This window comes from Solanum dulcamara, chromosome 2, assembly GCF_947179165.1.
Source record: "Solanum dulcamara chromosome 2, daSolDulc1.2, whole genome shotgun sequence".
In the NCBI taxonomy this organism is placed as follows: Eukaryota; Viridiplantae; Streptophyta; class Magnoliopsida; order Solanales; family Solanaceae; genus Solanum; species Solanum dulcamara.
Window position 1 is genome coordinate 73,885,778 of NC_077238.1, and position 72,089 is coordinate 73,957,866.

Below are 72,089 nucleotides of genomic sequence, written 5' to 3' on the forward strand. Positions count from 1 at the left end.
AAAGCCACCAAAATTTTAGAGCCCAGGGTTATCAATCCCAAGCTAGTATGGCTCAAGGTTCGAAAAAGAAGCACCTTGTGGCAAGTGTGGTAAGCTCTACTTGAGAGAGTGTAGAAAGGGAGGGAATGGTTATTATAAGTGTGGTCCATTAGGCCATTTTTAGAGAGAATATCTGATATGGGAAACAGACCCCAGTCTTCTATGGCACCACCAGTTCAAGGTAATTAAAGAGTTGCTACTTCGAGTACAGACGAGGTTCAAACCGTCTGTATGCTATGGCTAATCTCCAGGATTAGGAGAACTTACCAGATTTTGTCACTGGTATGCTTCAAGTCTTTTATTTTGATCTTTATGCTTTTCTTGATCTAGGTGCCCCTTGTCTTTCGTGACCCCTTATATAGCTAATAAGTTTGATAAAATCCCTGAGTGTCTTCTTGAGCGTTTTAGTGTGTCTACTCCTGTTGGTGAGTCTATCTTAGTTGAGAGGATCTATAAAGATTGTATTATGATAATCTATCACAGGGATACCATGGCTGACTTAGTCGAGTTAGACATAGTTGATTTTGATGTGATTCTTGGTATGGACTAGTTTTATGCCTGGTATGCCTTTATTGATTGTAAGACTCAGATTGATAAGTTCAAATTCTCGAGTAAGACTATCTTAGAATGGAAGGGTGGCCCTGTTATGCCTAAAGGTAAATTTAATTCCTACCTTAGGGCTAGACAATTAATCTCGAAAGGGTGTATTTATCACAGCATGCGAGCTAAAGATAATAATGTAGAGTCTCCATCAGTTGAGTTTGTCCCGATTGTTAATGAGTTTTCTAAAGTCTTTTTTGAGGATCTTCCAGTCCCTTCGGATAGAGAGATCAAATTTGGGATTGATGTCCTTCTTGATACACAGTTTCTTTATTCCGCCATATAGAATGGCTCCCACTGAGTTGAAAGAGTTGAAAGATCTCTTAGATAAGAGATTTATTAGGCCGAGTGTCTCACCTTGGGGAACTCCTATCCTAATCGTGTGAAAGAAATATAGATTATTGAGAATGTACATTGACTATTGTTAGTTAAACAAGGTCACCATTAAGAATAAGTATCCTTTTCCCAAAATAGATGATCTGTTTGACCAACTTCAAGGTTCCATTGCTTTATAAAAAATAGACCTCAGATCAGGCTATCATCAGTTGAAAGTGAGGGAGTGTGACATTCCAAAGATTGTTTTCCGGACTGGATATGGTCACGTCGAGTTTCTTATAATGTCTTTTGGTTTGACTAATGCTCCTCCGTCATTTATGGACTTGATGAATCCAGTGTTCAAACAATATTTGGACATGTTTGTGATTGTGTTCATCAACGACTTATTGATCTACTCCAAAAATGAGGAGGAGTATGCCAATCATCTCAAAATTGTTCTTCAGACCCTCAAGTTACTCTCCTTTAAAGATGAAGCCATTTGAAGGCAAGTCATGGTATCTAGGATCGGACATCGAAAGGGAAGGCAAGATAGAGAGTTGTATGCTAAGTTTTTAAAGTGTTAATTTTGGCTTTCTTTGGGGGTATTCTTAGACCATGTTGTATCTGGTAAGGGTATACGAGTTGATTCACAGAAGATTGAGGTGGTAAAGAACTTGCCCAGACCCACATCCCCGACTGACATAAGAAGTTTTTTGGGCTTGGTTGATTACTATTGTACATTTGTTGAGGGGTTTTAATCTATACCATCTCCATTGACTAAGATGCCTTAGAAGAAGGCTAAGTTCCAATGGTCAGATGCTTGCGATAAAAGTTTTAAAGAGATGAAAATGAGGTTGACTACTGCTCTACTTTTGTCCCTACTCGAGGCATACATGTTGATGTGTTTATCGATCACAAGAGCTTGCAGTACGTGTTTACTCAAAAAGAGATGAACCTGAGGTAGAAGAGATGGCTTGAGCTGCTCAAGGATTATGATATGAGCATTTTCTACCACCCAGGTAAAACTAATATTGTTGCTGATGCTCTTAGCAGGTTATCTATGGGAAACACTTCCCATGTAAAAAAGGGAAGAAGGAGTTGGCTAAAGAGATTAATAAGCTTGCATATTTGGGAGTTTAACTTATTGACTCTAGTGAGAGTGGTAGTATTGGTCAGAATAGGACTGAATCATCTCTAGTTGCTGAGGTGAAGGAAAACCAAGGCAGAGACCCTATTCTCCTCCAATAGAAAAATGATGTTCACAGAAAGTAATGGCTTTTTCCAAAGGGTGAGATGGAGTGTTGAGGTATCAAGGGAGATTGTATGTTCCAATTATTGATAGCATTCGAGAAAGAATCATGGAAGAGGCTCATAGCTCTAGGTATTCCGTCCATCTAGGTTCTACAAAAATGTACCATGACTTGAGAGAAGTTTATTAGTGGAGTGGTATAAAGAGAGACATTGCAGACTTTGTGTCCTAGTGCCCAAATTGCCAGCAAGTCAAAGTTGAGCATCAAAGGCCTTGTGGAGTAGATCATAATATTGAAATTCCAGAATGGAAGTGGAAGATGATTAATATAGACTTTATTACAGGTTTACTACAGTCTCGCAGATAACATGATTCCATTTGGGTAATCATAGCTAGAATGACCAAATCAGCCCACTTCTTACCGGTTAAGACTACTGATACCATAAAGGATTATGCCAAGTTGTACCTTCGGGAGATTGTCAGACTTCATGGAGTCTCCTTGTCCATCATCTCATATAGGGGAATTCAATTCACTGCTCAGTTTTGGAAATCATTCCAAAAAGGTTTGGGTTAAAGAGTGATCCTTAGCACTATTTTCTATCCGTAGACAAATAGCCAGGCAGAGCGTAAAATTCAAACTTTGGAAGATATGTTAATATCCCGTGTCATCGACTTCAAAGGTAATTCGGATCACCATTTACCTTTTACTAAGTTTGCGTATAATAATAGCTTCTATTCAAGTATTCAGATGACTCTTTATGAAGCTCTATATGGGAAGAGAGTTAATTGGACCAAACTTAGTTCACCAGGCCATGGAGAAAGTGAAAATCATCCAAGAGAGGTTAAGTACTGCTCAGAGTCGCTAGAAATCCTATACTGATATTACGAGAAGAGATTTGGAGTTTGAAGTGGATGATTAGGTATACTTTAAGGTTTCACCCATGAAGGGTATGATGAGATTTGGGAAGAAAGAGAAGCTTATTGACCACAACATTGGTCCTTATCAAATTGTGAAGTGGGTTGGTAATGTAGCCTATGAGTTGGAGTTGCCATCAGAGTTAGCAGATATTTATCTTGTGTTTCACATCTCCATGCTAAAGAAGTATTTGGGAGATCCTTTACTTATTGTTCCAACTGAGAGAATTGGGGTGAAAGAGAGTTTCACTTATGAGGAGGTTCCAGTTTAGATCCTTCATCGTCAGGTTCCCAAGTTGAGAACCAAAGAGGTAGCATCTGTCAAAGTTCTATGGCGAAACCAATTTGTTGAAGAGGCTACATGGGAAGGTGAAGAAGATATGAAGGCTAAGTACCCCATCTATTCATGCCTTCAAATGATGATGTTCCTTTTTCCTATATTTGAGTTGACATTCACTCCAAGTTTGAGTATATGATGTGTATTCTTAAGTCTGAGAAATAATTGTTTTATTAATTTATTATTTGAGTGTTTGAGTATTCGATGTCTTGATTTGCACTCGTTTCTTGAGTGAGTTCCTAGCTTGGCCATCATTTGAGGATGAATGATCCCAAGAGGGCGATATTGTAACACCCATGAAGTTCCCAGCCTAAACTAACTCTGAAATGATCTAGAAATTTCATCATCCAAAGACCACGAGACCCACCACGGATCGTAGTCCTCTTCACGGTCTATGAAGGGGGTCATATAAAGGACAAGAGTTAGGGGAGGAGTTCACGATAGGGATCACAGCTTATGATGAGCACCACAGACCATAGTCCCTTCCATGGAGTTGACCCCTAAGACTCCTTAGTCTGATGGACGACCACGATGGGATCCACGGTCCATAGTGGACACCACGGACCATTGTGACCTCTGTGAAGCCGATTCCTCCTAACCCAAATTCAAATCCACCACCAATACCTGTGGTGAGCTTTACGGGCCTTGGTGGCCTTTTATGAAGAGTGTCGACCCAGTTTCAATGAAGGGCATTTTGTTCTTGTCCCAACTTTTCCCAACTGAACCCTATATGTTTGGGGACCAAATATTAGTCCTTTCATATACCCAATAGGGTTTTCCCCTCATTCATACTTAGAACTTTTGAGAGAATCGATTAGAAGAATAAAAAAACTAGGGTTCAAGGTTTTCAGGGGAGGTCTTCTAGTTTTGATCGTTCCTTCGAATTATAGGTATGTAAGGCTTACCAGAATGTGGGACTATTTTCATCCATGAGCCCTACATCTTCTTGAGTTGAATTAATCCTTGAATTGAGTCTCAATATTCATATGATTTGAGTTTTCTTGATTTATTTATTATCCTAGGGAGTCCATATATATATATATTTGATTATATCTTGATGATTTTAATTAATTAAGTAATTGAGATAACCATTCATGCCTTCATTCCTGTGAACCCTAATTAAGTATTATTGTTTCAATGTTTTTTACAATGATTGAGTCTAAAAGGCTGATTGGTGAATGTAAAATGAGAATGAGTAGAACTTGGTTTGGATAGTAGAAGTCCTTACATTTGTTATCATTTGAACTTGAAAATTTTGAAGTCTAAATGATTGTTGATTCGGAGTCTTGATGAGTGATGCATGAGTCTTGAAAGAAGTCTAAATAAAAGAATTGATGATTAAAATGGGATTGAGTTGATTAGAGTTCAATGTGACTAGATGAGATGATTTGCATAATTTGATTTGATTTGAGTCTTATGGTCATATTGAGTCTTAGGAGGACTATCGAGCACTGAATTGAGTAAGAATAAATAACAACTCGAACTTTATAAACTATGTAGCCAATATAGGAGAGGATTGAATAATAAAATTGAATGTGTCCCTTTCGTCCCAAAAGAGGACTTGATTTGATTGATTGCAGATCCAAAATTGGTTGATTCATCCCTTATCGTGGAAATGTATTAGATAGATAAGGCAACGAAGTAGGCTTGTTGTAGATCACCGGCTCATACGTGGTGGTTGTCGTATAAGAAAAACTCGCAAAATTTTAAAATGAATGGTTTGATTGGTTGAGTCACATATTACTGAGTCTATTTCTCTTTAAAAGCATTGTTATTTTAACCTTGCATTCCTTATTGAGTTGAGTTGATTGTGGAGTTTAGTCCCTTGAGATGAGTTTGATTGATATTGAGTATGTTATTCGCATTATTTTTCTACTATTTTACATACTCATATATTTTATGTGCTGATGCCATTTGGCCTGGCCTGCATCATTTAATGATCCAGATACAGGTGCTAGATATCATCAACAGACACTCCGTTGAAGATCTATTTCATTTTCAGATAGTAGTAAGACCTTCTTGCTTTCAGAGGGATCATGTTTATTCATTTATTTCTTTGAGTATTATCTCTTTTCCTTTTTGAGGTAGACGTGGGATTGTGTCACCACCTTCTTGACAATTGAAGAGGCTTCATAGACTTAGATGGAGTAGATTAGAGTTTTTCTCTCTCTAAGTCTGTTTTCGAGAAAAAACATTATTTATGATTGTGAGTTGACATTTTTTAGATTATTTATTTAAACTACTCTTACTTTGAGTGCTGAGTTGATAACCCACGTAAGTGCTTATTTTGTGTGTTTTAAGTGTTCCATTGATTAGTTTGAAAGAGTGAATGGACCAAGTGGTTCGCTTGGGACCAACAATAGTCTCCGAGTGCCAGTCACGCCTAGGGTATCCTCTCGGAGCGTGATAAAGCCCCTTATGATAGGAAAATAGGCTTCGAAATAGATGTTCATTTTGATACTCAGCATATCTTTATTCCACCATATAGGATGGCTCTAGCCGAGTTGAAAGAGGACAAAAGGCAGTTGAAAGATCTTTTTGATAAAGGTTTTATTTGGCCGAGTGTCTCTTCTTAGGCATTCTTATTCTATTCGTGCGGGAAAAAAAGATGGTTCCATTAGAATGTATATTAACTACCGCCAGTTGAACAAGATCACCATAAAGAATAAGTATCCTCTTCCCAGAATCAATGATTTGTTCGTCCAACTTCAAGGTTCCACTTGTTTCTCTAAGATAGACTGCAAATCTGGCTATCATCAGTTAAAAGTAAGAGAAGTGACATCTTGGAGACATCTTTCAGAACTCATTATGGTTATTATGAGTTTCTTGTTATGTACTTTTATTTGATTAATATTTCTGTAGCATTAATGAACCTTATGAACAGAGTGTTTAAGCAGTATCTTGATATATTTGTTATCGTGTTCATCGATGATGTTCTAATCTATTCTAGAAATGAGAAAGAATATGCCAACCATCTCATAATTGTTCTTTAAACTCTCAAGGATAGGGAGTTATATGCTAAATTTTCTAAGTGTGAGATTTGTCTTGCATTTATGGCTTTCCTAGGCCATATTGTTTCTGGTGAAGGTATCCGAGTGGATTCAAAGAAAATAAAGGCAGTAAAAAATTATTCCAGACCTACATCCCCAGCTAATATAATGAGTTTCTTAGATTTGATCGGTTACTACAGAAGGTATGTAAAGGGTTCTTATCCATATAATCTCCATTGACTAAGTTGATTCAAAAGAAGACTAAGTTCCAATGGTCTGAAGCTTATAAGAAGAGTTTTCAAGAATTGAAAACCAAATTGACCACTACTTTAGTGTTGTCCCTACCCGAAGGAACAAATGGTTTTTTATTTATTATGATGTATCCAGATTTGGACTGGGTTGTGTGTTGTTGCAAACAAGTAAAGTTATAGCTTATGCTTCCAGAAAACTTAAGATCCACGAAAGGAATTATATGACTCATGACCTCGAGTTGGCATATGTAGTATTTACTTTGAAAATATGGTGTCACTATCTCTATTACATGCATGTGGATGTGTTCACTGATCACAAAAGTCATCAATATATTTTTAGTTAGAAAGAGCTGAACCTGAGGTAGATGAGATGGCTTGAATTTCTCAAGCACTATGACATCAGCATTTCTTACCACTCAGGTAAAGCTAATGTTATTGCTGACGCTCTTAATAGGTTATCCATAAAGATTATTGCTCATGTCGAGGAAGAAAGGAAGGAGTTGGCTAAGGAAGTGCATAGATTTGCACATTTCTGCATTTGCTTTGTGGACTCAAATAAATGAGGTGTCATTTTTCAAAATCGGGTTGAGTATTCACTAGTGGTGGAAGTAAAGGAAAAGTAAAAAAAGACCCCATCCTACTTCAATTAAAGGAAGACGTTAACAAGCAAAAAGTGATGGCTTTTGCACAAGGGGGAGAAGGTGTGTTGAGATATCAAAATTAGACTATATGTGCCGAATGTGGATGGTTTTCAAGAAGGAATCATGGTAGAGGACCATAGCTCTAGATATTTGATTCATCCGGGTTTTACAAAGATGTACCATGACTTGAGGGAAGTCTACTGGTGGAATGGCATGAAGAGGTACATTGTAGACTTTGTTTCTAAGTGCCCAAATTGTCAACAAGTCAATGTTGAACATCAAAGGCCTTGTGGTGTAGCTCAGAATATAAAGCTTCTTGAATGGAAGTGGAACATGATCAATAAGAATTTTATTACAAGTTTATCACGATCTCACCGATAGCATGATTTGATTTGGGTGATTGTAGATCGGATGACTAAATCAACCCACTTCTTACTTCTTAAGACAACAGATTCAGTTGAGGATTACGCCAAATTATACATTCGTGAGATAGTCAAACTTCATGGAGTTCCTTTTTCTATCATTTCAGATAGAGGAGCTCAATTCACTGCCCAGTTTTGAAAGTCATTTCAAAATGTTCTAGGTTCAAAGGTGAATCTTAGTACCACATTACATCCTCAGACATTCAGGCAGGGCATACGATTCAGATTTTTGAAGATATGTTGAGAGCTTGTATCATTGACTTTAAAGGTAATTGGAATGATCACTTGCCTCTTATAGAGTTTGCGTACAATAACAGTTATCAGTCAAGTATTCAGATGGCTTCTTACAAGGCTCTTTATGGAAGGAGATGTAGATCATCAATTGGATTGTTTGAAGTTGATGAAGCTGAGTTAATAGGGCTAGACTTGGTTCACCAGGCTATGTAGAAGGTGAAAATCATCTAAGAGAGATTGAAAACTGCGCAAAGTCATCAAAATTCCTACACTGATGTTAGGAGAAGAGACTTAGAATTTGAGGTGAATGATTGGATGTATTTGAAGATTTCACCCATGAAGGATATTATGATATTTGGCAAGAAAGGAAGCTCAATCCCCATTACATTGGTCTTTATCAAATTATTAAGAGGATCGACAATGTAGCTTATCAGTTAGAGCTACCATCAAAGTTAGCAGTTGTTCATCCTATGTACACATTTCTATGCTTAAGAAGTGTTTAGGAGATCCTTCGCTCATTATTCCAATAGCAAGAATTGGTGTGAAAAATATCTTGTCTTATGAGGAAATTTCAGTCCAAATTTTGATCGTCAGGTTTGCAAGTTAAGGACGAAGGAGGTCGCTTTAGCCAAAGTTTTATGGAGAAATTAGTTTGTTGAAGAGACTAGATGGGAAGTCGAAGAAGATATGAAGACTAGATACCCTCATCTATTCGTTCCTCCTAGTGTTGATATTAATGGTAACATTCCTTTTCCCATCTAAGATTTAATGTATTTTTAAGTGTTTGAGTACTCCAATTCTTGCATTGCATTTATGCCTTGTGTAAACTCTTGGCTTGGTCATCATTCAAGGACGAATGATCCCAAGTGAGAAATATTGTAACACTTAGAAATATTCTAACTCAGATTAGTCTTAAGAGCCCAGAGAAAGAGTTGTGTTTTTGCCAAAAAACATCTTTTACAGACACCATTTATGGCTCGTTAAAGTTTCTACAGACCATAGATGGGCCCCTGAAGTTGAGTCCCTAAAGGTTAATAATTGGCCTAACTTTTACAATCTGCATAAGTTTCCATGACCCCTGGAATGAAGTTCTAAAGACCCATCCCAATACCTTCCTACAAGAATGTTCTATGACCCGTGGAAGGGTCTACGAACCATAGAAGGTCCAGTAGCCCCAGCCTCAGAAACCCCTTAGTTCAACTTCTACGGCTATGACTCGTCCAAGGGTCTATGAACTATGGAAGGTCCTGTAGACCCAACCTCAAGGAATCCATCCCAGTATCTTCCCATAGATGATTTGTGCGACTCGTGAAAGGGTCTATGGACTGTAGAAGGTCCCGTAGATCTAAGATTCAAAAACCCTAGTTCCAATCAGCTTTCCACAAGAGACTTCTACGATCCATAGAAGTTTGTACAGTCCGTAGAAGGCCTCTCGTAGACGGCTCAACAAAGTTTTAATAAGGGGTGTTTTCATCTTTTCCCACCCTTTTCCAATTAAAACCCTGATGTTTTGGAACTAAGTTAAGTCCCTCAATAATAACCTACGACACTTTTTCCCTTATTAACACTTCAAGGGTTTAGAATAAGGTTTGGAGGGGGGAAAATCTAGAGTTCAAGCATATTCAGAGTTCTTTGATTTTCACAAAGAACATCATTCTTCCATATATGTAAGGCTAATAATAGCATTGGAATAAGTTCATACTCGTTCCCTACATCTTATTTCAGCTAGTATGAATTCAAGTCTGGATTTTAGCCCCCAACTCTATTGAGTTTTCGAATGAGTTGTGATTCCTAATTGAGTCCTATGTATGCTTAATGTTATCATACTTATTCATGTGATTTTCATTCTTGAATTGTTGTTCATGCCTAGTTTCACGTGAACCCTAATTAAGTTACTTTACTGCTTACTATTATGCATTGATTTCTTTGAATTAAAGTGATTTTATGGATACTTTTAAAGTCTCATTGATTTCTTTAAAGAGTACAAATGGCCCCAATGGTTTTATTTTGCATTGAGTAAAGAGATACGTTTTTAAAAGATCATAAATGGTTTTCAAAAAGCATTTCAGTAAAGTAAAGTAAAGATTAATTTTTCCCTAAAGAGGGTTTTTGAGTATTAACTCAAAATAGATGATATATGAGTATTATTGATATTTCTTATTTTTGGGAGTAGTATTGAGCACCGATTTGGATAAGAGTTTATATAACTCAAAGACCTATAAACTATGTAGCAAGTGTAGGATAGGATCGTACCAAAATACGGGTGACTCCTTATTGCCTCTAAAAAAACCTATTAGATGGATCCATAAGTTAAAGTTGTCCTATATTCCGATAAGGTGTAGAATGGCTGTGACAACGTGGGTAGGACGTTGTATCATCGTTGGGCTCATCAGTGATGATTGTCAGAAACTACCTAATAATGTAAAGTTATCTTGTTTTAATTTTTTGCTTCTACGAATGTTTCATTGTAAAGTTGAATGGTTTTTACCTCATATTTATGTCTCATTTTAAGTAGATTTATGTTCAGTCTTTTAGTTAAGTTATCTGTTTTACTCAGTTATTTTACATACCGTACATTTCATGTACTGATGTCATTCGTGTTGCATCTTTTCATAATGCATCAACAGGCAAATTGTTGAGATCATCCATCCTTCAGCTTTGGTGAGACCTCCTTGCTCCGGAGGACTCTTTTTAGTTATTTTGAGTATTTTTAGTATTAGTAGTCACTAGGGTTTATAGTGGTCGGAAGTCTTGTTCTAGCACCCATCATCAGTTTTAGAGGCTTCATGTACACAGTTAGAGAGTCAGTTTGATGTTATCTTTTAGACGTTTTTGAAATACTTTTCATTATTATATGGATTATTATCAAACAATTGATTTAAGTTCTAAGTGTTAAATGCCCATCTATTTTAGCTTCTACGAATCACATTGAGTTATTTGTCTAAAGTTAGCCAGGCCCAAGGTTCACTTGGGACCAACAATGATTTTTGAGTACTGTCCACGTCCAGAGTATAGGCTCGGAGCGTAACAATTATGATTCGAAGATGATGTTGGCGAGATAATATGTTATCATTTTTTCTTGAATGCGCATGTTGTGGGGCCACAGGTTGAATTGATAGACAATTTCCCAATAAAAAGTACCAAATGCATATACAAAAGAATGTAGAATGACATTTTTCTTGACGATAAAGGATGAGTAATTCATATATGATACATGAATTCAAAATGAGTATGAAATATTTCATAGCATAAAGAGCAATAAAGTAGGGCAAGAGAAGGTCTTTAAAATGGAGAAAAATTAGCATTATGTATATTTGAGGTATGAATGGCAAAACAAATTCTCTAAAGTAAGAAATGGTAGAGAGAAGTACCAACTATGCAATATAATTCTACAAAATGTGAAGAACATTTATAGGTTGTTCATTGTGTAACCTCCCCTTCATTTATTCCATTTTTGTAATGGTAAGTTCAAATGTTGCAATAAGTGAAAACTTTGCTACCAAATTAAATTGGAAACTTAGTTAATTTTCCCCTTCATTTATATGTCTTCCATTTTTGCAATGATAAGTTCAAAATAATGCTGCAACAAGTGAGAAAATTTTGCTAACAATTTGATTGGAAACCTAGTTATTTTTTTCCTCCTAATGCATTATTTATATCTAAAGTAAACACCTATTATGATTTTTGTTTCATTAGCTAATTACAACAATCTGATTTCTTTTTGAATTATGATAAGAAGTCCCACATCGACAAACAGGAGAGATATTGGATGTATAAGCAAGCATGCCTTATCCACTAGTGACGCATGTTAAAGCCATGAGGGTCTAGGTCCAAAGCGGAAAATATATCTAATACCATTTTTGTAACGACCTGCCCCATAGTGATATTGTCCGCTTTGGGCCTAGGCCCTCACAAATTTAAAATGCGTCATTAGTAGATAAGGTTTGTTTACTTATATATCCAACATATCTCATGTATTGTGCCGATGTGGAACTTTTTATCTTAAGTTGGGGTGTCAAAATACTTTCGTTTTTATCAAAAAAAAATACATGCATGCAAACACCTTTGAATTTCTCAAAAAATCATGTCTATGAAACATCATTTTCTAAGTCAACTACACCAATGATAGTATCGCTCTATTTTGAAACTTTAGATCTATGATATCAAATTAAACAACAGTATTGACAGCATCTCAAGAATATATATCAATGTGTAAACATTTCAAAGAAATATTTGAGTTCTGAACCTTGTGATTAAATTCATGCTTATTTGTTCCAACCAACGTGCTCGCCAAACAAAAATTTCCTAATGGTCCTTTTAGATGGCTCCCATCGACAATCACATTAGGTCTCTAATATTCGAATCCTCTGATAAATAGATATAAAGATATAAACAAATACATAAACTCATTTCGGATGATTTATGCATCCTTATATACGAATTTGGATACAATGCATTCAACATATATAAATATGATGGAAATCTTTGGTAACAGTCCAATGATTCACAGACCTCAATATCTTCATAATCCTCTCCTTAGAGTGTCATTGTAACAACCCTTCATGTCATTAAGGGTGAGTTAATCATAAAAGAATTTGGGTGAAAAAGCTTACAGGTTGGGGAGTTGAAAATTATAGGCTAGGCTAGGTTTAGACGAAATTTGCACAAGGTGAAATCTAGGGCGATTCGGGAAAAGATTAGATAAATTGTCTAAGTTTAAGTTCTTCCTATTAGCTAAGACGTAAAGAAATCCGAACGACTTTTCTAAAGTGAATTGGGGTGAGTAGAACTCCTGATATCGAACTTTACATAAAGAGATTGGTCTGAAACGTCAAGATTTGGAGGTGTGTCATGAAATAGGAAAAACTGGGAGGGTTCCTGAGTTTCTGTCCAATGCCAGTCGTTATAGTGGGTGATACGTCTCTACAATGACTACCACTATAGCAAAGAAAATCCCGCTACAGCGGGAGTCAAAGGAGATCAACCCCACTATAATGGACGACTTCTACTATGGTGGTGCCACTATAGTGAGATTGGGCCGCTACAGTGGGATAAGTCACAGTTTATGTAGAAAGCTCCTCAAAAATGTTCATTCTTACTCAAGAACATTTTAGGGAAGGGAAGAGGCGACTTGGGCTATTGTTCATCAGTTTTCCACCAAAATTCTTCGTAAAGGTAAATACTATTTGTTCCCTTAATCCAGCACTTTGATTTCTATACCTTAGAATCGATAGTTATAGGCCTTGGGAGGGTTTGTCTTGACATAGGATGGAAAATCTAGTGTAACATGGATTTTTAGGTGTAGAAACTTTGGGTTTTGTTCATAAACTATTTATTCATGATTATATTGTCGTAATTCACTAGTGTAATCATAAAATTGATAGTTCTAGGTGAATTATTGTTGCGAAAACCCTGGGTTGGGTAGAAATATCATGAGGTTGGCCTGGGATTTGGAATTAAGATGTGATTCGAGAATATTTAAGCCATTTGGAATTGATTTTGTATTGTGCTAATATTTTTAGACCAAGAACGAGCTAAAGTTTCACAAAAGGGGAAGGCTCAGGTCCAATAGAGCATTCGGGCATTCAATGTAGGTAATAGTTGAATTGTTTCCCAATTTACTTTACATGTGCATGTTAACTATTTTATTAGTATTACTTGTACAATGCATGTTTAGGGAATAAACGAATGAATGTGAAATGATATGTTGTCAATCTCATACAATGAACTTTCTTAATTGCTTGTGGCCTTACAAGTGTGGTTGTATTCATTGTGATTGTGTGATATCTGTGATTCTCGATTGGTTCGGGTACCACGCCTGATACAGATTATCGGTTGGCTTGGGTATCACGCCTAGTACCGGATATCTATTGCTTGGCATGGGTACCATGCCTAGTACAAGTTTTACTATGGTTGGCTCAGGTACTATGCCTAGTATATATTTGGTTGTGCTTTTGTATGTTGGTTTATGAGTGATTGGGTTATTGTGTTTGAATGCTAAAGTGGTTCTTGTGTAGACTAGAATTGCGTATTAAACATCGTAGATGATGTCTTAGGATTCTTGGGTGGTTCGGGTTACTTAAAAAGTGTGTGAATTCATATATATCGCTGTTGAGATTATACAAGACATGTCTCATGTGGTTATTAAGTTAGGTTGATGACTGAGAGTCTAGTTTACATTTACCGACCTGGGGTTATGCAGGTTTTGTCATGTTGTACTAAGTTATAGTTATTTGTTCATATTCGTATATATGGAGTTGACTGATGATCCTACCAGCACACTGTTGTTTTTGTCTATTGATACTACACTTGTTCTTCCTTTGTTGAGTATAGAGCATATTCAGGCTGCTGCTGCGTGATCTCAGTTGTGATCTATATGTTTTCTGAATCTAAGGGTCAGCTGCTTCTTCCGGGCTGCCATGGATTCATCTACTCTCTCTCTAGTCAATTTGTTCAGACTTAGATTTTCTTTTTTTGGGTTGCATCCCTGTAATAGACTATGTTAGATATTTTGGTATACGACCTTCAGATTCTAGGAGAATTATTTTCGACAAATTTGCTATTAACAATTTTATTTAGACATTTTGGTTGAAATTGTGTAAATGCCTCTTACGACAGTTTAGGTCGTGACAGTCATGCCTTTATATAAGTCACGTCCATACCGAAATCTCATTTCACATCTTCTTGTATGTCTTTTGGTGTATGTTTTCTCTTATGATTTTGAGACTTTTAGTGCAACCATTTCCCCAATCAACTCAGTAGTTATTTGCCACTGAGAGTATACATTATCCTTCAATGGACATGTATGAGTGTCAAGGAATGTTCTAACTTTGAATATATAGATTTTTTCAAATTAGAAGGCTTGAATAACCATTCACATGCCTCAGATACACAGTTACACACATAAGTGTATATCTATAAATAAAGTACATGTTTAAATTTAAATTGTCTATACATACATACATACAATACTCAACTCATTACATACACAATATTTTCATATATAAAGTCATAACAGTTATTTCACAGACAATATGATAAATTATTGATATAAAATTAATTGTGATACAATGATGCAACACATTCAACCCATGTTAAGGATTTTTTCAAATACATAAAAAAAAAACTCCAACAATAAACTAATTCTTAAATTATGATATAATGATACAACATACTCAAACCATGTTAAAGATTTTTCAGATACAAGGAGTAACCTATCAGTAAACTAATTTATACATCATTTAAAATATTACAATAAATATACATTTTTCTAAATTGATCTTCCAATTTAAAAACAATGACACAAATATATTTGGAAGACATTCTCAGATACACGATATAATCAAAAATATAAAATCATTTTTGCATAGTCTAATCTTTTTCTATTCGATCTTTTCATCTGGAATTGAAATCCTAGATCAATGGCGTACTGCACATCACTATAACTAGAGTTTCTTTATCCTTGTCTATCCCTTGTTGCTTTGCAATTTTATCAACTAAATCCTCGATCATAAGAAACATAATTTTTTTTTACAATACCATCAATTACATTGTTCTCTGAATTTCAGATCCCGAAATGTCGTATCAGGACAAAAATGAATAACATAATTTAGATACTTCAGCTACCAAAAAATGTAGAATAAATAAGGGATATGAACAATTCTGATACTTCTATCTACAACCAAAAAAATAAATCCAATAGGATAATTACAAATCGATAATTTTTTTTATTTTAAAAAATTGATAAAATAGGAGAGAATGTTAAACTACAATGATCTGATATCTTGTTTACATATTTTCGGGAAGCTAATAACGTAATTTTCGTTAATTACTTCATTTAGTTACGTATGTGTTGTGTTAATTGCTCTCTTCAATTAAGAATCGACGCAATTAAAGGTCATGATTTTATGTAAATAATAATATTGTCGCTACGCGCCATAATATAGCCCTTTTCTCAAATTTTCTCAATTTATTTTCACTCATCAAACTTTTACTTTTTAAAATTAAATGCATGTTCAAATACAATTTGAACTTAAAATATCCCCTTTTCAATCTTTTTCCTAAATATTACTTCTTTCTTTTTTAAAATATCATATTTTATATGTCTAAGGCCTACTAATGCAAAGTTAAGAGGCCGTTTGACCATGCAATTTGAATTTTAAATTTGAAGTTTTGATTTAAAATGTGTGTTTATTTATGACATTTGAACAAAACTTTAATTTCAGGTTGGAATTTTGATTTTGAATGTCAAATTCACCTAAAAGGTAGAATTTTAATTTCATGTTTATATTTTTTTTTAATTTAAAGCTTGATTCATAATTTTATATTTTTGCAAAGAAAGATTTATGCTTGACATGAAGAGATTATGTATATGATGTGGAGGGATTATATTAAAAATAGTTAGTTAATATATTTTTCGTTGATTTATTGGACCAACAAATCTTTGTAAAAATTATGTTCATTTGAAAGTTTGTAATAACATGTAACCACAAACATTTATTTATAAAAAGGAACATAAAGATATGAACTATGATTTGTTTTTTGATAAGATTATATAAAAATTGAGAATTTTTTTTGATAGTTTTCATAAATTATAAAAACATTCATATTTTTGAAGAGAGAAAATACAACATCTAAAATTTAGTTATATAATTTCTGAACTTCAAATTAATCTTTAACTAAATTCATAATTTCAAATTCATGTCTAAACGGAATGCCTACTAAGTAAAAAAATTCTTCATTTAATTTCCTTTTTGACCATCTCTCGAGATAGTAATAAAATATGCATATACATTATTCTTTCTAAATCTCAATCATGAAATTACCCTTTCCAATCGAAACTAGAAATTGGAGAAGACAAAGAAAAACGTAATGCCCTCCACATGGGATCCTACATGGATATGAAAAATTCTTAATAGGGAGTATTTTTCCAATGTAAAATTCTATATAGTGTGAATTCGAATTAATCGAACTTTAATATAGATGCATAATACCAAACAAAAACCAAAAGGAAAAGACCTTTGTGACACTATGCACGTGTACAAAAGGGTAAAATGGTCCAAGTGTCAGCATGACTGTCGTGGCTTCAACGCTAGCTTATAAGAATCGAAAAAATCATCATTCACAGCTAAAAGGAACAAGAACGGCCCCTTTTCCAATTTAGGGTTTCTTCCTTCTCTAATCGAAAGTTAGTATTCGAGAGAGAAGCAAATCACAATCAAACAAACATGCCGAAGAACAAAGGTAAGGGAGGTAAGAACAGGAAGAGAGGAAAGAACGAAGCTGACGATGAAAAAAGAGAGCTTGTTTTCAAAGAAGACGGACAAGAATATGCTCAGGTCCTTCGTATGCTTGGTAATGGTCGTTGTGAAGCTATGTGTATTGATGGAACTAAGCGTCTTTGTCACATACGTGGTAAGATGCATAAGAAAGTTTGGATCGCTGCTGGTGATATCATTCTTGTTGGACTTCGTGACTATCAGGCAAGATCCATTTTTTCCGATACCCTTTTCTTCTATTTGTATTTTCCATATCCGTTTTGAGAAAATTGTTGTGTTTTTCTGAACGAAATGAAATTTGGTGTTCTTTTTTGAAGTGGGGGGGGGGGGGGTAGGGGATTACAAGCTGGGGAATCAAAGCCTCACCAACAAGTTGAAAATTTGGTGTAATTTTTGTTCGTGCCAGATGTTTTCTTTTAGTTTGTTTCTATTCTGTAGTGTAAGATTTAGTTCACCTTGCCTAAATGGATAAATGGGATGATGTACAAAAATAGCTTCCTCTATATTTCGATAGAACTATTGATTCCATATTTTTTTATTGAAGGGCATAAAAGGGCAGGATTTTAAGTTATTGGATATGGAGTATCTACTACTTTGTAGTGGTATGAACATGCTATAACAAGGGAGTAGCAAGTCTATGTATGATTGATAGTTGTTTATGTTTTATATATGTGTGTATGTGCTGAGGCAGATTCAAGACGTGGAGTTTATGGGTTCCTAATAATCTCAAATTATAAAGACAAAGTGAGACAACATAAAGGCTTGCGTGGATTTTGTTAAAAAAGAAAAAAGAAGGAAAAAACAAGATAATTATGTTGCCCAGAGGATTCGAACCCTTGCAGAGGACAGCAAAGCTTAACAGGTTTCCCCTTTGCCACTGAATCAACAGACATTTTTATACTGGGTTCCCAACTAAAAAAAAATTATATGTTTGTGTGTGGGGGGGGGGGGAGGGCGGCTGTGTGTGTGCCTGTATGTGTGTGTCTCTGTCTCTCTGTGTGTGTCTGTCTGCCTGTGTGTGTGTGTCTCTCTCTCTCTCTCCCTCTCTCTCTGTGTGTGTCTGTGTCTGTCTGTCTCTCTCTCTCTGTTCCTGCTTCTGGCTACTAACTGCTGATTTCCAACAGACATTTTTATACTGGGTTCCCAACTAAAAGATTATTATATGTTTGTGTGTGTCTGTCTCTGTGTGTGTGTGTCCATTATTGTGGGTTTTCACTAGGGCTTTGCGCTAAGCTCGTGTCTATTTCCTTGTCATGGGATGGGCTAACCAATGATATACAGGATGAGATACCATGTTGCATGCTCTTCACAAGCAAAATTTTGTTAATTGATTGAACTAGTGAGGTTGTCATTCAAAAGCTCGAGCCGATAGAGAAGCAATTTAGAGAGTAAGGGATTTGAGATAAGTTGGGAGTAGGACAAAACTTCATGCATTGCTCGTTTAGCCAATGAGATAGGACTGGAGTCAAGGTGAGATTCCATGGGGTTGAGGTATCTGATTGTTGACTGTTTAGATGTTTAGCCCAATGTTCTAGAAGAGCCGAAGATTCTACATATAAGATTAAAGCAGGATCGTTGAAATGGAGGAGTGTCACAATAGTGTTATAGGAAGATACCTATCAAAGTGAAAGCAAGTTCTATAGAAAAATTGAAAGGTCACATCTTAAGCCCAACAAATCTACAAGATGTATGTTGTAGAGATGCAAGTATTAAGATGGATATGCGATCATACAAGATTAGATAAGTTCATATATGATCACATCCATCAGAATTCAGAGGGTGAAGTAGCATGTTGAGGGTAAAATGAAAATGTTTCTTGAGATGGTTTGATCACGTGTTACCTAGTCCTCTAGGTTCACCGGTTCTTAGATGTGAAAACATGATGATTGAACATATAAAGAAGTTATCTCAAGAGATTTAGAATATCTCAAAAGATATAGCAAGAGATAGAAAACAATGGAAGTTGAAATATCTGTATAGGTGATACTATCTAAAAGCCTAGTGCTTACTATAAGATCTTAGTATATTAGAGATATGACCACTAGGGTATATTAGAGAACAACTAGTGCTTCCATAAGCATGGAGTATTGAACTAATTTTGAACCCAAACAGAGCATTTGGTAATGATGATTCATACAACTGACCTCAATTAGCTTGGGATTAAAGCGTGGTGTTGTTGTTTTACTTGGAAATTTATTTTATTATAGGTTTGCTTTGTTGAGATTTGAGTTCTTATCCAATGTGGATATTTCTGTTTTTTAACTTGTTATATTGATTTTCCCAGGATGACAAAGCTGATGTGATCTTGAAGTACATGCCCGATGAGGCCAGGTTATTGAAGGCATATGGAGAGTTACCAGAGAATACAAGGCTTAATGAGGGAATTGCTAATGGTCTGGATGAAGAGGATGAGGGTGCTGGTGATGATTACATTGAGTTTGAGGATGAAGACATCGACAAAATCTAATCTAAACTCAAGACTGTTGTTACTGAGGTCTGTCATAGGCCTTGCTAACATTTCTATGGCGTTCTTTTTCCATAAACGTTGAAAGAGTATTTTTGTGTATCGTTTGAAGTGATTGAGTTTTGTGCATCGAAGTTCTGTATGAAAATTTATGCTTACATGAAATGAATGCAATATTCTAGTTAGTTTCTGTTCAGTTATGCATGTAGTCTGACTATCTGCTTGTGGATGATTTGCGTATGTTACACTTCTGAAATCTTTGGGTGTCGTCACATTTCTGAATTGGTTGCTGTATCTCATTAGAGGGGCTTGATGTATGTACACTGAGCGATTATTGCAGAATATAGTACTACCCGTTTCTGGCAGTGTCTGACTGTCTGCTCTAAGTTGTCTTCTGAGAACAGAAAACTTGGATTCGAGGATGGGGATGAGTAGACTTCGATTGCAGGACCCCAGCCTTTAGGTTTTGTAGGGCCTCTAGATTTACAGTTACACCCGTTGCTGATGAACTAATTTCTTCATAGGTTACTGGCCTAGAGTTTTTGCCTTTCTTAGGGTGAAAATAATGAAGGATTTGGACTCAGTTCATCACTACCGCTTTTTGAATAGTTTTGTAAGGTGCCATGATGCTGGATGATGAATTTGGTTTAGGAGCGAACTTAAATGGTCTGACTTGCTTCCTTTTTTTTATTTTGGTTGCCACACAGTTTATTTTGAGGGGTGCCTACTGTTTGAACAGCAGAATTTGAAAGGAATCAACTTTGGAGTTCTGAAAGTTTGTCCAAGTAGGAACATCTAATCTTCTGACAATTTAAAAAAGTTTGTCCAAGTAGGAAGTAAAAAATCTTCTGGATTGTGTTTCTTATTTAGGGGTGGCAACTATTCACTCCCACAAGGGCTGTTCTGTTTTGTTGTAGTTAGTAGGGCTGCAGAGTCTGCAGAACTAAATTCCCATCCTTGTTTATGGCAAGGCCAAGATTTCTCACCTGGGCTGCCTTCTCAAGACTCTCATTCTTGAGTTTTTAGGGGATTAATTTCTGATGTTGCTTTAAATAGCACTTTGATATTCCAGTTTTTGCCATCTGTAAAAGGCTTGTGGTAGAAAATATGGCGTGGAGGAGAAACTGTTAAGGTTGACCTAGTATGAAATGATGTTTTCAAATTTGGTGTCAGCCAAGCAGATTGAAAGGGAAGAACTACATTGAGATGTTCACCGACTCATGAAATATTTGTAGTTGTTACACTTTGTAACTGGAAAAGATTACAATGAGAATGTAGTGAAACGTGATGTGTTTGGCGCATGTCATGGGTTTAAAGACTAAAGCGGAGAAGGTAGAGGAGAGGATTCATTATGCTCAGACTCTCTGGATGTTGGCCTGTTTATGATAAAGAATGTTTCTGTTGATGAGTTGATCCATTGTTCATTACACGTGCAACCTAATGCATCCATTTATCAACAACAATTTTAATTAAACGCGTGACCTTTATTTATTCATTTTTCCTAGTAACAACTTGTGGCTCATGTATCAATCGACAGGCTGAATATCACAGAATTTATGTAGTGAAAATGGAGGATCAAAATTAGAACCATCATTGAGAATGACATTTGCTGTGATTTTGTTTGCTGCTTCAGTGGCATGTATCCCATCCCAGCTCACATAATTGTATGGATCCTCACAAGCTGTGGCTGACAATGTTTGTCCATTTATCTCTTTGGTATTTCCACAGGATACTTCCTGGTTGTAGTTGTAAGAACCACCTCCTTGTCCACAACATGCTTTGTTTCCATACTTTAGCCCTACAAACACAAACATCATTAGAAGTTGGTCGATAACTGTTAGGCAGAATACATCGAGAGCCCCTTCAACTTGTTGGTAAACCTCATTTAGATAATCAAATTACAGTTTGTTTCGGTTCCACACCTAAACACATGCATGATAAAATATTCCTATTGGCTATTAGATACTTAAAACTCAAATTGTGGAATTTTTTTTTGCCCAGTGTTCTGAAGCACCCATTACACACAAAATCCCATGCATGTTTCAATTTATGCTGATGTATATAATTATTAAAGGAGGAGTTATATTTTATGTGATTAACTTGTTTACGTAATGAACGTTAGGAAAAACACGCAAAATCTTTTTCAATATTTTGAGTCGAAATAGTTGATCATATGTTTAGGTGCTCAATTGGAGTACGTACCATGAGAAGTGGGGTGTTGGAAAAGCTCCAAGAGGACAGCATGATTGTCCACATAAATAACATTTGCATCTGAAAGATCTTTTCTGGTTTGTGCCAATGCATCTTTAAGCATATTGTTGTAGTCCACCACTGCATTGTTGTATGATTTCAAGCATCCAAACTCATCAATATCAGAACTGTCATGAGAGAGCTGAACCAAAAACGCTGGGTAACATCCAATTGGTGCAAGGTTAAGTACCAAAAATGTTCTCCCCCCTAGTCCATAGATTTCCTGGTGAAAAATCAATTGAATCAAACATAATCAGATTTTCTACTATTAAATTGTAAAAAAGTAGTAGTTAATTATGCTTCAAATAGTATGACCCTAAAAACTACTGCCTCTCTTTGAATTTATGTAATAATGTTTTCTTATTAATCTGTTGCAAAAGGAAATAGATCTTGAGTCAAATTCAATTTCAAAAGTTAGATCATGAGGTGATGATTGCCCAAGACTATAAAAGGAGACCAAATCCCCAATCCATAATCGATGTGGGAAACTCAATAGCTCCCCTACGCTTAAGCTTGACAGCTGAAGGGTGGACAATATAATATGGAGGGCCAATATTGGGTAAATCATGATTTGAGATGAGTTTAGCTCTGATATCGTAACAAGAACAAGCTTTGAGACAAATTTTACTCAAAAGCTAGATCATGAAGTGAAAACTGTCCATGACCATATAAGAAGAATAATTTTTCATCGGCAAACAATCTAGGGAACTCAACAATTTCTTCATTGAAATGAATTAACTTATAATTTTTTTTATTTTACCCTTGATAAAAAGTTTTTATTGACACACAAATGTTATGACATATTTAAAACTATAAAATCTTTTTGAAACTTTGTACAAAATCAAACTATGTCATATAAATTGAGACAAAATGTATATTAATTCTAATGTTATTACCTTGATGGTGCTAGTAATTTGGGAAACTACTTGAGGTAAGTACTCCTTCACTCCACCTATTCCTTTACTTCCCAAATCACCAGTGAAGTCATTCTGACCTATGTAAAATGTATAAAGCGATTTCCCAAATATGTCTGAGGGTGGCAGATTAGTGTTCTCTGGAAATTAAGAAAAATAATATAAAGATTATGAAAAAAAACATTTTTTAAATGGAGTATTAATAAAGTATTACTTTATTTTACCTTTACTCTGAAGTTCATCGATTTCAACCTTAAATAGCTTGAACTGTTGGAGTTGAATCCCTAGATAAAAAGGGCTAACACCTGATACAAACAATGATGTTTGTGGCATGAGCACTGTGGATGCTGATGTTGCAAAGTTAGCACCATGTCTGAAATCAGATCCAATTGATTGCAAATATGGACTCAAATATGGCAAACCTAATCCTTGAGCTGCACATCAAACAACACTAGTTCATATTTCATTCATCCCAATTTATAAAATGTAATTTGACTTGACATGGAATTTAAGAAAAAAAGAAAAACTTTTGAAATTTGTGATCTAAAATAAGTAATAAATATTCGTGTCGTTATAAATTATTTCATTTTGTTACTAAATATAGAAATGCGTTATTTTTTTTGGACGAACTAAAAAAGAAAGTGAGACATATAAATTGGGACCTAAGAGTAAGACATTTGGTAACCTACATAAGTAATGTTCAATCAGGGTCCGGGGAAAGACCGCACATAAGGGGTTTGATCATGTAGGCAACCTATTTAGCGCATTATCAATGACTGATTTTACGACTCGAATCTATGTGATATAAGTCACACGAAGACAGTTTCATCATTCTCTAAATCTCGGGTATCTATTTATAAAGGCATAATAATGTAAAGAAAAAAAGACAGGAAAGTCACAGACTCGATCTCACGTATAATTTCTACTAGGACAAAGAAAGGGAAACCTATGGACAAAACAAAAATTAATTTCACCCTTAAATGGACCAACTCCTCTGCCTTTTACTGCTAAGCATTTTTTTTCCTGTCTTCGGACTGATATGTTTTCTTGTCATTTAGGGAATAGTAAGAAAAAGACATCCATGATAACTTACACAAATGGATATCTGTATATCGTTGCCTCCTCAACACAATTCTGTTTGGAGATTTCTATATAACCAACAGACTAATCTATAAGTTACTGGTTCGAGTTGTGAAAGCAGTCATTAATACTTGTATCATGGTAGGTTATCTATATCACGCTTTTTAAGATGCGATCCTTTTTCAAATCCTGCATGAACACATGATGATTTGTGTATCGAGTTGTCCTTTACCTAATCTGAATAAAGAAGAAAACCTTAAAGCAATGATAAAGGGGTCTCTCTATAATCTATATGTCATGGTTTCGAGCAAGCAACCACTAACCCTTGCATTAGAGTAGGTTGTTTGCATCACACTCTTTAGGGTGCGACCCTCCCAGATTCTGTGTGAACGCAGGATGGTTTGTGCACCTAATCGCTCTAGGTAATCTAAATAAAAAATTTAAGTTATATACCCCATGTACATATCAATTCGCTCAAGGATATCTATAAGTAAGCCTTTTTTAAAATGCGGAATTTGTAATGTCGAAAATAAAACAAACTACCCGCTACAACAGGTAAAGATGATTTTTTAAAAAATATTTTGACCAATCAAATATAGAAAAATTAAAAAACATTTTTCGCCATGCCAAACACACGTTTTTATGTGATATAGTTTGAGTACTCACCATTATTTAATTTAAGAAATAAATAAAGATTTTTAAAACTTATGATTATATATAAATAATCCAAAAATTATTTGAATTTTGTGACATTAAATATGCTATATCATTTCTGTAAAGACTTCTCATTTAGGGCAAAAAGTGAAAGACTAAATTAAAATACTTTCCAAATATACAAGTATTTCATTTTTTTTTTGTCAAAACAAATTAATAAAAAAAAAGTATAACAATCAAATCAATACTTGTGAAATAAGATCCAACTGAGAAAAAAATGAATACAATAACAATAACAATCTCGGTAAGATTTTACATATGGAATCTAGAAAAAATAAAGTAGACACCATCCTTATTCCTACCTCGTTAAAGATTGAAAGATTCTGTTTTCGAAAGATCCTCAGTTCAAACATAAAAAGATTTACCATAAAAAAATGAATGAAATTATACCAAGAAAATCAACTATGACTCTGCCATCAGTTGCCCGTCCTGTTGGTTTTTTGAAATAAGTCATTCCATAAGGAGACCCTTGAGATGGAAATGCAGCATAAAATCCACCAGTATCAGTATTTGAATCTCCAAAATTAAAAATTGCTTCAAATGCACATTTGCTTTCCACCAAATTACAAGTTGCTATAATAATTAAAACCACAATTGAATACCAACAACTCATCATTTTTCTATTGTTTTTTTTCCTCTCAAAAAAACTAAAAGTATAATATAGTATAATGGATTCTGTTAAAGTATTTTTTTCCCATCTTTATAGAAAGAGAAGCCCATGCATGGGACGACAACAACTGCTGACGCAATGCATGGGACGACAACAACTGCTGACGCAATGCATTACTGTATATACGAACAAAAACTATTACAAAAACAGAACTCTTGATAATTTTGATCTAAGTTTTATATAATATTTTTTAAATAAAATTATTTAATATACTACGAAAAAATAACTATTTTTTCATTGAATTTTTCACTGAAAAATATTCAGTAGCCATTTCAATAAATATTGTGAATGAATTGGTGGAAAAAAAAGTCAAGTTTTTATATGGAAAAATTAGAAAGTTCTTGATGCATTTTTTTTAGTGAGATGGGTTGTTCGAAAATGAGTGGAAAAATCAAGATCTATATAGCACAAATTTCTCACTTATTCATGGTGAGGAAAAACCTTTGTTTCTAGTAACAATAGGTACAACTTATATATTAATTTAAAACCCAGTAATTCAAAGCAATTTTTTAAAAGGCAGTATTGAGACTCATCTCGGGCTCTCCCTAGGGCGGGGCTCTGGAAAAACACCCCCAGACTCATGTGTGGGGCTTAATTATGTGAGACTTATATCCTAAGTGTCCGACTATACGTCCTAAACACACTCAACATCCAACGCTCGGGGCTCGCATAATAGATCTTACATAAATATGAAATGCAAGGTAAGGCTGCGTACAACAGACCCTTGTGGTCGGGCCCTTCCCCGGACCCTGCGCATAGCGGGAGTTTAAGTGCACCGGACTGCCTTTTTTTTTATTGTTGATCCTCATAATTCTTTAATAAATGAATAATACTTAATAGTTTTTTCATCTATAGAAATAAGAAAATTGAGAGTAACTCAAATAACAAGTCTTAGTATCGCATATTTACTATTTGGTAACACAGTGAGGATGATGATTACTTGAACATTTCTTTTAAAAATGCATAGGCAAATTTTACATATTTACTTATCATTGGTCTTCATGTTTTTTCAATGTCTCAAAATTATCATATTTTATTATTTTTGCTATTTGAAAGAAAATTTATTTTTATTCATAATGGAGTGATGTTTTTTATTACAATACTAATAAGTCTTTGATTATTTTCTTTTAGTGAGGTAAATTGTATAGTATGATAGCAATATATTTTTAGAAATAATGATTCTTTTGTTATTTGAAAGTTAAGATATTAGAGTTGATTTGCATCTCATAATAATTTTTATATCATTAGATTATTTTTACTTATAAAATCATGTTAGAAGTTTTATTTTTTATGAGTTTTTCTAATCATGTTTTTAATTATTTTAAACTATTGATGTATTTTTAAAATTTTGTGTTGTTATATTATTTTACTATAGTATAAATTATAAAATTAAACATCCATGGGACTCACGCCCCATACTTCAGGGATTACGCCTCATTTCGTGCTAAGTAAAATACCTCGTCTCACACCCCACCTTTTAAAATACCAATTCAAAAATATGTCGCGGACGACATAATCCTGATCGATGAGACTCGTAGTGGAGTTAACGCTAAGATGGAGGATTGGAGACATACCTTGGAGTCTAAAGGGTTTAAGCTGAGTAGGACCAAGACAGAGTACTTAGAGTGCAAGTTCAGTGAGACATCTCAAGAGGTTGGCGCGGAAGTTAGGCTTGGTGACCAAGCCATCCAAAAGAAAAGTAGTTTCAAGTACCTTGGGTCTATCATGCAAGGCGGCGGGGAGATTGACGATGATGTCACACATCATATTGGGGCAGGGTGGATGAAATAGAGGCTCGCTTTTGATGTGCTATGTGACAAGAAGGTACCACCACAACTTAAGGACAAATTCTACAAATTGGTGGTTAGACCGACTATGTTATATGGGGCGGAGTGTTGGCCAGTTAAGGTCTCTCACGTTGACTAGATGAGAATGTTGAGATGGATGTGTGGGCATACCAGGAATGACATGATTAGAAATAAGGCTATTCGGGACAAGGTAGGAGTGACCTCGGTGGAAGACAAGATGCGGGAAATGCGACTGAGATGGTTTGGGCATGTGGAGAGGAGAGACACAGATGCCCCAGTGCAGAGGTGTGAGAGGTTGGTGATGGATGGTTTCAGAAGAGGTAGGGGTAGGCCAAAGAAATATTGAGGAGAGGTGATTAGACAGGACATGGCACAGTTACAACTTACCGAGGACATGACCGTATATAGGAGGGTGTGGAGGACCCATATTAGGGTAGAAGGCTAGTACATAGGCTCGTTATTCTTCCATATTAGTAGGAGCATTAGCACACTATAATTTCTTGTGCTCTAATTTCTATTATTATCTATTACTTTCTGTACTTTGATAACTCTATTTTATCTGTGTCATTCGTTATTTGCTTTCTCATATCACTTTGAATTTCTTAGCCTTATCTGACCTCTTTTTATGCTTTTATTGAGTCGAGGATCTCTCAAAAATAGCCGTCCTACATTGATAGGAGTAAGATCTGCGTACACTTTACCCTCTCCAGACCCCGTGAAATTTCACTGGGTTGTTGTTGTTGTCATAAATTTTAAATTCTTACTCACGTCTCTACAAAAAGTGCTCATCTCTTGCTCTTTGCTTCCTACCAGTTCATTTACATGGTTGAGAACAAAAAAGGAACAACTGTATCCCTTGATTTACATGGTTAAGAACAAAAAGTAACAACTGTATCTTTTGAATTTAGGGGATATTGAGGTGGGGGGAAGAACTTATCATAAACTTGGGAAATGCAATAAATTCTTGGTATTTAGTTGAAAGAGAGGCAGATATGAACCTTTTTATAAAACTGTTGGCAAGCATAACTTAGCTAGCTATTATACAGCTAGCTACCTAGCCAAAAACAATGATGATAAACTCATGACAATGGCTGACATTTCTCTTGAGATATATAACACTACAACAAAAATGTGGATGCACTAATAAGTACTACTAGTTTCCATAGGTAGAACCAAGATTTTAAGATGGGTTTTAGTCATAAATTTAGTTGAAACTTGAGGAAAAAAATAAGTTTTGAAAAGGTAATTTGCTGCATTCTAATAAATTATTTATGCATATATTAAATGGACTTTTAAAAATAAATATAGAATTTTGATTAAAGTTATCAGTTCTATGGAACTCGTAAATCATTGCATCTGTTTAGTTATAAAAGCATCTGTGGTATTATCTGACTTAGATACCAAATTTAGGGAAAACATACTTTTAAAATTGTGATCTAAAATATGCCATTTGTTTAGTTATAAAGCATGTTATTTGGATCAAAGTATCCTTAACTAATTAAGACCTAATTTGGTAAGACATAAACTTAAAGAATTTTTATCTTGTCTGGTATAAGTTGTGTATATCTTTGCAAGATATAAATTTAGAAAACTTGTTTTGTCTGACATAAGTTTTAGGAATACATTATGCCTCTTAAAATATAACTTTGTTGGTTCTGAAACTGAACTTACGCCTCTATCAGCATAAGTCCTCGTAAGGTATAATTTGTAGGTTATGAACTTTCTAAGGAATAACATTCCTCTGTTCGGCATAAGTTGGGTAGGAACTAAGTTTTTTCTTGTAAAGCATAACTTATGGACTATGAACTGAACTTATGCCTCTAATGGCATACGTTTTGTAGGAATTAAGTGGCATACTTGTTTTGCATTATAATGCAAAACTTGTGTTATATTATAATACGAAAATATAAATTTTTATCTTACGTTTTTTTTTTCAACGCCATGGATATTTTTGACTATTTTTTTTTACTTAAAGTACTGAAAGGTAAAAATAAAAACCACCAACTTAAGTGGAAAAAATTAAAAAAGCAAAATATATAAATATGATTCTTAACTTGACTTTCACTGATAATTATAACCTCTAACTTTACTAGTGTACAACTAGGCAACAAATAAATACATTCATCCTACATGACATCCTACATGACAATTTTGAGTTCTATGTGGCGTCATATGTGTATTATGTCACGTAGGACAAGAGCCTAATTTTAATGGACAAGAGCCCAATTTTAAATTAAAAATGAGAAATTTACACCATGTATCAAGCTCATAGATTTATATACTAACACAATTCTTAAAGTTCTTCAAATATAACATATTATTTTTAGAATTTTAACAACTCTGGGGGTAACAATTTATTAATTAAGTCATATTATGAAAGTTTGGTAGAGGATGATGAGGACGAGGAGGGGAGTGACTATTTTCGTGACCCAAATTGAATTCATGCTAGAATGCTCGACTACAAAAGTCATTCATTTTTTAAGGAGACTAGTGGAGTAGTATTGGGAGAGGAAGAAGGACTTATACATCATGTTCATCAACTTGGAAAAGGCTTATGACAAAGTCTTAAATGAGGTTCTATGGAGATGCTTGGAAGCTAGAGGTGTACCTGTGACGTACACTAGGACGATCAATGACCTATATGATGGAGCCAAAATCAGGGTAAGGACAGTGGGAGGAGACTGTCCTGATGTGGTTACATCAGAGATCTGCTCTTAACCCATTTTTATTTGTCTTGTTGATAGATTCAAAAAGAGGTGTCACGGTATATGTTATTTGAGAGTGAAATAATTCTGATTGACTAGATATGTGGCGGAGTTAATGGTAAGCTAGAGGTTTGGAGACAGACCTTCGAGCTAAAGGGTTCAGGCTGTGTAAAACCAAGACATAATATTTGAAATGCAAGTTTACTAACGTAACACCTAGGGCTAACGTGGAGGTGAGACTTGATAAAAGTCATTCAAAAAAGAAAGAGTTTTAAGTATCTTGGATCTATTATCCAAGAAAATGGGGAGATTAATAACGATGGTATCGCACATAGTAGTGGTACATGATAGATGAAATGGAGGCTCGCATTCGGAGTTATGTGTGAAAAGAAGGTGTCACCAAAAGTTAAAAAAAGGTTCTTTAGAGCAGTGGTTAGACTGGTTATGTTGTACGGAGCGGAATGTTGATCAGTCAAGAACTCCACGTTCAGAAGATGAAAGTTGTGAAGATGAGGATAGAGGTGGGCATGATATTGAAATACCATACTATACTAAAATTTTTGATATGGTAATTTTGGTATTATGATGTTTGGTATGGTATATGAAATATATTTTACTTTTTTTGGCATTCAATATGATATTTGGTATTTAAAAATACCATACCGAAGTATATAGTTACATAAACAACATATATGTATTATTAAAATACTAACAAATATACAACCTAGTATTAGTATAAACTAAGCTCGCATTTGGCCTCAAGTTTCCAAATATTCTTGGCAAGTAATTTTTGGGTGAAGTTTTGGTGAAGTTTCATTATACATTTGGCCACAAATTTTTTCAAAAATATTTGACTGTTTCAAAAAATAATATTTTGTACCCATAAGTTCTAAAAATTATTAAAAATATTCATAAGTTTGTGTTATCATTTTATAATGAACATGCTCCGTTAAAAAAAAACTTATAACATAATTGATAACAATCAACACAACAAAATAACAATATGGGCAAGAACAATACATTAATTGAATTAAAAATAAATTATTCTTTTTTTTCAATCTTGTCACTCAAACTATTCTTTTTCGGGGGAGGTAATAACAAACTATTCTTTTATAAAATTTTTCCACATTCTACGAACAATCTCTTCACGACAATAAATGATGGTTGGGGTTATTTTAATTTTTTTAAACTTCCCAGGTTCCCAAATTCTAGCTTTTTCTAGAACTTGGGATATTTGCCAAATACATTTGTCAAGTAATGGCAAATTATGTGGCCAAACACTAGTTCTCAAGTTTTTCTAAAAAACTATTTGGTGTCAAATGAAATATAAATGTTTAGAAGTTGAAACTTTGACTACTTTATTTTGATTGCAATGTATTTTAAATGACTTTCTTTTGAATATATATATTTTTACATATATAATGTGTTAGTATAATACAATTGAGATTTTTTCTTGAATTGTCTATATCATAATACTCTATTATACGAATATATATTAGTCAAAGTTGAACAAACTATGATTACTGATTTGCCATAACATAAAATACTGAAATCAAAGTTTAAAATACCAAACCATACAAAATTAAATTGATATGATAATGATATAATAGTTTGAAAAATTGAATATCAAAATTATCGTACTAAAATTTCAAATACCGTATCATATTAAAATTTCAAATACTGTATGATATCATACCATGTCCACCTCTAGATGAGAATGCTAATAAGAATATGTATGTATAGTATGAAAAATATGATTACGAACGAAGATATTATACGAATGTGCTATTAGAGGCCAAGTTAAAAAGCTCATTAATATTTATGCAACAAAATAAAATGCACGGTGCAGATTGGTTGTGGCATGAATTGATGCTACTTTTGCAGATTTTTACATCTACAGTCTACACACAACCCTTTCTTTCATTTCAAATGCGCAATTGGCGGATTTGAAATGGATAATCCAATATGCTTAAATTTTCAATATTATAAGTAATTTGCGGAAAACAGACCACGTCAGAGTCAAACACTCCCATGCATACTTGTTTAATATGTCAAAAATTATTATTCAATTTTAAAATTTTTACATCAAGTTTATTTTTACTTATTAAATGCTAGATTTATATAATTAATAGAAATACATAATAAAATTATCTTTTTATTTATTGTTTATCTAGGAATGCGCCAAATGGACAAGTAAGGTGAGAATAATTGATTAATTAATTGGCCGCGCCACGCCAAGACGTGTAAATCAGGTAGGCAAATGACACGTCAGAGGAAATAAGTGACGTAGATATTAATTTCTTATTATTTAAAATAAAGTACACAAATTTCAAAGTCGCCAGCTCAACCACTCAGCGAATAAGCTGGTTTTAGATACGTACACGTGTTTGGTGACGTGGATCTCCATCTCTTTCTGCTTCAACAACAACAATCAGTCTCTCTCTACCCTTCTCTTTTCTTTTTACAAAAAATGCAGAAATTTTGAGACAAAAACTGCAAAATTCCATCAATTAAATCTCAATTTGAGGTATGTTCAAATTTGGATTTATGATTATTATTTTTGGTGAAAATTTTTGGATTCTGAAGCTGAATTTAAGTTTAATCTCTGTGAATTCTGTTGAAAAACAAGAGCAACAGAGCAGAGGTTGGAGTTATTGAGCTTTTTTGGGTGTAAATAATGATGCTTAATTTCTTATATAATGCTTAGAAATTAAGAAATTCGTTATGTTTTATTCTTTCTTTGTTTGATATTTGATATTTTCTAGTTGTAATGTAGGTAGGTTGAGAAGGACTAGTTTGTCATTACATCATACATTCAAAAAGTTTTGTAAAGATTGTCTCTTTATTTGGTTTTGTGGGAGGATTATGAATGGACGATTATGGCCATGCTCTTCTTTCCTCTCTGTTGCATCAAGGGAGAGGATGATGGGAGATGATACAGAATTTCTTCATGGATCAAATCAGATTTTTTTTAAAAAACATTTATCCAAGTTAATGAATTTGAGAAACCTGAACTTTTCTATATAAAAACAGATTTTCATTTTTCGTTTTTGTTTGCCTTATGTTGCAACAACATACCCGGTGCGATTACACAAATGGGGGTTTGGGGAGGGTGGGGGTGCAAACTTTACCCCTGTCTTGATCTTTGGCTCAAGAAAAGTATTTTCAAACATAGGTTTGTCAAATATAAGAGTAGAAGTGTTAGTGAAAATACAGTGGGAAAAGAGAAATACTGACAGGCACAGATGCAATGAGCTAAATTCTGTGTTAAAACTCAGGGATTGTTTGGTAGGGTGTATACGTATAATGCTGAATATGGTGAATATGGTGTATTAGTAATGTTGGTATTTGTTATTCTTGCGTAGGCCAAGCTCCATAAAAGCCCAGCGGAGCTCCTATTAGAAAACAAACTCTACCTCAAGGGTGGATGTTATTCAGCTCGAATAAAGTTAGGGGGATGAAAAGGAAGCTTTAGTTATGCTGAGATTATTTCTTATACAGCGTTTGGTTTGGTGTATTTAATGCATGACATAATTTCTAAAACAAATTATTTGTTTACAAAAATACCTCTATAAATACACTGAAAAGGATGTGGAAAAAGTATTGATGGATAATTTTGTCTTTAACCATGCTAATGCATGCATTAAAACCCCTTGCATTGATAATACCATGGATTTACATGTATTAGTTATACATAGCATAATACTCAATGGAGTGTTGGTTATACATAGATGGAAAAAAGTCTATCAAACAAGGATTGAAATACACAAAGCTAATGCATGTATTATATTTTCTAATAGAATCTACCAAACGACCCCTTAAAAGTTTGGTCTATATAAATTACATGAAGTGTCTAGCTTTGAACATGTTGCATAGTATATATTTGACATCTAGAGTAATTGAGGTTCTTTATATAAATGTTATCTTTTTGAGAGCCAACCCTTTACGACTCCTATGTAGTCCTTTAAAGTTGATGTGTTATGCATTTTACTGGAATATATTAGGATGGATAAGATTTATTTGCTTCTCAGCTTTGGATGGTTTTCTACCTAAATCCTTTACAAGTTAGACCATACCTGTATTAAGAAACAGGGAAGTTTTTTCTACGTCATCCTTGGTCTTGTGAAATCTTGTTGCTCATTGTTTGACAGGGATTTATTTTATGCAGTTGGCATAATAATCTTGGTCCATACCTCCGACTATTACACCTCAGTCTCAAACAAGTTGCAATATTGGTTAGTACCTCCAAAAGGAAATAATCATTTCTGCAGTGAGTTTAGTAGAACATTTTGTTGCTTTCTGACACATGGGAAATAACGAGGATGGGAAATCTTGTAAGCCTGAGAAATTATCTCCGACTGCACCGGTAAGCAAATACAGAATTGTGTATCGTTTAGTTTGTGTAGAGTATTTGATGTTGTCTCCTATGCTTAAGAGTATCTGTGGCTCATCACTCATGTCTTTAAATGTCCTCTATGTTAATTTCCTCTTTTAGTCTTGATCTCTTCTTTGAAGTTCATCCTGAGTAGTTGGCAAATATCTTCATATATTGACAGGATCAAAGCAATATCCATGTGTATCCTGATTGGGCTGCGATGCAGGTTAATCATTTCCCGCCATGCTGTTAGATACTATTACCATAGGTTTAGTGGTTATTGACATTTTTATGTAAATTGCTAAATCTTCAGGCATATTATGGTCATCGAGTAGCTGTACCTCCATATATTAATTCTGCTGTTGCACCTGGTCGTGCTCCTCATCCTTATATGTGGGGACCGCTACCGGTACTTTCCAGGCTGAACCTTCCTTTTAAATTCTTGAAAGTTGTTTAATCAAAGTGCTAGGTAATAGTTTATTGGGCTTCGCCGACATGAGTTCTAACTACAATTCTCCTTTTTTAGCCTATGATGCCGCCTTATGGCATACCATATGCAGGAGTCTATGCACATGGTGGTGTTTATCCGCACCCTGGAGTTCCTATTGTGAGTCCCTATTCTAGTGTCTCGGTTCTCTTTTTATTCTTTTCTGAAATCATGAGTGCTTTTTGAGTCCTACTGTGCTTTGTAAAGTTTTCTACATGTAATATCGGAATAAGCCACTGGAAACAGCGGAACAAATGCTGGTGGCTCTACACTTTGCTATACTATCAAATTTAGTTTAGATTACAGGACATGATCAGCAACTGAACTCATTGAGCTAGGTCCACTAATTTTCATAAAGGAACTGAGAGTAACTTCTGAGGAAATGTTTTTCTTTGGGGTAATATAGGACAAGTGAAAGTTATAACTCTGTTAACTGTAGATGGAGTGTGAAAAACAAGCAGTTAACTGATTTAGGAATTATGCCCTACAATTGGCCAACAACGATTTCCAGTATCTACCTTATTAGGATTTATGAGTGTATGGCTCAACTGTTGGTAAGAAAATGGTATATTTGTTGTGTTCCTTAGTATGATGAAGAAGCTCGTTTTTATTATTAATTCAGTTGAATATTTACAGATTGGTCAAGATAAAGGTGATCATTGATAGAGGGTAATCATATCCAAACTTGATCAACCATTACAAGTCCCACAAAGTGGGATCTGGGGAAGGTATAGTGTACCCAGACCTTACCCGTACCTCGTGGAGGTAGAGAGGTGATTTTTGTGAGATCCTCGGCTCAAGTGAAGCAAAACAAAGTAGTAATAAAACGGAAAAATGGCAGTGAAGAAAACATGGCAATTAATAGGAAAGAAGTACAGGGCATAGAGGCAAGGAACAGTATCAAACAACAAAATAGTACAATGGTACAATCACCTAAACATAATAAACAACAGATAGGAAACCATATGACTGTATATTTACGTATAGTTACTGTAATGTATGACTCTAGTGACAGAGTTGTGGCTAAAACATATGAACAGGCCCATTTACAGATTATTCTTTTCTGATTTCAGGTGTCCCGTCCTCAGGCGCATGGAATGACATCATCTCCTGCTGTTAGCCAAACCATGGTATATGTTACTTTTAGTTCTTCGACTTCTTTCAGTGTATGAACTTATTTGCTTCTGGAAAATGCCGAGACTGACAGATTATTGTTTCCTTTAAGCTCAACGTAGTATACTAGTAACTAATGGTGGGATTGAAGCTAAATCACTCTACATTGTGTAGGATACTGCTTCTTTGAGTATGGATGCTTCTGCTAAGTCTTTGGGGAACACTGATCAAGGCTTGACGAGTCAGTTAAAAGGGTTTAATGAACTTGGAATGTCAATAGGAAATTGCAGTGTTGACAATTGTGATGGCATTGACCATGGACCTTCTCACAGGTTTGTGCAAAATCAGTCCATGCTTAGGATCATAATCAGTTGTTTAAGAACCATGCTTGACTCAGTTGTAGACACTCCCTCCGTATCAATTTGTTTGTCTGGTTTTGATGTGACACGGAATTTAAGAAAGTAAAGACTTAATCTTGTACTCATAAACTAAAGATATGTAGAATGTACCAAAATGTCATTCAATCATGTGGTCTTAAACATGTCATGTGGAAAGTTGATATTAAGGAGTTTCCAATAAAAGAAAGAGATATTCCATTTGAAACAGACTAAAATGGAAAGTAACGCAAACAAATTGAAATGGAGGGAGTAGAATATCTGCAATTAGTGGTCCTTACATTCTGGAGAATACTTCGTAATCCTGTTAAACATATTGAGTATTGACTAATTGTTAGTTTCATGCCATGACAGTGGGCAAACTGAAGGTTCAAGTGATGGAAGTAACACACACACAACGGAGGTGTGATCCGAGATCTATAAATCCATTTGTCTCAATTTTTAATTTTTTTAATTTGTATCGGTAAGAAGGCTATGGTTGCTGATACTTTCTCGTCATACTCTAGGTGGGTGAGCACAGTAAGAAAAGAAGCCGTGACACAACTCCTAATAACTGCAAGAGTTTGATCTCTTTCTCACTTTCTATTTGAATTTCAATAGATATAGGATTTACATATTTGTGAAATGTGCAGTTGCTTTAGAGTGAACTTTTAGTGTTCTTGCTTTAATTCAATTCTTGTTTCCACCTTTTGATCTCTCTATTCTTCAAAATCTATTACAGCTGGTGATGGAAAAAGTCAAACACTGTGCAGTCCAGGACGTTCTAGGGAAGTAAATGGGGCCTCCGATAAGGGAACTGGTGTAGCTGTTAATCCTGGTAATATAGCAGAAAAAGTAGCGGGAACAGCATTTTCTCCTACCATGACTACTACTATGGAACTGAGAAATCCTGTTGGTACACTAGTAAAATCTTGTCCAACTTCACGAATCAGTCCTGCAGTGCCTGGCGGAGCCTGGTTTCAGGTATATGCATGTATCGGGTGAACTTTGCTTTTGCTTGTTTTGGCGTGACGTTGATGTTGTGTGTCTGCAACTTTTGTTTTGCCTATGAATTTGATGAGAGCTCTGTTTATTATGTGAGAAATCTAAGTTTTTAATTGTTAAATGCATCTATATTTTCAGAATGAACGTGAGCTGAAGTGTGAGAAGAGGAAGCAGTCTAATCGAGAATCTGCAAGGAGATCAAGGTTGAGAAAACAGGTAAGAGGGAAATGTGCACATTATAGAATATTTGGATACTGATTTAATCTGAATATATGGACTATGTTCAATTTACTGTTTGTACATATTATTCTGATACACAATACTTTCTTTTCCCACCCTCCCCCCTCCAGGCAGAAGCTGAAGAATTGGCAGCGCAGGTTCAAACTTTAACCTCTGAAAATTTGGCACTCAGATCAGAAATAAACAAATTTACCAAAAACTCTGAGAAACTAAAGGTTGAAAATGCTGCTTTAATGGTATGAGTTCGTCTCTTGGTTAGGTAGTCTTATGTGTTTTCGTTATTTGGGCTTTACGAAGTATGGTCTGGATTGTGCAGGAGAGACTGAAAAATAAACAAGGACAAGTAAAAGAGTTAACTTTAGGTAAGATTGATGATAAGAGGCTGAAGCCTGTTAGCACAGCAGATCTACTAGCAAGAGTCAACAACAATGGTTCGTTCGATAGAACCAACGAAGACGGTGAAGTTCATGAGAATAATAGTACCTCTGGAACAAAGCTTCATCAACTCCTTGATGCCAGCCCCAGGACTGAACATGCCGTGGCTGCTAGATGATCCTCGATTAGTTGTCATGACTGTGGCGGCGTGGCCCTGACTTTGAGATGTTAAAAGTTTAAGAAATTTAACAGTACAGAAGAGCTTAAGAAATTCTAATTTCGCCCAATTGTAATTTATCCATGGATGAAGCTGAGGAGTGTTTTTTTATCCCTTCACTTCAGAGTGCCATGTTGAATGATGGTCTTATCTAAATAGGTAATGTTAGCCACACTAGAAACCTGATTGATTGGAAAGAGTTTGGCTTGGATGTGTATGGAGCAGTCAATAAGTGATCTTTGTAATGTATTTGGTGTTAATGACTGATGCCTAGTATTGAGAGTTTTTATTGTTGACAATGTTTGTGTTGTAGTTTAATTTTTGGTACTACTACAATATATCCCTAGTCTTGAAGAAGAATTTTGGTGTCTTAGATCTAAGATTTAGTGGTTAAATGATGGTGATTCAAACTCTGATTTTTCCCCCCATATCAGTACTTATTGCCCTCAGGTACTCATAAGGCTAGGAGTGTCAAATATGGTTAAAAAAACTAGTAGTCTGTTCAAATTTTATGAGTTTTTGATTGTAATGATGTTCTCTTCTTGTTCTTTGAATTTGTTTTTGTACAGAGTTGGTGTGTATTTTTTAAGGCTACACTTTTAGTCTTTTTTCTCACTTAGCTTCACCAACAATATTTTTCTCTCCTCTGTATTTTTAGTACATAGTATATCATTAGGAAATATAATGCTAGTTTAAAAGTAGAATGACTGCTTGTTGATTTTCTTCTATTTTCAAAGGTCTTTAAATAATTGTTGAAGATAGCCTCAATCCAAGAAATTTGATCCTTGAAAAACGACTAGATTGATCCTTCTTCCAAAAATAAGGTTAGGCTGAACTTAGCCCTTCAATGTAGGTGTTGCTTCCACATGATACCTCATCACAAAAGATATCTTCTTTCCTTTTTAGACAATTGCAGATTCTTTGCTTCCTTTGCAAACAGATTGTTGGTGCTTGATTCTGTTGTTTCCTTTCTTGGATATTGTCTCTATTTAATTCTTGATATGTGTTCCTTCAATGAAATATCTTGATGACTTAGTTATTCTTGGTAAACATATTTGCTTACAAAATACTGAATGCTTTGTGTCGTAATCTTGGTCGATCTTTGGTATTTGTTTTCTCAAATCAAAGATTAATTCAATGCTTCTCGTCAATTAATTTTTTGGTGCGTGCTTTTCTTATTTTCGTGCAACAGGAAGTTGTCAATCATTAAAATCTAAACACTTAACACCAGCCTACTTCTAATTCATATTTAAGATTTACTTTTTTTTTTTTTGTGGGTCGGACCAGGATCTCGGGATTTGTATCTCGAGTTTTGAATCTTGTAACTCCTAGAACTTTCATATTATGGTTTGAATTGTTCTATGTATGAAATTAGATATGAATTCAGTGAATTTGATTGTGCCTAGTGTAAACGTAAAAATATTAAGTGTGAGTAGATCTGTCAAAATGAGTTCAAATACAGGTAACCTGTTCAATCCGTCCAAAATTTATGGGTTGGGTTTAAAATAATTTAAATTAGATCAATTTCAACCCATTTTAAAAGGCGGAATCCATCGGTGCCCCCCTAAAGTTGGCACCAACTTTCACTTAGACACCTCAACTAACCTTTGTTCATTTTAGACACCTCAAGTAAGGTTCTCATGTGTCATTTTGACACTTTGTGCTGACTTGGCACATTGCGTGTGCTACACCCATTTTGAGCGCGTGAAGAACATTTTTTTTAAAAAAAATATTTTTTTAATTTTTTTTCTTGTTCTTCTTCTTCTCCATTTTCTAGATGTTTTCCTCCATAACTTTGGACCTTGATTTTGTAATCTCATTGTCATTGCCTAGATCTAGTTCTTGTTTTTCTTCTACTGTTAATTAGTAATTGATTTTTTAAAATTAAAGTAGAAAAAATTATATCTTTGTAAAATAAAATTTTCAAAATAGTTTCTTTTGATAGTATTTCTTGAGAAAACAATATGGGTGAGAAAGGAGTTGGGGTTGGGGTGGGTGGAGGTGGAGAAGACGACAACGACTGGGTGGGGTGGGTGAAGAAGACAACTAGGTGGGGGTGGTTTTTTTTTTTCTTTTCGAAAATCAGTTTTTTTAGAAGATGAATTTCATCTTTTTTTTAATTATTATTTGGGTAAAAAATGTCATATGTCATCAAGTTAATGACCATTTTTTTTCTACTCAAAAGTCATTATTTTAAAATTATTTTTGATATATATGCCACGTGTCTTCATTTAATTGGTCACTTTGACACATCATCGACAAGTGTATTACACACACTTTAGATATTTGGGTGATTGTAAAAAAAAAGTTTCAAAATGACACATCGGAACCTTACTTGAGGTGTCTAAAATGAACAAAACTTAGTTGAGGTGTCTAAGTGAAAGTTGGTGCCAACTTTAGGGGGCCACCGATGGGTTTCGCCCATTTTAAAATAATCTTCAATTGAGCTTAATCTTCAATTTCAATCCATTTTAAGACTCTTTATTTGCATTGGTGCAATGTATGTTCTCATATTGAATGTATGAATTACTATCTATTTTATATCTTATCTGATTTATCTATCCTTTTTTCATTTGTAAATTAAAATTTTACTTTTCTGGGATCAAAATAACCGAAAGAAACTCAACTCTATTTTATTTCATAGAATACATGTTGAGTGAGTCATCTTAAATATATGTTTATTTAGTTGATATAATGTTTGGTGACTTTCCACTTCAAAATCAAGAGCTTACTTTTTTATTTTCTTGAGTTCAAGTTCAAATTATGATTACAAAAGGTCAATATCAATATGTCAAAATTCTTGAGATTAGGAGATCAAATTGGGCGGGTCATAACTCAACCTAATTTGTAGCCCATTTGAGCTCAAGTCATTTAAGCCCAAAGTAAATATGGACGGGTCATGACCCAACCCGATTTCTAATTCAACCTATTATAATATCTCCAATTTCAGCTTAACCCGCCCATTTGACACCCCTAAGTGTGATAAATGTATTAGATGTGAATTAAGTTCATAAGGGACCTCTAGCACAAAGTGGTTGAAAGCTTCTCTACCGATTAAGTTTTGGTAAGATCATACAAGAGTCAATTTAAAATAAGGCAAAACTTCTAGAATATAAAGAGTTACGTGTTTCATAACCTATCAAATTAAAGATAGTTGAGTCTAGTTTCCAAGTATCAACCCGTTAATCAATCCAATATTCATGCAAGAAGTTATGCCTATTTTATTAGACAGTGTCTTGCTGCGCGATCGAGACATTATTTGTGTGATAGCGCACTGAAGGCAGTGTCTACTGCATTGATGCACGCTGGCTATGCGCTCGAAACATAATCTGTGCGATAGCGCACGTCAGAAAAATTATAAAAGCACCCCAAGATTGTGGTTCATCTCCCAAGTTGAAAATTTGCCCTAAAACAAGTCTGAGTTCATCCATCATCCAAGGTAAGATTTGGCCATAGAATATTGATGATTTTTTCATCAAAATACAAATTAGTGCCTTCTACTCATGGAATCCATAGGTCTACAAGAAAACCCACCTCTAAGAGTCAAGAACATATTCTTGCTATCTTTTCCTTCAAAGATCATATTTTTTTCAAGAATTTGAAGCGTTTAAGGTATATAAGGTTGTCTCTACGTGTTGAAACATTTTTTTCTTCCCCACGAATTATGTTTTCATACTTTAAGAATGAGCTAGAGTTAAAACAAAATCCTATGTTCTTGAATTGTTTTTTTTATTCTTTATGAAGCCTAAGAGCCCTCCATAAAAGCATCCTATTCTCATGAAGATTCTTACCCTTGTGAATTTTACAAGATTTCCTCCATGAAATTATGAATGATTATGAAAGTAACAATTTCTATCTTGGAAATGAAGTCTTATAATTTTTAGTGACTTCTTAGTAACTTCTTAATGACTTCTTGATGTTTTCTTAATGAATTCTTGAAAATTTGTATGTTACGTATGAAATTTCCCAAATGTAAATATTATGATGCTATCATATTTTACCTTAACTACAATATTCTGATATAATATATGTCTCTCATGAATGCAAAGGTATGATACATGAACTGTAACCTCATGACATGATGATATTAATAGAATTTATGAACTATAACCCTTGAAAGTTTTGAACATAAGTGTAACACCTCAAAATATTCTAACTTAGATCAGTCCAAAGGTCCGAGAAAAGTTAAGACTTTTGCTCCAAGTGAATTTCTACGGATGCCACCTACGGCCCGTAGAAGCTTTCATGAACCGTAGAAGGGCTCATGGAATCGAACCTTAACTACTAATTTTTGAGGGTGAAGTCTATGGACTATATACCTAGCCCGTATGACCAAGCCTTGAAACTTGGCCATCCATGTATTCAGGACGAGGGGACCTTATGATCCGTAGAAGGTTTTATGGCCTGTAGAAGGTCTCATAGACCAAGGTCCTAAAGACACAACCTCAGACCCTTTCCACGATCAGGATCTATAACTCGTAGAAGGGTCCGTAGACCCAACTTTTAGAGGCCAGTCAATACCTACCTAAAAAGAGGGTCTACGACCTGTAGAAGGGTCTGTAGACCCAAACCCCTGAGATTTCGGTATGCTCTAGTAGCTTATCTTACTTCCTACGATCGGTCTTCTGCGGCCTGTGGAAAGTTTCATGGTCTGTAGGTCAATCCATAGACGACCTAGTCAAATTTTATTGAAGGGTATTTTTGTGCTTTCCCACCCTTTTCTAGTCGAAGCCTTAACGTTTTGAGACCAAATTAAGTCCCTTATCAGTATCATTCAACCCTTCCTTTTCCACAATCACTTCTAAGACTTAGAATAAGAATTCAAGAGGAGAAAATCTAGGGTTTCGAGCATATTCTTTCAGTTCTTCAGGTTTAGCCAATAACATCATTATTACAGGTAGGTAAGGCTAATCATAATGTTAGACTAAGTTCTTCCTCACGCTCTTCATATAATTCAGTCGTTAGGAGTTCAAGTTAGTGTTTCAATCCAATTTGTATTGCATTTTCGAATGAGTTTTGATTCTTCTCATTGGGTTTTATGTACGTTTATTGAAGTTTAGTTTAATTATATACTTTTTATCCTTGAAGTGTAGTTCATGCTTATTTCCACATGAACCCTAATTGAGTTGTTGTATTGCTTCATATTATGCATTGATTTTTCAGTTATACAAAAGTTTATCTATGGTATGAGTAAACGTAGAGTTTTGAGGGAACTCGAGTGTCCCAAGTGCATTATTTTAAATTGTGAAGTTCTACATTACTAAATACTATGCATAATTTTCAAAGTTTGAGTAAATAAAGAACTATGCATTACTTTATTTTGAGAATGAGTTTGAGAAACACAAGTGAATTTAATACGTTTACTCAGATTGAGAAAATATGTTTATTTTAAAAGAGAAGTATAATGAGTTTGAGAAAGAGTTGAGTCAGACCGAGTTAAGTTCAATGAGACTTAAAGAGAAGCATTTTGAGTATTTTATTCATAGTTATTATATGAGCATTATTACATATTTTGGCAGTAGTATTGAGCACTAATTTGGGTAAGAGTTTAGACAATTCAAACCCCTAAACTACATAGCCAGTGTAGGATAGGATCGCACTGTTAGTTTGGGCGATTCCTCACTTCAGTCCTATATAAGGACTATTATATGGATTCATGAGTTGAGTTTGTGTAACACACCTCAAAAATTTTCCCTAAGATTCGGACCTTTCTTGTACACGTGTAAGGTCGAATTCGAGTATTGTGAAGCAATTGCATGAGTAAGATGAGTCTTTGAGAAATTGAGCAGCGTTAGAGGTGATGTGGGGTCATGAAGGACCCCTAGGACCAAGCTAAGTCCAAAAGATCCATCGGGGCTAAGCTTTAGGATGAGTTCGTAAAAGGGATCGACTTCTAATGACCCTATATTTTGAAAGACGATAATTTGGGTGGCCCACGACATATCAAATTAAAGGTCATCGAGTTTTCTTTCCAACGTTGCCAAGAATGTAATTTTTGGAGTTCGGATTCGAAAGATATGACGATCCTAAGATGAACTAGCACAGTAGAGTTTTTAGGCCTGGGTTGCAATTGCTGGAAAACTGGGCTTGGCGCCGCAGTGGCGCGACGCGCCACTATCGCGCCAGAAACATGCCTCAGTAGTTTGGGCTCTAGCGCGGCGCACCACTAAAAGGTGTGCAGGGTTTTTCAAGCCAAATTTCCAAAACCCAGGAACAATGGCCTTGGCGCTGTAAGGGCGCGACGTGCCACTATCGCGCCAGAAACATGCCTTAGTAGTTTGGGCTCTGGCGCGGCGCGCCACTAAAAGGTGTGCAGGGTTTTTCAAGCCAAATTTCCAGAACCCAGGAAAAATGGCCTTCTCTTGATTGTTATGTATTGATGGATCCAGGTGCCACCCTATCCTTTGTGACTCCTTATGTGGCTAGTAAATTCAATAAAGTTCCTGAATATCTTCGTGAGCCCTTTTGCGTAGCTACTCCTATCGGTGATTCTGTCTTAGCTGAAAGAGTTTATAGAGGTTGCACTGTGTCAATCCATCACAGAGACACCTTGGCCGACCTAGTTGAGTTAGACATGGTCGATTTTGATGTGATTCTTGGCATGGACTGGCTTTATGTCTGTTATGCCTCTATTGATTGTAGAACTCAGGTTGTCAAATTCAAATTCCCGAACGAAGCTGTCATAGAGTGGAGGGGTAGTCCTAGTTTTATAACCATTCTAATAGACTCATTTGAAACCCTTAACAAGAAGTCATCAGTAGCCTACTACAATCACTCACATATCTACAGTCACGCATTCAAGCCTACTGTTAACCACTTTACGAATCTCTTGAAGTCAACATCACTTAAGAATTTCCATGCCTACCTTAGCTGTTGTACATCCACATTTGAATTTACTCCTATCAAGGGCATACCAATATACTCTTACCTAGCTAATGCACATAACAAGATCCAAGTAGCTCTTCTTTCATGTCTATAATCTTAAATGGAATAAGCATGCCAACATCATCACTATACGAAACTGCCGCTCTCTCTCTCTATCATGACTCGCCTAATATCATTAACATTAGAACAAACAATCGACCTTGATAACTAGGTACTCTATCTCCCTCTTCTGAGAGAACTTCGAACTCCTTATCAACCACCAATTTCTATTATTTAACTAAGACTGGACACATGTCTAGCCTTACTTTTACATGCGATACCAATGATGATTCCAATCCATTTTATACAAAAATACCACCTTCATTAATATCAATCTCCCTTAGGATTGGACCTCTTCTTGAAGACATCTTCTGAAAATCGCAAAGAACAATTATTAGGGGGGGAAAACCTAGATTATGCTCTATCGCAAGACATAGATCATGAAAGGAGGGAAACTTTCCTAATGTCCTATAGCCTCTTGATTATAAGTGTGGTGCACGATATACCCATAAGCAAGATTCTACTAGACACGGCTTCATAGACACCCTAGGACTCTTGAACTCTGTGCTCTGATACCAAGTTTGTCACGCCCCGAGAGGGTACCCTAGGCGTGGCCAGCACTCAGAAACCATTTCTGGCTTCCGAGAGAACCACTTGGTCTCATTTCTTATTTATTCATCAGCGGAAGACTTAATAATACTAATGTGGGCTTGTCATAATCAAAGGAAAAATAGATAATTCTTATAAGAAGTAGTTTCTAAGGAGAACTACTCTGATTACATCATCAGACTCTGTCTATGAAGCCTCTAATACTCTTAGAAGGTGCCAATGACATGTCCATGGCTACCTCAAAAGAAACATCACACTCAACAATAATAAAAGGATAAGGAGTTCCTTCGAATATAAGAATGACTCACCAAATAGTCGAAAAGAAATGATCTTCAACGATGCGCCTGTTGAGGATCTCTAATACCTGTATCTGCATCATAAAACGATGCAGGTCGAATAACGTCAGTACGTGGAATGTACGGGTATGTAAAATGGCAGGAAGATAAGGACAGATATCAAGAAACTCCTCTCAATAAAACTCAGCTCAGAACTCAACATCATCTCAACATCAATATGTAATGCAAGTTTAAAATATAATAATAAAAATAATAGTAATAAGCAATGCTTACTCAGTTGGGAGTTTCTCTAACCGACAACCATCACTTATGAGCTAGCGATGATACAACGAAGCGATGTCATTGCCATATCCATCCAATACCTTGCCAGGGTAAAGGACATCACCATCTTGAATCCACTCATCAAAGTCCTCTTTTTGGGACTTAAGAGGCATAACCTCCAGCCTACGCTGGCTACGTAGTTCTGGGGTTTGAATTAATTAAACTCTTACCCAACTCGGTGCTCAATACTACTCCCAAGATATATGCTCATATTAAACTCATCATCTAGTCTCATTGGACTTTAATTTAAATCATCAAACTCATCTCATTTCATGTTCATCAATCATTATACTTCAAAAAAAAACATCATTTTCATCTCATCAAAACATCTTGCTCAAAATATCATTTACTCAAATTCATTCAAACTCAACTCTTTTGCTCTTTTAAAACTCAATAAAATACATATATAGTATTAATTCATATAACTTTCTTTTTATCAAAAATAATAAAAAGGCCAACATCTTTACTCAAAACATATGTAAAAATATTCATGAACATCAAATCAATTAGGATTCATGGGAAAGTAGCCATGAACAATAATTCCAATAATATGAGAGATAATAATAATAATATTAATGCATAAATATATCAAACTCAATAGAAGAAGAATTAATTCATCTAGAATTCAAGATTTGGATAAAACTCAACTATAACTCAATTATAATGAATTTAAATATTAGGCGCATGGACGAACTCAATTCGATGCTATGAAAGCCTTACATACCTTAAATCCGAAAGTTTACTCCGAATTGGAACACTCTTGGACCCCTAGCCTTTTCTTCTCGCCGGAGCGTTTTGTGTACTACCCGGAGTATAAGAATCACCGGAGTAGTATTTTTATACTACTAAAACTAAAACTATATTTGAGAAGAAGTATATAGAGAGAAGAAATGCTTAAGAAAGCTTGATGAATAAAATGAGGAAATAAGGTGGGTATTTATAGGTGGAAAAGAGGGACCTAACAATAAATAAAAAAATTATAAAGAAAAATCTGAAAATTTAATGGAATATATTGATGTCATGGATGATGTTAAATGGAGGACAATTTATGTTATGCATGATGTCAAATGTATCTAGATCTTTCCATGGTAGGTAAGATGAGTTCTTTTTAACAGAATACTCTTTTTTGGAGCTGCGTTTGAATAAGATAAATTCCTTATTAGGATTTGGTGTCTTCATAAGAATTGTAGATATAGAAGTCTAGTTTCATTTAGTTCAAAAATCATCCGATTTGGAGCATTCTACATCGAGATATGAATTTTATTCTACAAATACTCCATTCCGTCACAACACTATGTCTTGCAAAGATCAATTTATTTGATCTACTTAAACTCCGAATCTTAAGATATGTTCTTCATGAAAGTTGTAGGTAATGATGTTGTGGTTATTTAGAAATTTGAATCACCTAATTTGGACCATCCTATGAAAAGTTATGTCCAAATTACTTTAGGCATGAGAGAACATGATCAAAATACTTTAGAACATGATCAAAATATTTTAGGCATGAGAGAACATGATCAAAATACTTTTAGAATATGATCAAAATACTTTAGAATATGATAAAAATACTTTAGGCATGAGAGAACATGATCAAAATACTTTTAGAATATGATCAAAATACTTTAGAACATGATCAAAATACTTTACTCATGAGAGAACATAATATAATCAAAATACTTTTAGTCATGAGAGAAATAATTATGATCAAAATACTTTAGACATGAGAGATCATAATATAATCAAAATACTTTAGTCATTAGAGAACATAATTATGATCAAAATACTTTAGTAATGAGAGATCATAATATGATAAAAATATTTTTAGGCATGAGAGATCATAATATAATCAAAATACTTTAGTAATGAGAGAAATAATTATGATCAAAATACTTTAGGCATGAGAGATCATAATATAATCAAAATACTTTAAAATATTTTTATGTCTTCATATAAGGACCTTTCATAAATCAAAAAAAATTAATGCATTTAAGAGCCATCATAAACTAACATAAGATAGGTGATTAAACTTCAAATATTTAATAATCTATGCAATTAGAATCATGATATGAAAATCCATAAAGTTTCATGCTTGAATTAAATAGTTTTTTTTTGATAATTTATTTTGACTTCATGAATGAAAGGATCCATGAATCAATAACATTTTAAGGGGTGTTACACTTCGAGACAACTTAAGGTTCATGAGCGAATTTACCCAACTCATGACCTTGAGCTGGCAGCTGTGGTGTTTAAGCTTAAAATCTGGCACCACTACTTGTATGGAGTGCATGTTGACGTATTCACCGATCACAAGAGCTTACAATATGTCTTCTGCTAGAAGGAACTCAACCTGAGGCAAAGGCAATGGCTCGAGCTACTCAAGTACTACGACATGAGTATCCTCTACCATTCAGGTAAAGCTAATGTTGTTGCTGATGCTCTTAGTAGGTTGTCTATGGGTAGCACTGCCCATGTGGAAAAGGGAAGGAGGGAATTGGCGAAGGAGGTACATCGATTAGGCCGATTGGGAGTTCGACTCGAAGAGAACAATGAATGTAGAGTAAATGTTCGAGATGGGGCTACATCCTCACTTGTAGCAGAGGTAAAGGAGAAACAAGATCAGGATCCCATCCTCCTCCAGTTGAAAGAAGTTGTTCACAAACAAGGGGTGACGGTTTTCACCAAAGGGGGAGATGATGTGTTGAGGTACCAAAGTAGATTGTGTGTACCTGATGTCGATGATGTTCGAGAGAGGATTATGGCCGAAGCGCATAGTTCCATATACTCTATTCATCCAGGCTCCACAAAAATGTACCATGACTTGAGGGAAATCTATTGGTGGAGTGGGATGAAGAGGGATATTGCGGAATTTGTTTCCAAGTGCCCGAATTGCCAACAGGTGAAGGTTGAGCATCAAAGGCCATGTGGTTTAGCCCAAAACATAGAAATTCCAGAATGGAAGTGGGAGATGATCAACATGGACTTTATTAAAGGCTTGCCGAAGACCCGAAAGCAACATGATTCCATTTGGGTGATTGTGGATAGAATGACGAAATTAGCTCACTTCTTAGCGGTTAAGACTACTAACACCGCAGAAGATTATGCAAAGTTGTATATACAGGAGATCGTCAGATTGCATGGGGTCCCTTTGTCTATCATCTTAGACAGAGGAGCCCAATTCACTTCCCAATTTTGGAAATCCTTTCAGAAGGGATTAGGTTCGAAGGTGAACTTGAGTATAGCCTTCCACCCCCAGACAGATGGCCAAGCAGAGCGCACCATCCAGACATTGGAAGATATGTTGAGGGCATGTGTGCTTGACTTCAAGGGAAATTGGGATGACCACTTACCTCTCATAGAGTTTGCGTACAACAATAGCTATCATGCAAGCATTCAAATGGCTCCTTATGAAGCTTTATATGGGAGGAGGTGTAGATCTCCTATTAGGTGGTCTGAAGTTGGTGAAGCCGAGTTGATTAGGCCTGACCTTGTTCACCAAGCCATAGAGAAAGTGAGAATTATTCAAGATAGACTAAAGACAGCCCAAAGCCGCCAAAAATCTTACACCGACGTGAGGAGGAGAGACTTAGAGTTCGAGGTGGATGATTGGGTGTATTTGAAAGTGTCACCCATGAAGGGTGTCATGAGGTTTGGAAGGAAGGGGAAACTCAATCCTCGATATATTGGTCCTTACCAAATTTTGAGGCGGATTGGGAGTGTTGCTTATGAGTTGGAGTTACCCTCGGAGTTAGCTTCTATTCATCCGGTATTCCACATTTCGATGTTGAAGAAGTGCTTGGATGATCCCTCGTTGGTAGTCCCTATTGATAGCGTTGGAATTAAGGATAGCTTGTCTTATGAAGAGGTTCCGGTCCAAATTCTCGATCGCCAAATTCGCAAGTTGAGGAACAAAGAGGTCGCCTCAGTCAAGGTCCTGTGGAGGAACCAATTTGTTGAGGAAGCGACATGGGAAGCGGAGGAAGCCATGAAATCTAAATATCCACATCTTTTCGTGCCTACCGAGGAGAATGTTGAAGGTAATGTTCATTTCCTTGACTTGAATTCACTTGTGCATTATGAGTTTGATTGGTAATTTGTTTGAGAAATTGATTGTTGATTGACTGAATTCTGATTGTGATTTGTACCCCGAGTCCGTTCTTGGTCACTCGTCATTCGATGACGAATGATCCCAAGGGGGAGATAATGTAACACCCCTCAAAAATTTTCCCTAAGATTCAAACCTTTCTTGTACACGTATAAGGTCGAACTCGAGTATTGTGAAGCAATTGCATGAGTAAGATGAGTCTTTGAGAAATTGAGCAGCGTTAGAGGTGATGTGGGGTCATGAAGGACCCCTATGACCAAGCTAAGTCCAAAAGATCCGTCGGGGCTAAGCTTTAGGATGAGTTCGTAAAAGGGATCGACTTCTAACGACCCTATCTTTTGAAAGACGACAATTTGGGTGGCCTACGACCTATCAAACTAAAGGTCGTCGAGTCTTCTTTCCAACGCCGCCAAGAATGTAATTTTTGGAGTTCGGAGTCAAAAGATATGACGATCCTAAGATGAACTAGCACAGCAGAGTTTTCAGGCCTGGGTTGCAATTGCTGGAAAACTGGGCTTGGTGCCGCAGTGGCGCGATGCGGCACTATCGCGCCAGAAACATGCCTCAGTAGTTTGGGCTCTGGCGCGGTGCGCCACTAAAAGGTGTGCAGGGTTTTTCAAGACAAATTTCCAGAACCCAGGAACAATGGCCTTGGAGCTGTAAGGGCGCGACGCGCCACTATCGTGCCAGAAACATGTCTCAGTAGTTTGGGCTCTGGCGCGGCGCACCACTAAAAGGTGTGCAGGGTTTTTCAAGCCAAATTTCCAGAACCCAAGTACAGAGACAGGTACTAGAGATCATCAACTGGCGCTCCGTTGAAGATCCACATACACTTCCCGCTAGTTGGTGAGTCCTCCTAGTTTCCGGAGGATGTTGAGCCTTCTTGTACAGTTTTGTTGTCATTTCCCTTATTTTGATTGTTGGTAGACATGGACTTGTCATTGTGTCACGCCCCGAGAGGGTACCCTAGGCGTGACCGGCACTCAGAAACCATTTCTGGCTTCCGAGAGAACCACTTGGTCTCATTTCTTATTTATTCATCAGCGGAAGACTTAAGAATACTAATGTGGGCTTGTCATAATCAAAGGAAAAATAGATAATTCTTATAAGTAGTTTCTAAGGAGAACTACTCCGATTACATCATCAGACTCTGTCTATGAAGCCTCTAATACTCTTAGATTGTGCCAATGACATATTCATGGCTACCTCAAACGAAACATCACACTCAACAATAATAAAAGGATAAGGAGTTCCTTCGAATACAAGAAGGACTCACCAAATAGTCGAAAAGAAATGATCTTCAACGATGCGCCTGTTGAGGATCTCTAATACCTGTATCTGCATCATAAAACGATGCAGGTCGAATGACGTCAGTACGTGGAATGTACGGGTATGTAAAATGGCAGGAAGATAAGGACAGATATCAAGAAACTCCTCTCAATAAAACTCAGCTCAGAACTCAACATCATCTCAACATCAATATGTAATGCAAGTTTAAAATATAATAATAAAAATAATAGTAATAAGCAATGCTTACTCAGTTGGGAGTTTCTCTAACCGACAACCATCACTTATGAGCTAGCGATGATACAACGAAGCGATGTCGTTGCCACATCCATCCAATACCTTGCCAAGGTAAAGGACATCACCATCTTGGATCCACTCATCAAAGTCCTCTTTTTGGGACTTAAGAGGCATAACCTCCAGCCTACGTTGGCTACGTAGTTCTGGGGTTTGAATCAATTAAACTCTTACCCAACTCGGTGCTCAATACTACTCCCAAGATATATGCTCATATTAAACTCATCATCTAGTCTCATTGGACTTTAATTTAAATCATCAAACTCATCTCATTTCATGTTCATCAATCATTATACTTCAAAAAAAAACATCATTTTCATCTCATCAAAACATCTTGCTCAAAATATCATTTACTCAAATTTATTCAAACTCAACTCTTTTGCTCTTTTAAAACTCAATAAAATACATATATAGTATTAATTCATATAACTTTCTTTTTATCAAAAATAATAAAACGGCCAACATCTTTACTCAAAACATATGTAAAAATATTCATGAACATCAAATCAATTAGGATTCATGGGAAAGTAGCCATGAACAATAATTCCAATAATATGAGAGATAATAATAATAATATTAATGCATAAATATATCAAACTCAATAGAAGAAGAATTAATTCATCTAGAATTCAAGATTTGGATAAAACTCAACTATAACTCAATTATAATGAATTTAAATATTAGGCGCATGGACGAACTCAATTCGATGCTATGAAAGCCTTACATACCTTAAATCCGAAAGTTTACTCCGAATTGGAACACTCTTGGACCCCTAGCCTTTTCTTCTCGCCGGAGCGTTTTGTGTACTACCCGGAGTATAAGAATCACCGGAGTAGTATTTTTATACTACTAAAACTAAAACTATATTTGAGAAGAAGTATATAGAGAGAAGAAATGCTTAAGAAAGCTTGATGAATAAAATGAGGAAATAAGGTGGGTATTTATAGGTGGGAAAGAGGGACCTAACAATAAATAAAATAATTATAAAGAAAAATCTGAAAATTTAATGGAATATATTGATGTCATGGATGATGTTAAATGGAGGACAATTTATGTCATGAATGATGTCAAATGTATCTAGATGTTTCCATGGTAGGTAAGATGGGTTCTTTTTAACAGAATACTCTTTTTCGAAGCTACATTTGAATGAGATAAATTCCTTATTAGGATTTGGTATCTTCATAAGAATTGTAGATATGGAAGTCTAGTTTCATATCGTTCAAGAATCAACCAATTTGGAGCAACCTACAATGAGATATGAAGTTTATTCTACAAACACACAATTTCGTCACAACACTATATCTTGCAAAGATTAATTTATTTGATCTACTTATACTCCGAATATTAAGATGTGTTCTTCATGAAAGTTGTAGGTAATGATGTTGTGGTTACTCAGAAATTTGAATCACCTAATTTGGACCAACCTATAAAACGTTATGCCCAAAATACAGAGGATGTATTATTTTCGTCGAGAATTGAAATACCGACATACAACATTTTAGGGGTTGTTACACATTGGCACCTTTTAGACTTTGATAGATGCTTCATAGACTGGAGTGTGGGAGGTTGAACAGTTATTTTGAGGAGTCTTGTTATATTTATTTGTTGAGTTGATGAATGTTTGGCCTTCGGCCCCCATATTGTGAATAGTATTTCATTAATTGAGTTTCTGCTAAGAGAATGTGATTGAATGAATGTGTGAATGGACCAGGTGGTTCGCTCGAAGATCAGAAATAGCCTTCGTGTGCCGGTTACGTCTAGGGTACCCTCCCGGGGCGTGACAGTTTGCGTCCCTTATCCTGGCAAGGTAATGGACAACTTTGGCAACATGAGTAGTATGTTGTATCATCACGAGGCTCATAGTGATGGTGGTCGGTTAGAGAAACTCCCAAAAAGAGAAAAATACTACTTTTATTTGAGTTGCATTCATTGCCTTATTATTTTTACTATAAATTCTTGATATTTCATTATACTTGCATGCTTTACTTCAGTCGGGTTATTTTCAATATTTCTTTTTGTGAATATCCAGTTCAATTATTTATCTATTCAATCATTTTACATATCGTATATTTCATGTACTGATGTCTTTCGACGCTGCATCTTTTATGATGTAGATACGGATGTTAGAGATCATCAAATAGGCACTTCGTTGAAGATCGTACTTCGTCAACTTTTGGTAAGACCTCCTTGGTTTCGGAGGACTCTTGTACAGTTTATTCTTTTCATTGTTAGTAGTTCATTTGAGGTAGTCGTGGGCCTGTCCTGTGCCTATTCATAGTTATTTAGAGGCTTGATAGACAAAGCAGAGAGTCAGTTCAGTAATTCAGTATTTATGTTTAAACATTGGTTTCCTTTTTCATATATTCAGAGTATTTTCCAGACTATTATTTAAGAGTGGTATTTTAGGCCTTGCATACCAATCTTATTAAGCTTTTGCATTTGAGTAAGTCTTCCATTAAGGACTCAACCAAGCCAAAGGTTTGCCTGGGACTATCAATGATTTTCGAGTGGGAGTAGACTTGGGGCATGTTAATAAGACTTCAGGCTAATCCATGAACGCATGATCTTAAGGAATCTAAATAGTTATGTATGATGCAATTCAGATTGGACCAAGATCATTTACTCAAAGTCAAGTTCGGTACTTTCAAAGAATGCAATGGTTATTGATGAAGATAGAGGTTCTTGAACTTGTGTTGATGGCAAAGAAAGGGTTCCATGCCTTAAATATCGCTTGGAGAGATGAAGAAAAGGTGATGGAAGATGTTGCCACATTCGTCAATCCTATCCCATTCGGCGACTTTCCGAATAGCTTCAACGATGGCTTCTAAGCTCGCCAAAAATTCAGAAAACCAGGCCCAAGAATCAGGTCAGGTCGGCGATGGAAAGGGAGATTCATCTGCCAAACTGATTCAGAGATGGGGTCTCAACTGGCCTATCTGCATATTATGGGAGATTTCTGGTCCTTTTTGTAATAAGTATCTAATCACCAAATAAAGTCCAATTTTTCCCAGTTAATTCAATTCACTTGATCTAAATCATATCCGATTTTTATTTATAAAAGAAAGAAAAAAAACTCCTAACATATTCTTAAACTCTCTAGCAATCACCCCACTCTTTTGTCTTGTTTTTTTTTGTTTTTTATTTTTTCAAACTTTTGTGGCAACTAAATCTTCCTTCTCTCTCTTACATTTTCAAACTCCCTCTTGCAAAGTAAAAAAAAATAGTATTTTTGTTGACAAAATTGTTGATTATGAATAAAAAGATGAGTTTTGTTGATTTTTCATCTATTATATTTATGAATTGGCATCAAACGTATATTTTAAATTTTCAATGACTACTTCATTCTTCAAACCCTACCTTTCTTTCAAATTATTTCTTTATTCTTCTAATGGTTTAATAACTTAAGAATGTATACAAATTATTTTATTATAATAAGAAGTATTTGTAATATTATAAAAGAAAAAAAAGAGAGGATTCATCGACATAGTTTGTTTGTTTGTTGTTGTTATATTTATCATCATTTAGTAAAAGGAGTCATATTCGTTGCATTTAAGCACGTACTTCTACATTTTATAAATGTTATTTGCTGAATTTTTTATGATGTTATGTAATTTTATTTAAGTATCAATAGTTACCCCTTAATATATATTTCATTTACTTAAGCATGTGTTAGTATGTATTTATATGAAAGAATATATTTAATCTTGATTTAGAAATCCCAAAGAAATATAAGGAAGAAAGTATTTTAGTTAATTAGCCCAATTTTTTACATTAATTGATCCGTTAAATTAACAATGACACAACATGATTGCTGCACTTTTAGGTAAGAATAAATACCAATAGTATCCCATCATATCTCTTCTATGATTTGTTCATCAATTAAAACAAAAATTATTTTGAAATTTTGGAAAGAAAATCACATTTTTCAAAGATGTCATTTCAATTTCAAATGTCTCTTTTGTTTTCATTTTGAAAAAAAAGGAGCCAAAAGAAGAACTTCTAAATCAGCCCCAAAGTCCAACACATTTGGAAAAAAAATTGACTTTGCACATAGAAAATTTTGGAGTACGATTCTTTCATCTATGTCAATCTCTTTCATCACATTTTTTTGACCTTTCACAAATAAACTTTTTTGCGCTTCTTTCTTTCTTTCTCAAAATTCAAATGGATACATTAATTTTCCACTCAATCGAACCTAATTTTACCATTCTTATCCTATAAAATACAACTTTACCATTCTTCTCAAAAAAAGAAGAAGAAGATAACCTTACCTTTTTGTAAAAGAGAAAAAAGAACAAAAAAGCTTTCACACTCACAAGAATACCACTCTCTTATATTTGCATATCATCTTAAAAAAAAAAATTCTATTCTCTTCTCGATCAATTTTATTTCAAGAACGGGGTTAGATTTGAGACTCAAAAATGTAATTGTTCACTGCTCCGAAAATGGTGAAATCCGACTTTATTCTTTATTTTGTACTATTTTTCTTTCTCTTTTTGTTGACAAGATCTTGTGTATAGAAAACATGATATAGTGTTTGCTAGTATAACACATTGGTAAAATATATCTTGGTGAGATTTGCTTATGTTGGAATTTGCAAAAAGGAAGTCATTTTATTAAGTTGAATGTATACATTTCGTTCTTACGTATATTGAACTCACTTTTCTAGAAATTTTATTTATGAGCACATATTAGAAGTTAAGTTTGGATTTGTGTTTATCAATAATATTAAAATATGTCTTTTATTAGGATATCAAACTTCTTGGTTACTGAATATATTAAATATGTGCAATTTGTTTAGTTTGAACACTTTATTATGATATTGTCCTCACTACTAGTATATAAATTTGTATGGTTTGAACTACAATATATCCTTTAATAAATGTTGGCTTTAGAGTACTTGAAATAGACATTGCTACTATATATATATCCTCTAACAACTGATTTATTATATTTAACATTTTATATTTTTGAGTGTTTGTAGTTAGAGGTGTACATGGACCGGGTTGGTTCGGATTTTTTACAAATCAAACCAAACCATTTGTGTCGGGTTATTAAATCTATAAACCAAACCAAATCAATAAAAGTCGGGTTTTTCGATATCAATTTTTCTCCAGTTTTTCGGATTTTTCGGGTTTTTCGGGTTTCTCAGGTTTTTTGGGTTTTTTTCGGATTTTTTTGGGTTTCTCATAGTATCTAATAAAAAGCACAGAGCAGTGCTTCTTAAAAAGAGTTCTAGTACAAAATATCAACATATAAGATGGAGGCACAACACTATTTTGAAGTTTTAACTTTATAATATAACTTTATAAGATAAGTTTTTTTGTATATTATTTAGATGAGCTACTCAAGTCCAAATCTAAATGTAAGAAAGAAAACAAGAATTATGAAAAAAATTTAAAAAATATTTATAAATTACATTTTAATAAATATTTTATGTATAACATAATTTAAAAGTAGTATATCTATAATCGGGTCGGTTTGGGTTCGGTTTGACTTTTTTAGTTAAAACCAAACCAACCCTATAATGGTCGGGGTTTTTTTTCAAACACCAAACCAAGTCAAACCAAACCACTAGTCGGGTTTTTTTTTCCGATTTGGTTCGGTTTATCGGTTTGGTGCGGTTTATCGGTTTGTCCTGTACAGCCCTATTTGTAGTACCATATACAAAATCTCTTTTGATAAACTATGTGCCTGATTAATATCCTTCAGTTTAGGCTATTTGAATTTTCTTTTATGATTCTCGTATAGACTATTATCTTTAAAATAATCAAATGAGTTATTACTAATTTTTATCTTCTCTTTTCTTTACATATACACATAGGAGTAAAAAAAATGGAGCCTCAATTAAAGACTCTCGCAAAAATAGAGTCTTATGGACTCGACGCCGTCATATCTGCACATGTAGTCTTCACTACATCCTAGACTACCCGAATAGCAAGTAAAAACAAGCGGGCTTCGCTTGGACTCCCTCATGGCTACTTATATTTTAGCATTAATATATTTATTTATTAAATTTCCTTGTATGATTTGAATGTGTTCATTTTTTTTTAATTCTCAAATAGTTAATGGAATATAGATGTTGGGTTTGGATACCTCTAGTTAGAAATAAACCATTTTAGTGACGGTATCTTTTCACATTTTTTTAAACTTTTTTTTTAAAAAAAGGTATCGTAATTTTATTTTAAATTGAACCTATTCATAAAAAAGTATTTTTCAAAGTATGCACTTATTTTATGTACAAAGGTCATATTTTAGTGCACTTCATGCAAATTTTTTATTTAACAATGTGGTTTTAAATAAGTGATAATTTATTATTTTTTAAAAGAAAAGCACAAGTCATTTCATTCCAAATACAAAAGAGTTTTCAAAATGTTAAAATCTTTTCTTAAGCTTTAATTAATTAACCTAAGTTTGGCTGGTAATTATTTTTTAATGAATCTTAAAGGATGCTTAGCCCTTTCCCTTTAGGATAACTAGAACTCTTACCTAGAATTACGTAAGTTAGTAGACCTTTATTTGGAGTTAACTTAGCAATACATTAGTTAAATATTTAGCTATCCTAATTTACCTTAAAAATAATTAGGTGGCGACTCCTTAAGTTAAATAATTTAGGAATTACCAATATGTTGTATACTATTTAACGCAAGTTAAAATGGGATATAACAAACTTTGGATGTGAGGTGAATTGATTTTCTTCGAGGTCATCATAAGAGGTAGGTGCTTCTTGTAGGATTAACGGATTGAGATCTTAAGGTTTAATATACCTTTTGGTTTCTTTCTATTTCTTATCTTTTTGTGTCTATCTATCTATCTTTACGTTATTGTCTTCAATTTTCACATGTTGTTTGTAATTCATAGTGAGAATTACATCATTTGGTATCAAAGCAGAGTTTAGATTCGCCTTCACGATTTTAGTCTTAGGTTGTGGTATTGAAAGAAAATAGAAAATCAAAAAAAAAAGAGTCAAAAACTTTTCTAAGAAAATCTCAAATATATTTTGTTGATTTGAGTCTTACTTGAAGTTCCTAATACTAGATTTGCATTCTCTAGTATTATTTGATTCTACTTATGAGATTTGGCATTGATTAGAGTAAGATTGAAGAATTCACCATTGTTGGTTGAAAAAGTTTGAAGAAGATACAAGTAGATTTTGAAATGTGAAAGATTTGGCAAGAAATTGAAAGAAAAAAGTATTGGCGATTGTTTCCTACATCAAAGGGAATCTTAATCTCAAATTTCGTAAAATTCCGAGCCAAAATTATTAAGGATTTTATTTTGAATATTCATCTTGTTTTGTGGTGTTCTTGAAGGATATTCAAATCTTCAAGGAGAAGGAATCTACAAGAAAAAGGTGTTTAATCCAAAAGGAAAGAAAAGAAAGTGGATAAGTGTTAGTTCACAAAGGAATTTACCAAAAGGAATAAAGAATAAGAAAAAATATATAGGTGGAACCCCAAAAGCACAAAATTCTGATGCCTTCAGGTACACAAACTACCCCATTCAGTGAGCCCGACTTGGCTCGCCAAAGTCACTTTGGCAAGTTGCGAATTGCCACCCAGATCGCCGAATTGGCAAAAATATCTGATTTATTTGGTGATTTGAACTTTATTTTGGCGATGTGAACTGAATTTTGAAAAATAAAAGTTGAAATTTGGCGATCTGAGCTTCATTTTATGCAACCAATCTCAGGTTCTAATTCCTTAGTTTTCTTTTCTTGATTCTCGTTCATTCTCGTGATTCCTAAACTAATTTTCAACTCGTAATTGATCTACTTGTTGATTATTAGTTCTTGAATTTCCTTCTTTGTTAGTGCCACTTTCTTTCGTTCTTTTATTCATTTTACTTCGTAGTTAACTTCTTGATTCACTTTCGATGTTTTAATCGATTCATCTTCTTTCTTGAAATAAGAATCTACTCCGAGAGTAGCAAATTGACACTTTGTGAACAAATGAGTATAAACAATCTTCAACCTTAGATGAGACAATTTGAGAGGCAATCAAATGTGTGTAAACACGAGCGATTGTGAGTTCATTTTACTAACGCTAACGTTGTTTGTTGTTTTTGTTGAGTTTCTTATTGTTAGTTACCATGAAAATCGGAAATGAAACACACGAACCCACGGAAGGGGTTACTTTGGAATTGTAATGTAGGTGATTACTAATATGAAAAAAGATGAAAACAATGGAAAGACAAATGTTCACCATGCAAGGTAGTGTATCGATGATGGATGGTAGAATGATCAATTTGGAGAGTCGACTTAACTCTACCAATTGCACCCTCACAAACTACCTATCACACTTTCACAGGTGGACACACCCACACTACTTCTCCTACTATCACATCTGGAACCTTCCATCAAGTGTTCCATCCAACACCAACCAACTTCACCTCAATGTACAAAATACCATTCGACCCCTCTAACCCCAATTTAATAAAGAAGCTCCACCAACCCAAAACCAACCTTACCAAGTACCACTAAACCAAAATGCACCCTACCAAATGCCACAAAATCATAGAACTATTGATATGAATTCATTTGAAGTGGTGTATGGTTTTAACTACCTAACCTCTTTAGATATCACCTCTCTTGCTCAAGATGTTGTTTTAAGCTTAGATGAAAACAAAAGAGTGGAAGTTATGAAGAAACTTCATGAGAAGGTTAGGCTTCACCTTGAAAAGGAAAACCAAGAAGTGACCAAGAAGGCGAACAAGGGTCGCAAGAGAATTGTGCTTGAACCGGATAAATGGGTATGAGTGCATTTTAGTAAGGAGAAATTTTCCACTCATAGGAGGAGTAAGTTGATGCCAATAGGTGATAGTCCATGCATTTCAAGTGCTTGAAAGGCTCAATGACAATGACATTTTAATTCTCCATTTACAACTCTTGATGATGATGATTTATCGAATTTAAGGTCAAATTATTTTCAAGAAGAAGAGAATGATGCAATTCAAATTGCACCAAGACCATTCACTCTAAGCCCTTCAGAGAATCAAGCCCCAAGAATCAGGCCAGGTCAGCAACGGAAAGGGAGATTCGACGACTCATCAAACTGATTCAGCTCGCCGATCTACTTATTGTGGGCCATTTTTGGGCCTAGTTTTAATAAATACCTAAAACTATAAATAGCTAATTTAGATTATCATTTCCATAGATTGCTTTGAATATTGATATTGTGAACTTCTTGTATGAGTTTTGAGAGCTTAGTACAAGCTTTGGTTGATTATTGTTTAGAAATATTGGTCGTGTGGCGAATTGATTTCCCTTGAGATCATCGTAAGAGGTAGGTGCTCCTTGTAGAATTAAAAGATTAAGGTCTTAAGGTTTAATATATCTTTTGCTTTCTTTATATTTCTTCTTTTTGTGTCGATCTATCTATCTTTACTTTTTTGTCTTTAATTTCCACATTTTATTTGTATTTCGTAGTGAGAATTACATCAATGTAATACCCCAAATATTTTTATCTCAAATCATATGAGAAAAGCCCCAAAAAATAAATAAGCTAGGCTAAAATTTGACTTTTATGATCACCATCTATGACCCATAGAAGCAGCCACAGATGATAGATGGGCTCGTGGAGTTGAACTTCAAAAAAAGGAAAAAGAATTTGAGATTTACGGACAAGTTTACGACCGTAAATCCTTTTATGAGTCATATACTTGATTTGTAGATAAACTTTAGAGACTTAGCAATTTCAGGCGTTCAGGACGAGTCCTATTTACGGGTTGTACAACCTTTTATGAACTATAGATTGACGCGTAGACCAAAAGTCCTGCAAAGTAGTTTTCCCTCTTACTTTCACGAGTTATTTCTATGATCCGTAAAAGTAATTACGGACCGTAGACTTGCCTCATGGAATGAAGTCCTAAGACCCCTCCCTCAGTATTTTTCTAGGATTGAATAAGACGAACCGTAAAAAGGTTCTATAAATCCAAATTTTAGAAACCCTCCAGAACCTAGTCATTTTCTACAAGTGGCCTTTATGACCCATAGAAGTTTTTACGGACCGTAGATGTCCCTATAGACGAACTTCGACAGTTTTTAATGAAGGGCATTTAGGTCTTTTCTACCCCTTCTAAGTCTAAACTTTGACAGTTTTACTCCTAATTAAGCTCCTTATTAGTTTAGTTCGATCATTATACTCTCATAATCATTCACAAGGTTTAGAGCAAGCATCAATAGGAGAATTCTAGGGGTTAAAGCATTTTCTTCAAGTTTCTTCAAGAATCTAGTTCCTTCAAGGTACGTAAGGCTATTCATAGTGTTGGACTAAGTTCGTCCTTATGCCCTATATCTAAATTCAGTTAGTAAGAGTTAAAGCTAGGGTTTCTACCTCAAGTTCTCATGAATTTTGAATCGCATTACCCCTTATCATTGAATTCTGATTCTTATCATTAAGATTATGATTCTTCATGTATTTATGTTTCTTGAATTTATTGTTCATGCTTATTTTATCATATGACCAGTTTGCTCAGTATTGTGGAAGGTTATTGCATTACTATTCATTATGCATTGTTTTCTAAATTAAGTAAAGTTGAGTATTTTTAGTTATCAATTGAATAAGAGTTTTCAGGGAAATTAAGTGGTTCCAAATGTATGATTTTGTTTGGAAAGAGCATAACTATTTAAAGAGAAATCATAGTCAGTTTCAAAAGTAAGTTCAGTCAGTACAAGTTCAGTTCAGTATCCTTATAAAGAAGTATTTTGAGTATTCACTCACACATATATTATATGAGAATTAGTGTATGTTTTGGTAGTAGTATTGAGCACCGATTTAGGTACGAGTTTAGATAAATCAAACTCTATAACCAACACCGCCAGCGTAGAAAGGATCGTTCTATTAGTTCGAACGACTCCTCACCCCATTCCCTAATAAGGGATTTTTAGAGGAATTCATAAGTTTAGTTTTTTCATGTATACCCTAACAAGGTATAAGATGACTCTGGAAATGTGGCTAAATGTTGTATCATCACAAGGCTCATAATGATGATTGTTGATTATAGAAACTCCCCAAAAAGTAAAGTTGTTATTTTCAGAATTGATATATTGCATTACCTCAGTTGTAAAGCTTTACATGTTTTTATCATACATTCATGCTTTACTTTTCAGTCAAGTTATTTTTGATATTCCTTTCAGCTTAGTTATTATTTCATTCATCTTATTAGATACCGTACATTTCATGTACTGATTTTTTTTGATGCTGCATCATTTTATGATGCAGATACAGATGCTCGGAATCAATAATAGACACTCCATTGAGATCATTATTTTGTCAGCCTTTTTGGTGAGACCTCCTTACTTTTAGATGACTCCTTTTTCATTTATGATTTCAATATTAAAAGTTCATATTGAGGTAGCCGTGGATCTTGTCTCGACAACTATATTTAGTTAGTAAGAGGCTTTATAGACAAAGTTAGAGAGTCAATTTAGTATTTCTTTTCAGATGTTTTAAACATTATTTCATATTATATTTAGAGATATTTCATACAATGCATGAGGTTTACTTAATCGTTTTAAATGTTCATCCTTTTAAGCTCCCGCATTCATGTTTTAGTTTTTTCTTAGTAGTCAGCTAGGTCAAGGGTTCACTTGGGAGTAGTACTAATTTTTGAGTGCCGATCACGCCTAGGGTGTATACTCGAGGTATGACAAGTTAACCAAGAAGGCATAAGTCTAAATGATGGGCCTCCAAAACTACATTTGCCGATGTAGTCTAAGGATCATATCGTTGGTTTAGATAACTTTTTCTTTTATACCCCGGTAAGGGCTAGTTATGGGTTCACATGACATGTACATGTATGTCTCATACCCATCAAGGTATGAGATGACTTAGTTGATCGAATCGAGATGAGACTCCATGTGCTCACATGGTGGTTTATGTTGGTTATACTATTACACTCCCATCCTGAACTAAAATATGATGAAAGAAATATTCTTAAGGCAGTCTAAATGACCTCATCTCTTAATCTTCCTATGTTACGATTATGACTATATTGGTTGCTTCTACAGATCTTGATATGCACGTTATATTTCATTTTGTTGTTTTACCTTCAATACTATTCTACATGTACTTAGGTCCCTTGGGCACTGTATTTTTTTTATTAATACAAACTCAGGTACAGCAACACGTGATCAGATCGCTTGCTAAATCCTATATCTTATGCTATTGGTGAGCCCCTCTCTAAGGTAGAGATCAAGGATTATGTGTTTAAGGTATGCTGGGGGCCTTGTTCTGGTTGACATTACTCAGTTATGTTTAGAGGCTTCATAGATACACAATTAGTTATGCTTCAATTTGGACCTTTGTGTCATTTGCAAGTCATTTAAGTACTATGACTTACATTTATGCAAAGCGTTTCTTTTACAACATTTGTCTCTTCAAATGCTTTTAAATTATTTATACGCTCATGGATAGATGTATGCTCATATCTAATGCCATGTTATGGGTACTATTGAACCAATAATGATATTAAATGTTGATCCTACCTAGGGTCTAGGCTCGAAGCATGACAAATCTGTCACGCCCCGGGAGGGTACCCTAGGTGTGGCCGGCACTCGAAGGCCATTTCTGACCTTCGAGCGAACCACCTGGTCCAGTCACACATTCATTCAATCGCATTCTGTTAGTGAAAAACTCAATTAATGATATACTGCTCATAAATTAGGGCCAAAGGCCAAACAATTATCAACTCGACAAGAAATTTTAAAAAGGCTACTCAAAAGAACAATTCAACATTTCTACACTCCGGTCTATGAAGCCTCTATCTACAACCTAGAAGGTGCCCATGACAAACCCATGGCTACTAACAATCAAGACAAAGTAAATGACATGAAAACTATACAAAAAGGCTTAATATCCTCCAAAACTAAGAGGACTCACTGCTACCTGGGAGTGGGTGTGGATCTTCAACGGAGCGCCGGTTGATGATCTCTAGTACCTGTCTCTGCATCATGAAAAGATGTAGGCCAAATGGCGCCAGTACGTGGAATGTACTAGTATGTAAAATGGCCGAACGAAATGACATAAAGGAAACATCAAACCCACTCGGAACTCAACTCAAGAGAAATAACAACTCAATCAAGTGTCCTAGGTCTAAATAAGAATACGGTTTAGACGGGACCAATCACATACCATTTAACTCAATCCGACTCAGAGTACTATCAAGACTTATGTGGGAGTTTTTCTTATCCGACAACCGTCACTTATGAGCCAGTGACAGTACAACAAGCCAACGTTGTTGCCGCGTCCGTTCATGCTTTGCCAGGGCATGAGCGAGTCAACCAATCATGGATCCAATCCAACCAAGTCCTATAATGTCAGGACAAACATTTTGGGGAAACATCTGACTTTAACGGTTCAATCCCCTCCTACGTTTGGCGACATAGTTATTGGGTTCAAGTATTGAATTTACTCTTACCCAATTCGGTGCTCGATACTCCTCCCAAGACTCAATGCTCATAAAACTCCATCCAATCGACTCAATCAAATCATATCGACAAGTCTCATTTAAACCTTGTCAACTCATCCACTCTAGCACAATCAATCATCTCTAAATCATATCTTTCAAGAGAAATTTAAAGGCACATTTATAGAAACATGTAAACATAACCAATCATTTCCTCTATCCATTTAATCAATTTTTGAAACTCATCACAACTCCAAGGCTTTAAATCAACAATTCAAGATAAGCATCATTTTTAAGAAAATAGCATCCTTTATCATAATCCACATAGCTAAGAAAATCAATAAAACATATTTAACAACTCATCTTTATCAACTCATACTCACATAAAGACTCTTTTTGGAAGTTCTTGACTAAACCTCATCAATATAGCAAGAATCACTCTAATAGACAACAAAACTCATTTGAACACAACCCTAGCAAGAAACTCCATTTCTATGGGCATTTATCCTCAAAGAAGGTATAGGGCACATGGGTGGACTCAACCCATATTTTAGATAGCCTTACATACCTTAGTGAAGACTTTGAAAAAAACCTTGTGGTTGGGTCTTCAATGGAGAACTCGAATCTTGAAGCTCTTGGAACAATTCTTTGTTAAAGAAGGACTTGGAGAAGAAGAAGAGGAAGAGAGAGGATCTTTCTAGGGCTTTTCTAGAGAGCGAGAGAGAGGCTAAAAATTATGTTCCCAAATGCTCAAGGATGATACATATATAATTTGGGACAATTCCCAAATTGCCCCTTCTCAAAAGTTCTAAAAAATAGGCAAAAATGCTCCTGCTGCGATAGTGGCGCGTCGCGCCATTGCAGCGCCAGGCCGATTATGCCTAAAACCTGCACACCTCATAGTGGCTCACCGCGCTAGAGACCAAACTACTGAGGCATCTTTCTGGCGCGATAGTGGCGCGTCGCGCCCTTACAGTGCCAAGGCCATTGTTCGTGGGTTCTGGAAATTAGGTTTGAAAAACCCTGCATAACTTTTAGTGGCACATCGCACCAAGGACCAAAATACTGAGGCATGTTTCTGGCGCGATAGTGGCGCGTCGCGCCCTTACAGTGCCAAGGCTATTTCCCCAGCAGTTGCAACCCAGGCCCAAAAATGAAATTCGTACCGTGCTAGTTCGTCTTAGGATCGTCATATCTTTCGACTCCGAACTTCAAAATTTACATTCTTGGTGGCATTGGAAAGAAGACTCGACAACCTTTACTTTGGTATGTCGTGGGCCATCCAGATTGTCGTCTTTCAAAAAATAGGGTCGTTAGAAGTCGACCCCTTATACGAACTCATCCCAAGACTTTGCCACGATGAATCTCTTGGATTTAATTTGGTCCTAGGGGGCCCTTGTGACCCCACATCACCTCCAATATCCATAAATTTCTTGGGGACTCATCCTAGCTCATGCATACGCTCCTCAATACTCGGGTTCGACCCTACCCGTATACAAGAAGGGTCCGAATCTTAGGGAATTTTTTTTGAGGAGTGTTACATTATCTCCCCCTTGGGATCATTCATCCTCGAATGACGAGTAACCAGGAATAGAATCAGGGTACAAATCACACTCAAAATTTTCAGTCATTCAACCACTCAAATTCTCAAACAATTTCCAATTAAAATTCAAAATGCACAATTGAATTCAAGCCAAAGAAATGGATATTACCTTCAACATTCTCATCGGTAGGCACGAATAGATGTGGATATTTAGATTTCATGGCTTCCTTTGCTTCTTATGTAGCTTCCTCAACAAATTGGTTCCTCCACAGGACTTTGACTGAGGCGACCTCTTTGTTCCTTAATTTGCGAATTTGGCGATCAAGAATTTGGACCGGAACCTCTTCATAAGACAAGCTATCCTTAATTCCAACGCTATCAATGGGGACTACCAATGAGGGATCGCCCAAGCACTTTTTCAACATCGAAACGTGGAACACCGAATGAATAGAGGCTAGCTCTGAGGGTAACTCCAACTTATAGGCAACACTTCCAATCCATCTCGAAATCTGGTAAGGGCCGATATATTGGGGACTAAGTTTCCCCCTTCTTCCAAACCTCATGACGCCCTTCATGGGCGACACCTTCAGGTATACCTAATCACCCACCTCAAACTCTAAGTCTCTCCTCCTCACGTCGGTGTAAGATTTTTGGCGGCTTTGGGCTGTCTTTAGCCTCTCTTGAATAACTTGCACCTTCTCTATGACTTGATAAACAAAATCGGGCCAAATCAACTCGGCTTCACCAACTTCAAACTACCCAATGGGTGATCTACACCTCCTCCCATACAAGGCTTCATAAGGAGCCATTTGAATGCTTGTATGATAGCTATTATTATATGCAAACTCTATGAGAGGTAAGTGATTATCCCAATTTCCCTTAAAGTCAAGCACACATGCCCTCAACATGTCTTTCAATGTCTGGATGGTGCGCTCTGCCTGGCCATCTGTTTGGGAGTGGAAAGCCATACTCAAGTTCACCTTCGAACCCAGTCCCTTCTGAAAGGATTTCCAAAATTGGGAAGTGAATTGAGCTCCTCTGTCTGAGATAATAGACAAGGGAACCCCATGCAGTCTGACGATCTCTTGAATGTACAACTTTACATAATCTTCTACGGTGTTAGTAGTCTTAACCGCCAAGAAGTGAACTGATTTCGTCATCCTATCCACAATTACCCAAATCGAATCGTGTTGCTTTTGGGATTTTGGCAAACCAGTGATAAAGTCCATGTTGATCATCTCCCACTTCCATTCCGGAATTTATATGTTTTGGGCTAAACCACATGGCCTTTGATGCTCAACCTTCACCTGTTGGCAATTCGGACACTTGGAAACAAATTCTGCAATATCCCTCTTCAGCCCACTCCACCAATAGATTTCCCTCAAGTCATGATACATTTTTGTGGAGCTTGGATGAATAGAGTATCTGGAACTATGCGCTTTGGCCATAATCCTCTCTCGAACATCATCGACATCAAGTACACATAATCTACTTTGGTACCTCAATACACCATCTCCCCTTTAGGTGAAAACCATCACCCCTTGTTTGTGAACAACTTCCTTCAACTAGAGGAGGACGGGATCCTGATCTTGTTTCTCCTTTACCTCTGCTACAAGTAAGGACGTAGCCCCATCTCGAACATTTACTCCACCTTCATGGTTCTCTTCGAGTCGAACTCCCAATCGGGCTAATCTATGTACCTCCTTCGCCAATTCCCTCCTTCTCTTTTCCACATGGGCAGCGCTACCCACGGACAACCTGCTAAGAGCATCAGCAACAACATTAGCTTTACCTGGATGGTAGAGGATGCTCATATCGTAGTCCTTGAGTAGCTCAAGCCATATCCTTTGCCTCAGGTTGAGTTACTTCTGGCTGAAGACATATTATAAGCTCTTGTGTTCGGTGAATACGTCAACATGCACTCCATACAAGTAGTGGCGCCAGATTTTAAGCGCGAATACCACAACTGCCAGCTCAAGGTCATGAGTTGGGTAATTCCTCTTATAAACGTTAAGCTGTCTCGAAGCATAGGCTATCACCTTCCCCCTTTGCATCAACACACAACCCAAACCAATTCTGGATACATCACAGTAGACCACAAAGCCCTCTATTCCATCGAGCAAGGTCAGGATAGGAGCAGTGGTTAGCTTGGCCTTCAGTTGTTAGAAACTCTCCTCACAAGCATCGGACCATTGGAACTTAGTCTTCTTTTGAGTCAGCTTAGTCAATGGTGATGATATGGATGAGAATTCCTCTACAAACCTTCGATAATAGCCGGCCAAACCCAAGAAGCTTCTTATCTCTGTCGGGTATGTGGGTCTGGGCCAATTCTTCATAGCTTCAATCTTTTGGGCGTCAACCTGTATACCATCTCCAGATACAATGTGGCCTAAAAAGGCCACTGATGCAAGCCAAAATTCACATTTAGAGAACTTTGCATACAATACTTGGTCTCTCAAGGTTTGTAAAACGACTCTAAGATGATAGGCGTGCTCCTCTTCATTCTTGGAGTAGACTAGAATATTATCTATGAATACAATCACAAACATATCAAGATATGGTTTAAACACCCAGTTCATGAGATCCATGAAAGCTGCAGGGACATTTGTCAACCCAAAAGACATGACTAAAAATTCAAAGTGGCCATAACGAGTCCAAAAAACGGTCTTTGGAATATCACATTCCCTCACCTTCAACTAATGGTAACTGGATCTCAAGTCTATCTTTGAGAAACACGTGGCACCCTGAAGTTGATCAAATAAATCATCTATTCTGGGGAGAGGGTATTTGTTCTTTACGGTGACCTTATTCAACTACCTATAGTCAACGCACATCCTAAGGGACCCATCCTTCTTTCGCACAAATAGGACGGGAGCACCCCATGGTGAGACGCTCGGCCTAATGAATCCCTTATCTAGCAAGTCCTTCAACTGCTCCTTCAACTCTTTCAACTCGGCTGGAGACATTCTATATGGAGGGATTGAGATAGGCTGGGTATCAGGAAGAACATCAATCCCGAAGTTGATCTCCATATCAGGAGGGACTCCAAGCAGATCCTCGAGAAAGACGTCGGGAAACTTATTGACAATTAGGACCGACTCGAGAAATAGAGACTCAACATTACCATCTTTCACTCGGACAATATGATAGATACACCCTTTTGAGATTAGCTTCCTGGCCCTAAGGTAAGAAATAAACTTACCCTTAGGCATAACAGGACTATCCCTCCACTCTATGACAGCTTCGTTCGGGAATTTGAACTTGACAACCTGAGTTCTACAATCAATAGAGGCATAACAGACATAAAGCCAGTCCATGCCAAGGATCACATCAAAATCAACCATGTCCAACTCAACTAGGTCGGCCAAGGTATCCCTGTGATGAATTGACACAATGCAATCTCTATAGACTCTCTCAGCTAAGACAGAATCACCGATCGGAGTAGCTACACTGAAAGGCTCAAAAAGCTATTCAGGAATTTTATTGAATTTACTAGCCACGTAAGGAGTCACAAAAGATAGGGTGGCACCCGGATCCATCAATACATAACAATCAAGAGAAGAGACTCGAATCATACCTGTCACGACGTTTGGAGAGTTCTCTTGATCTTGGCGACTACCCATGGCATATAAACGGTTTGTACCTCCCCTCATGCCTGAAGTAGTGCCCCTCTGATCACCCCTAGCCGGTGGTGCGGTAGTAGAAAACTGGGCCTTGTCTCCCCATGCTGGACACTCTCTCTGAAAATAGTTCATTTGGCCACATTTATAACAACTGGCCCTCCCCGCTCTGCACTCTCCCAAGTGGAGCTTACCATACTTGACGCATGGTGTCTTTCCTTGCGAACCTTGAACCACGCTAGCTTAGGATGAGAACCCTGGGGTCTGAAATTCTGGCAACTCTGTCCTTGTCGGTCATACCTATTCTGCGGCATAGGTGCACTTGCGGTAGATAAGGCATAATTGGGAGGCCTCTTCTGGAAGAAGGACCTGTTGCCCTTGTTTTGCCTCTGCTCATTCTTATGCCCAGCTGATCTTGCCTTCTTGCTCAGATGCTCCTCTCTGTCTTTTCTCTTCTCATCCTCCACCTGTTGAGCATACACCATTAGTCTCGAAATATCTATGTCCGAGATCAACAATGTTGTTTTGCACTCCTTCTTCACATGCCTCCCTAATCCGGAGATGAACTTTCTCATCTTTGACCTCATATCTGGGATCATTTCTGGAGCATACCTGGACAGCTGGATGAACTTCAGGCCATACTCCTTAACTGTTATACCTTATTTTCTCAGGTTCACAAATTCCTCCACTTTCGCTTCTCTCAATTCTCGGGGAAAGAAGTGGTCAAGAAAGGCTCCCTCAAATTCGTGCCACCTAGCAGGTTCAGCATCCTCACCCCTACCTTGCTCCTATTGGTTATACCAGATGTTTGCCACATCCTTGAGTTGATAAGACACCAACTCAACCCTCTCAATTTCTGTAGCATGTATAGCTTTCAGAATTTTCCACATCTCATCAATAAAATTTTGGGGGTCTTCATCAACCTTCGAACCCGTGAATGTCGGCGGATTCATTCTTAGAAAGTCTCGAATTCTGGCGACAGCAGACAGCTCTTGGGGACTAGAGCTAAGAGTCGGCGAACTCTGGTTACCATTTTAGACAGCCACTAACTAAGTGAGCATTGCAATTGCCCCTCTAAATTCTGCCTCTGACGTGGGTGCAGGCGGGGTAGCAGGCACTTGAGGCGCCTCCGCATACCTCACAGGTCGGCCTCTAGCCCTTACCGGGCGTACCTCAGACTGGGGCATCTCTGCATTTTTGGCATTTCTCTGGCTGGCAGTAGGTTTTGGAGGCATTATTTGTAACGTATAAACGCACGAATTAGAAGGGAAGTTTCATAGAGTTTAACTCCATCGCACGAATTCAGAGTATGAAAGAGGGGAAACAATTCCTAATGTCCTATAGCCTTCTGCTTATAAGTGTAGTGCACAACACACCCATAAGCAAGACTCTACTAGACACGGCTTCATAGACTCCCTAGGACTCTTGAACTCTGGGCTCTGATACCATATTTTTCACGCCCCGAGAGGGTACCCTAGGCGTGGCCGACACTCGAAGGCCATTTCTGACCTCCGAGTGAACCACCTGGTCCAGTCACACATTCATTCAATCACATTCTCTTAGCGAAAAACTCAATTAATGATATACTGCTCATAAATTAGGGCCAAAGGCCAAACAATCATCA

General features: G+C 35.7%; 3 protein-coding genes across 4 annotated transcripts; 2 read left to right on the top strand and 1 right to left on the bottom strand.

The window, feature by feature from the left end:
* Positions 1-17,106: 17,106 nt before the first annotated feature.
* LOC129880713 (eukaryotic translation initiation factor 1A) lies at positions 17,107-19,920 on the top strand. Its single transcript, XM_055954886.1, has 2 exons — positions 17,107-17,475; positions 19,556-19,920. The coding sequence occupies exons 1-2, from the start codon at positions 17,221-17,223 to the stop codon at positions 19,736-19,738; spliced, it is 438 nt and encodes a 145-aa protein (XP_055810861.1). The 5' UTR covers positions 17,107-17,220; the 3' UTR covers positions 19,739-19,920.
* A 1,222-nt stretch (positions 19,921-21,142) lies between these two features.
* On the bottom strand, positions 21,143-25,323 carry LOC129880714 (GDSL esterase/lipase At4g01130-like). Its single transcript, XM_055954887.1, has 5 exons — positions 25,084-25,323; positions 23,124-23,333; positions 22,882-23,039; positions 21,938-22,208; positions 21,143-21,533 (listed from the first exon to the last, which is right to left on the bottom strand). The coding sequence occupies exons 1-5, from the start codon at positions 25,307-25,309 to the stop codon at positions 21,262-21,264; spliced, it is 1,137 nt and encodes a 378-aa protein (XP_055810862.1). The 5' UTR covers positions 25,310-25,323; the 3' UTR covers positions 21,143-21,261.
* A 6,963-nt stretch (positions 25,324-32,286) lies between these two features.
* On the top strand, positions 32,287-38,628 carry LOC129880715 (transcriptional activator TAF-1-like). 2 transcript variants are annotated; one of them, XM_055954889.1, is made up of 13 exons: positions 32,287-32,403; positions 34,045-34,242; positions 34,433-34,477; positions 34,565-34,660; positions 34,778-34,858; positions 35,812-35,868; positions 36,026-36,183; positions 36,601-36,649; positions 36,753-36,801; positions 36,968-37,209; positions 37,369-37,446; positions 37,581-37,706; positions 37,787-38,628. In XM_055954889.1, exons 2-13 carry the CDS (start codon positions 34,183-34,185, stop codon positions 38,021-38,023), a joined length of 1,278 nt encoding a protein of 425 aa, XP_055810864.1. In that variant the 5' UTR covers positions 32,287-32,403; positions 34,045-34,182; the 3' UTR covers positions 38,024-38,628. The 2 variants fall into 2 exon arrangements, with proteins under 2 accessions (XP_055810864.1, XP_055810863.1); XM_055954888.1 differs by having other exon boundaries at positions 32,289-32,403; positions 36,753-36,807.
* The last annotated feature ends 33,461 nt before the right edge of the window (positions 38,629-72,089 follow it).

What these genes read in the sequence shown, in the direction of transcription:
- LOC129880713 (XM_055954886.1), top strand. Translation starts at nt 17,221, where the DNA reads ATGCCGAAGAACAAAGGTAAGGGAGGTAAGAACAGGAAGAGAGGAAAG. An exon ending in TTGGACTTCGTGACTATCAG is followed by an intron (nt 17,476 to 19,555) that starts GCAAGATCCATT and finishes TGATTTTCCCAG; the next exon opens with GATGACAAAGCTGATGTGAT.
- LOC129880714 (XM_055954887.1), bottom strand. Translation starts at nt 25,309, where the DNA reads ATGATGAGTTGTTGGTATTCAATTGTGGTTTTAATTATTATAGCAACT. An exon ending in AGTCATAGTTGATTTTCTTG is followed by an intron (nt 23,334 to 25,083) that starts GTATAATTTCAT and finishes TTTGATGTGCAG; the next exon opens with CTCAAGGATTAGGTTTGCCA. An exon ending in AAATTACTAGCACCATCAAG is followed by an intron (nt 22,209 to 22,881) that starts GTAATAACATTA and finishes ATTTTTCACCAG; the next exon opens with GAAATCTATGGACTAGGGGG.
- LOC129880715 (XM_055954888.1), top strand. Translation starts at nt 34,183, where the DNA reads ATGGGAAATAACGAGGATGGGAAATCTTGTAAGCCTGAGAAATTATCT. An exon ending in CGCACCCTGGAGTTCCTATT is followed by an intron (nt 34,859 to 35,811) that starts GTGAGTCCCTAT and finishes TTCTGATTTCAG; the next exon opens with GTGTCCCGTCCTCAGGCGCA. An exon ending in AACTCCTAATAACTGCAAGA is followed by an intron (nt 36,808 to 36,967) that starts GTTTGATCTCTT and finishes AATCTATTACAG; the next exon opens with CTGGTGATGGAAAAAGTCAA.